General features: G+C 42.9%; 1 protein-coding gene across 4 annotated transcripts; it reads left to right on the forward strand.

Moving 5' to 3' along the window:
• Positions 1-21412: 21412 nt before the first annotated feature.
• On the forward strand, positions 21413-59874 carry nrip1b (nuclear receptor interacting protein 1b). Of its 4 annotated transcripts, none has more exons than XM_035953475.2 (3): positions 21413-21740; positions 26571-26652; positions 53577-59874. In XM_035953475.2, exon 3 carries the CDS (start codon positions 54035-54037, stop codon positions 57668-57670), a length of 3636 nt encoding a protein of 1211 aa, XP_035809368.2. In that variant the 5' UTR covers positions 21413-21740; positions 26571-26652; positions 53577-54034; the 3' UTR covers positions 57671-59874. The 4 variants fall into 4 exon arrangements, with proteins under 4 accessions (XP_035809368.2, XP_054873250.1, XP_023137294.2 ...); XM_055017275.1 differs by lacking the exon at positions 26571-26652 and adding an exon at positions 37233-37299; XM_023281526.3 differs by lacking the exon at positions 26571-26652.
• The last annotated feature ends 1074 nt before the right edge of the window (positions 59875-60948 follow it).

The raw sequence follows: 60948 nt of genomic DNA on the forward strand, positions 1-60948 counted from the left end.
TCCATTATGATGCAACTACAGAGAAAAGAGGGAGTCTTACCTGTAGTGGAAAGTTACATTTATATAATGTCAGAGTGGAAAAAGTGCCACATTCTTGCATTAGGACTACCTGCAGCGATTAAGGTCTTTAATGTTAATTCTTTCTGCCACAAGACAGTCTCAAATAATAGAGCACATTGTATCCATTAATCCTCCTCATATGTTCTATAGATACAGAGGTGGGATGAGTTATTCGGGATTTAGCAAACATGAATTCTAGCATTGAGCCTAATTGTCACGATAGAGCAAGGATGGGGAGACGAACAATGATTTATAAGATAGGAATCAGCCGAGTTATGGATGGTCCTGGGCAGTTCAGATAATAAAGAAAAAGGTCTAGAATAGAAGGTCATTAATAGACTCAACAAATCTGTTCATTCACAGAAAATGTACTGTGTCCTTCCACCAGTCGAATCATAGATCATGCTAATGCGCTGGCAGATTTTACCTCCCATCTTGATGTGCTCTCCACTGTTTAATTTGGGAGGATATCAGCTTCATCAGTTCCCACTGACAGACTCCCACATGTGCTGATTTCAAAGGGGCATTGTTTTTTGTAATTTGATACTCAGGAAAATAAGATACTAACAGCAATATCACAAAAGCAGTGTCCGTCCGTCCTCAGGTTTTATCTTTGTGTGGTACCACAAGTTGAACTGAAATGAAAACACATCAGCATCTGTAAGGTGTCTGGTTTGACGTGGGTCCTTATTTAATCAAAATAGTATTTATAAAAAACTATAAAGTCATATAAAAGTCATGAAGTGCACATACTCATTAACTTTAAAAAGCGTAGTAATACAACATAGTTTTTATTACTCCGCCAAGAAGGCAGAGCCTCGACGGAGTTATGTGACGATTGCTGTTGGTTTGTCTGTCTGTTAAGCAACATTGCTCAAAAACGGACCAACAGATTTGGATGAAATTTCCAGGAAAGGTCAGAAATGACACAAGGACCAGCTCATTAGATTTTGACAGCTTATAGTCTGGTTCCATGTACTTGTTAAAGATTTCACTTTCATTGTGAGATAGCGGCACGGCGTCACTGTAACTATGACTAAAAGTGAATGCAATGTCAGCTGCCTGCTGACGATCACATGATTGTGATCCTACTATAAATCGAAAGACTTATCGGGACTTGTCCATCCGAAATGATACAAGGAGCAACTGATTAAATTGTGGGCGTGTTTCCGAGTCCAATCAATTCCCGCCACCTGCTACATATTTAGGTCATGTGAGTCGGTATCCATACATAATGTACATATACGTAACACACAGCTGTGCTCAGCGCAATGTCATTTTGTTTGTAGGTACAGCTATTTTAAATGGCTACATTCTATAGTGCCGTAATTTCTGCCATGGATTATTTCAAGATTTCAGCCGTCGGAAATGATACGACTGAGCAGCTTTGGCGGAGTGCTGCGCTCTCTGAGTGCTTGTCTTGTTTATAATGTATTTGTGACTGACCACTTTATGTTTATTTTTAAGGTTGTAGCTTTTGCATAATTTTACACAGTGATTGATATTTTATCCTTCAAGTGTCTGTAGCATGCGGTGTCTGTAATACCTGACTGATGACACTGTCAGCAGCAGTCTTCAGTATCTCACAAGTGTTGGCCCTACATGGCCGCCAGACTCACCTTGCTTTGACCCCCTGATGCAAGCCATTTCAGGAGAAGGACAAACAGGAGATGGACTGCAGCTCACCCTTGACTGCGGCACCTTTTTTACCACCGTCATCTGCCTGTCATTGCCAAGCCGCCTGCATTCTCCATTATCACCAGCACTCATACAATCAGATCAATAATGTTGCACTTAAGGCTTGTTCAGCCCTTAAAGATTTAAACCCCCTGCTTTCTATCCTCCCAGACTCCACCAACTTCATTACAGCGCCGTGCCAGAATATATTTGCCACCCCTGCTGTAATGCTTTCCTTCCTCTCATCATAATTCACCTGGGTTTCACCTATGGGGCGCCATTTTGTCTCAGCCAAACGGCAGCACTAATAAGACTCCATAGCTCTCTGTGATTATTATCGGTGACAGGCACGGTCAGGGACCAGCGGCTCTCTACTGCCCCCCCTGTACATCAGATGCTGTAAGCCACTTGCCCCTGTGGCTCTGGCCGACTCACCCTCTTGGCCCTCTGACACACCAGTGCACTGCCCAGACTCGTGGAGGGACAGAGAGGGAGTGCAGAGGTTGGCTGCTACTGGTATCCACTGCACTGGTGCTGCAGCCGGGCGGCCAGGCCCTCCACGGCCCTCAGGCTGTTCTGTCTGTTCAGCATCTCCCTTTAACCTTCATCTAGGAAACAATAAAACAAGAACAGAGAGGAGGAGGCGGAGGGAAAGGAGAGGGTGTGAATTTGTGTGTGTGTGTGTGTGTGTGTGTGTGTGTGTGTGTGTGTGTGTGTGTGTGTGTGTGTGTGTGTGTGTGTGTGTGTGTGTGTGTGTGTGTGTGTGTGTGTGTGTGTGTGTGTGTGTGTGTGTGTGTGTGTGTGTGTGTGTGTGTGTGTGTGTGTGTGTGTTCGAGTTCAGAGTATGTGTGGGGGGAGATAGGGAGAGATGCTGTGGACATTTGACACATCTCCTTAAGCCAATGTCTACTTTATTATCTTTGGCAGTCCTTATTGGTTGCACTAATCAAGTGGAAGGCAGTAGCGCTGTGTCGGGGCTAACACACTGCGTGTGACAAATATATTATTAACTGGAGGGAGACGGGCGACCTTGGCCGTGTCACCTGAGGACCCCGCCGGCACTCGCTCTGCCAGCAGGAAACGACCTTCATATTAAATCCCCGCAGAGGTCAATAAACTAAATAATTCACAAAGGTTATATGCTTTGCACTGAAATCTGCTAAAAGAGAGAGAGATAGAGAGAAAGAGAGTGAAAGAGGGAGGGGAGATGGCAAATCTTTTAACTTGTGAGCAGCTAAACGAGGACTGGTGTCCTTGTCAGAGTGTAGTCTCTTTATCATTGGGGGGCGTTTATATGAGCGTGTCAGAGGACGATGTAAATCCTGAATCTCTCTCTATTTCCTCACTGCTGTCACTCTTCAATCGATCCGTCATTCTGTGGCAGTGGTAGAGGTGGTGGGGGTTGGCCAGGAGTGAGCGGAGGCGTGGGGGGTGGAGGTGGTGGTGGGGTGGGGGGGGTCAGAGCGCTTTAATAACACAATAGCCATTTTTAATATAACAGCACACACAGCTCTATTTATAACCACGCCGACAATCTGTAGTTGATCAACCCTTCACTTTAACTATGTTTGAAGAAATCTACAGGGAGAACTTGCTTTGTTTGTCTACTGAGCACTGTTTCCTGCTAAACAAGGGCCTCATGCAGTAGCTCTTGCCTGCTATATACTATGTCATTGTTTTTTTTTAAGTTTGGTTTCATGTATTTCAAGTGATGGATGTCTTCTGCTTGTGATAGTCCATGCAGGGCTATTCTTGTGGGTAGGAGGCAACCCCGACACATCTAAAGGTCACGGTTAGAAAAAGAAACGTCTGCCTCTGCATCACTGCCAGGCTGAGACAACAGGGAGTGTGTCTCTAATTTAATCTGTGATACAGCCAGTGGTGTCAGTTCCCAATTACTGAAAACCTGTTTTAAAAGGCTACCCAGGCTCTGTAAATATCAGGTAGTTTTCCTGCAAAGAACAAATCAGTTTGTCTTGTATTTAAAAGGAAATTGGTTTGTTGTACCCTCTGACATTGCCTTGGTGCTGGTAGAGGGCAAGTGCACCCGAAACAAATGACAAAATGAAATCTGAATTTGGAGCTGGACTAGTTCTAGTGAGCGTGAGCACTTGAAACAGGACTAGTGTACAGCTACTAGCAGGTCAGTAAGACTTAGTGCAAGTCAAAAATCACATGTTAAAATAACTTAAAGTATTAAAGACAGAGACATATATTTTTAAACTGTGGATCAAGGACTGGCAGTCTTCAGTTGGCTGTGTGGCTGTACCTTGGTGTAATGATGCTAAATGATTATGGTGATAAAATGGTGATGAAAGATTTTAAGTAGTACAATACACAGCAGAAGTGCAGAATGTATTTCCTCGTATGAACGATAAAAAAACAAACTTTGGAAACTATACATTGAAAACACAGGCTCAAAAGTAGGACTTTCATGCTAGAAAAGTGAATAGACCTGTGATCACTGAAATTAAATTGAGCACATAACCATGATCATAAAATGACCTGTGAACACCAGACTTTCTCAATGTCTCTGGACTTTGTCTTCATGTCTCCATCATGTCTCCAGGCGGAAAAGAACAGGCGCAGGAACTGAAAAATCTTCACAAAGGTGGAAAAGGGTAGGAAGAGCAGTGGCCAACTAAAGATAAAGATAGGACCAAACAAAGTTGCAGCAGTAAGCAGGAAGCATACAGATGTAATACCACTAATCAGAGCTGCAGTGGCTGTCGACATTAAACAGCACAGCAGACGGAGTGGGTAGTTGCATAATCTAGCTCTGAAGAACAGACCGGCAGTCTTCAGACTTGGTACAGGGGTTATCAATGGAAATCAAAGTTTTCTGATAGCTCAGTGTGAAGAATGTTACACAACGGTGAATCGGCAAGAAAAAAATGGAATTGACAGAGGAAATGCCCTACTTTCAATTGTAAGGTGATACAATGCTGAACCATGACCAAGGGTGCACTCTTTTCTATTATACACTGTTTGCTGTTGTTTTTATTGTAAACTGTGTTTACCGTGTTAACAATCTTTCTTCAGAATGTTAGCATGCTAACTTTTTCTTACAAGAAAAGCACTCAGACAGTGCTGTACTCCGCCAAGGCTGCTCAGTCTTTGTATCGTGTCCGACTGATGAAATCGTGAACAAAAAAATTACCGTGTGGTGAGCACAGGCATGTGTACATTATGTACGGATACTGGATTGCGTGACCTAAATGTGTAGCGGATGACAGGAATTGATGGGACTCAGAAACACCCCCACAATTTAATCAATTTTTCCTATGTATAATTTCCTACAGATAAGTCTGGATAAGTCTGCAGCGGTTGATTTGAATCATGTGATTGTCAGCAGGCAGCTGACGTAGTGTTCACTTGTCGTAGTTACAGTGACACTGTGCAGCTATCTCACAATGATACAGAAATCATTACCAATCCATGGATCCAGACCACAAGCCACATCACTGACAAAATTTAATCACGGTCCTTGTGTCATTTCTGTCCTTCCCTGAAAATTTCATCCAAATCCGTCACTCTGTTTTTGAGTAGTGTTGTGCACAGACAAACAGACAAACGTACACTGATTGTCACATAACTCCACCGCATTCCTTGGCGGAGTAATTAGCACTAAGCCTACAATACGACTAGATGACATTACATTTGTTTGGTCTCAAACCAAAATGTTGGACAAATTTAATTTTGACCTGATGATGGCACTAAGTGGAAAGTCTGATTAATTTTTTGAAAAATATATACAAATATGCTCTCTTAAAGGTTTTATAAATTACTTTTAATTAAGTTTAAACTTAGCTTTGAATTCAAACTGTGCCTGTGTAAAGTTCATTCACCGATAACAAAAAGTGGCCAATTCTTTTAAATGCTTTGTGTATTATTTAAATCTAATTTGTTTATCAAACACTGTGAATAGGCTTTATCTAACTAGAAGATCCCCTGAGCCTCAGCACTCCATAGCCTGCAGCTACTATGTTTAAAAAAAACAGAAATCTTTTATTTTGGGGTCAAAACAATCCCAGAAATTTAAACCTACAAATAATGACTGTAATTAAGTTTAACCCAAATTTGCACTTCAGAACATCAGCAAGCAAGACATAGTTCAGAATCACCGTTTATAGGGTTAAAACTGTCCTCTGGCTGTTGTGACTTCTGCTCTGTCCTGGTTTGGTTCTTGGGCCTCCAGCATTTTCATCTGAAAAACAGTTTGCAAATGATCAGTCCCTTGTAACCTAGTAGCACACAGAGAACCTATGTTAATAGCTGGTTTCCTGGACAGTGTTTCAGCCAACAGCCCCTACTCTACAGATTTTGGTAACGTCAGGCTAATGTCACCTCAGCTCTACACTGCAGCAAACCCTTGTTATCCATTCATGGCATATGTGATGTTGATCAAACATTTTTTACTCAACAGTATGGTATCCATTTTAAACTCCTTCAGGATTAAATTTAGGTTACACAAATATTTTTAAAAAGCATACATAGGGTCCTACCTGTTGGTTGCTGCTGTTGTTGCTTCCTGTAGCGACTGTAACACAATGATAATGGAAGGAGAATAGAAATGGCAATGGCATCCTTATACCTGTAATTTACAATCGGTGAGTTACTCTACCACTACAACACGCATGCAGAGTGCAAAATGTTGACACAAAAAAACAACACGAAGAAGACTAACTTCTACTAATAAGTTAATGTAAGTTCCTGTCAACCATGAGTACATCCCTTTCTGAGCTCCTCCATCTTGACAGCACCAAGGCCAATCTCAAATCTGAACCTGCTGGAGTCAGTAGATGAAAGGGAAAATAAAGGAACTGATCACCAAAGTAATGAGAATTACTTCAGTGATCAGTTCAGTTATCACCTATTTTGGCACCACAAATGTGTACACAACGCCCTGGCAACCTTTAAGACCCAGTTTGTGGGAGTTCAGATAAGAAGCAGTCATCTTATGAATGGAGGACATGCAACTCGATGTGATGCTAGCTGCAGTTTCTGCAGCTGATTTTTAAACTTAATACTGTTCTGCATGGATTTAGATGGGCCTGTATGTGTGCTCCGACTTCTTCCCACAGTCCAAGCACATCTATGGTGGGTTAACTGCTGATTCTAAATTGGCCATAGGAAGATGAGTGTGAGCATACATGGTTGTGTGTGTCATGTTTGGTGTTCCATCTTCATGATGTATTGATAACACTATTGAATCAAAACCAAAGCAACTTGAAATATTTCTCAGTCATTGTTTGGACTTACTATCCTCTTATAATTTCTATTTCTCCTGACCTACAAAAAAAAATAAATGTGCAGTCACGATAAAATAAGACAAGATAAACTTTATTATTTCCTCACCAGTGAAGTTGACATGTAGCTGTTCTCTCACATACAGTTGGTTGTCATCAGCATAGCACTTAAAAAGAGCAGCATAAATTGAGATTATTTTATTCTGAGAAAAGTACACAATCCTGGGTGGCACTGATATCTGTCTGTCTGTCTCCCAGGTTTTATCACAGGATACGGCTAAGCTCAAGTAAGGTATGCTAATGTTCCTTCATGATCTGGGGCTTAACCTCTCAATGATTTAATCACCCTGGTTAACCACAGATGCTGTGATGAATCTTCTTGCTCTGTATATCCTGTTGATTTGGCTTCGATCTAGTTATTCAGCAGCTCAGTGAAAAAGCCCCAGTCAGTCTTTCAGTTTTACAACACCCACAATAGCAGATTAAAAGTGTACAGACATCAGTGCAAGCTAAATGATATGGATGCCTTGTTGGTTTTTGCAGCTACAAGATATAATCTGTAAAATCTAAACTCTTCTTTGAAGTGAATGCTGTGAACAGCAACTTTAAAACACAACAGTGATCAAGCAGTGGGCCTTGTACTGAACATGAATACAATCCTGCCCTTTTTAAATATAAACTCCACTTACATTAAACTTACACATGCATATGTGTACAAACACAAACTCTTTCTAACACAACAAACCATGCTTCTTGCTGTAATTAGACATTGCATAACTGACATCTGGAACTTGCTGACACACTCGCAATTTTCAGTGAATGCAGCACTCTGCATGAAGGGATGGGCAGAGGGGGGTTGGTGGATTGGGTTGATGGGGTTTGCCAGCTCTCACCTGGCAACCTGCTTTGGCTACGCTCTTAAAGCGTCAAACATTTCACAGCTCAAAGAGTTTGCGGGGGAAGTCTTTAATATGGCTGGTAGTATCTGCTGCCGCCTTTGCGTCTTGTTCGTCTGCCTTTGAGGCGTAGCAGCAGATCAGACACATCAGTGCCATCACGGCTTGTCATGAGGAACAATAACGTCTTGAAATAACACAAACAGCCGTGTTCAAAGACCAGACATGAAAAGATGACATGCATATCAAGAGTTCTGAATGCGTTTTTGTGTGTCAGGGTGTGTGTATGTGTGTGTGTGCCACATTAAGACAGACAGCTGTGCGGGGATAGGGGATGTGTGAGAATAAGTTTTACATAAGGTGCAGAAAATAAGGGATTTAATGTGAGTACAACTAATGTAGAAGAAAGGCAAAGAGAGAGAGAGGGATAGAGGAGGAAACAGTGAGACAGGCAGGGGGGAGGGAGGGGATGAGAAGGATAGACTTTAACTGTCTGAAGGACAAAGCTACTGACCCGCGGATCATTCAGAGGATTGCCTTTCAGTTTCAGAGCAAGGTCAGGCTGCTTATTTTACCTCAGTGTTTTCACTAATCTGTTTTTTGTGTGACACAAACAAACACCGAGGCCGTGCACACGTACACACAGATGGCACACATGCAGACACTGAAACTAAGCCTTCCCATACTGCCTTGAAATAATAACAGCCTATGTAGGCTTTGCTATCAATAAACATCACATGTGCAGGCTTTGTGCCTACATGAGTATCACACTACCTCGAACCTGTCATGAATTTCAATTGCTGGAAGGGGGCCGTCACAGACTGCCCATGTCCACGCTGCATTCTAATGTCTTTAAGATGGTTTCCTGGCTAATGATGTGGCCTTCAAATGAACAAAATACTGTGAGCTCTGTGCTTTAATCTATTGTTAGACATCCTCGTGTAATGAGCTAAAATCAGCCACCGTTTTATATTGACGGGTCTTAAGGAGCTGACAGTGGGTATTGGTTGGCAGCTCATTAGTAGCCACGCTACATTTATGTCAACACATTTACTGACAATCTGCAGGGGGGATGCTGAGAAGCTGTGGCCGTCCCACGGGGCCCGCCAGCATCTGTGGAGGATACTTTACCGGTGGGCGTTGAGCTCCTGGTGGAGCACTCTGTCGAAAAGCAACAACACTGAGGAGTGATCACTGGAACTAGCTTAGTGCCCTACTGTGGGTTTGAGGGTAGGGCTGCTATGAAGCAGCAGGCCAAAACACTGTTCTGGGAGCAGTGTAATCTGTAGCCGGTGTGTGTGCGGAGTGTGTGTGTGTGTGTGTGTGTGTGTACAGGGTGGGTTAAAGTGCCCCAGTGTGTTCCATGCTGATCTGATAATGAGTGAGCAGGGTCAATAGGATGTTAACGGCCCCGTGGGAACGGCTGGCTGGTGGTGGATGGGTGGAGCAAGGACGAGGACCCAGGGACACAGAGCTGTGTTTTCACTGTCCTCGCTCACCACCGTCTGTGTGTCTATGTGTGTGTGTGTTTGTGCAGCAGGGACAGTAAGGTGCCTCTGTCCCTGATATCTGACTCTTCAGCTCAGCCCCTACTGTGTCCTCCCAGTAAAGCCTCAGTCAAACAAAGCAGCTCGTCCAGTGCAAAACCAACATCAACACAGCAGCTTTGACTACGGATTAGTCGTTGCTTCACTGCTACATTTGTCGCACGCATGTTAAACAAATATGCACATCACATGTCCACTGTCAAATCAAAAAACAATGACAGAAACTTGGTGCTGGATTCAAAGTGAGGCTTGTTTTTACACTTTCACTCCCAACCGGATGTCATTCTGAAGGTGTGTGCATTTACAGCATATCTGTGACTCATTACGCTTGCAAATGGGCAATAGTGAGTGAATGAGTGGGTTAGAAGAACCATAAACCACAAGGTGAAAGAGTAATTGGATCACCCAAACATATGCAATAAAACCTCATACAAGAAGACAGCATGTCAGCTGAGTTTCAGTGGGAAAACTCCTGTTACACATGTAAGCTGAGAGACCAGCACTGATAGCTGCATAGTGTAGATGGCTACATGATCAGGACTACAACTGGGCTTTAGAAAACACACTCACACTCTTGGACACACACACACACACACACACACAGTGAAGGTATCAGTGTCGCTTTGAACCAGTGGGTCAATATGAGCAAAAAATATGGGTGCCTTTTATGTCAGACAAGAGGATGAAAGCAGAAGACCCATGATAGCACACGAGGGGGGGGGGGAAGAGGAGGTGCAGGGAGCACTAAAAAAACATTGCGTGTCGTGTTGGCAGGCGCTCCAGTCAAATCCCTTGGCAGTTCAGAGATTTTTTTTTTCCGCGAGGCCCCGCCTTTGCCATCTGATATTCAAATGCAGAGGAAACTGGAGGAGAGCTCCTCCCAGACCACCCGCAGTATCGTCAGGGATTAGTCAAAGAGCACCAACTAGGTCAACAAGATGCGGGGCCGGTGCATGTTCAGGGGGACGCGAGGCAACTCACCCACACAGGAGTTGGCCTAGTCTTGCCTGCTCTCTCTCAGACACACACACACACACACACACACACAAACACAGTGCGCTCACACAGAGGCAGCCACGCTTACGCAGTGACCTCTTTTCCCATACTTTGACAGTTATCCAAAAACAACTCCAAAATTCCTCTTGATTTTTCTGTTTCAGAGCAAGTGGGTATGGGTTAAGCATTAGATATGAGGCCAGGCGTGGGGAGATGTAAACATTCCCACTGCTGTCAGCAGCCTTACAATTGATTCCCTGGCAGAACATTTGCTTTGCCGGGTAAAAGCAAAATGATAATATGATGAAACTGGTTTAAACAGTCTTTTTTTTGGAGCAAGCGAGTTGTTTCACCTTTAAACTTTACATGTTCTGAGAGTTTAGACGATGCAGCCTATTGAATAACATCTCACAGTCACGCCTTAACAAAACAGCTCCGGGCAGGATGGCCACTTGGATTTTTTTCCAACCATAGGTGTTTATGAAGCCTATTCTTTTCTGTGCCAGTAACGGACTGAAGACACTGTTGAATGGGAAAGCAGACACCATCGCTATTGTGAGGCCAACATCATGATATCCCTCTGCAGAGCACTGCGCTGAGTGTGGATCCTTTCAGTCAGATCACTGGCTCTCCAGAGAAACTCAACACGGAGCTGCTGCACTAAATAACACTGACATACCTGGACGGTGACCGTGGTATCAACTGTCTGAGCGTCAATAGCCCCGAAGACATTTCTCAACATCCTATGGTGACCTCAGTCAAATATAATGTTGCTTTCCTGGCGTGGCTTTTCTTGGCAGCTCAAATTTAAAAAACTCACACAATGTACTTATTATGAGTCTGATGAGGAAAATAATGTGAAGTGGGAGAGATAGAGGTCATCGTATTGAATCAGTGGCTTGGCGTACCTTTTCTGATAGTGGCAGCTGTGACTTTCATGCATCTCCTCTCTTAGCGCAGTGCTACGTTGTTGTGGAATTATCTATCTTGTCTATCAGACACAGTTTCATCTCCCTGACACACTTCAAGGACAAAAGTGGAATATTTACTGAGACGACTGAGATGGCTGTTTAGCATGTCTGCCATAATCCACTCATAATCACTCTTGTCTGTTTATTTTGAACAGAGGTCATGCATTTTCTTCTCCATCCATAGTTTGTTGCACCAATAAAGACAGTTTCACTCGTTAATGAATAATCCACTCATCACAAGGCCAGGGTTGTGTGTAAAAAGGGATGTCAGTTTCACAGTATTGTTCAGGCACCGGCCTTGACAGCATTACTTTAACAAGAGAATGTAGATTTCACAACAGTTTATAATACAGCAGCCAGCTTACTATATGGTTTTGCTTCGTGAATCAAGTGCTAATAAAATTCTGATCAACAACAATAAAACAAAAGTTTGGACAAAATCATGTTAACAGGCATCTCTTATTGTCTAATTAAAGCCGTGATAGGCAGAAACCTGATAAAGGCTAAATAAAACTTGTCCTGAGACTCTCCCACCAAAAAGAACACGTTTTAAATTTACAAAAATAAAAGTCCACATTCATTTCTGAGAATGTTAGAAAATAAAATACAATAAAGCCTACCTCAGTTTTGAAGATTGAAAAGGTTAGAACAGTTACAGCCCACATGCCTTATTACAGCTGTGTAATTGAAATGATGACATAATAATTCTTACACTCCTCATTATGTTTTAAATGAACGATGTTTGATCCATGTGCATGTATGAATTATAAGTTTACATTTATTTATTCATTAATTAACCTTTAATAAACCAGGAGAAATCCCATAGAGATCAAGAACCTCTTTTGCAAGGCAGTCCATGCCAAGATAGGGAGCAGGAAATACAAAACACAGTTACAAAAATACACAGTTAAAACATAATGAAAACACAAGCAGAAAAACTCATTACAATTAAATTTCCAGGCAAGTTATGAAAAACAAGTGCATGTTGTGGAGTCGGCCTCAAGAACTCGCAGTTCGGATTTAAAAGCGTTCAGTGAGATTAACTTGGTTAATTTCCCCTTTTATCTGCAACATTTTCCATGCAAGAGGTGCAGAGTAAACAAAAGCCTTTTTGCCAAATTCAGTACGAGCGTATGGAACTGACAGCAACAAATGATCTTGTGAATGGAGAGAATAAAGATCAGTACTTTTCTGTGCAGTTAGAGAACAAATGTAGGTGGGCAGTAGTGCAAGTATTGCCTTATATGAAAATATACCAATGACAGATGACATGTCTTTGTTATGTTACAGTTTTTCGCCTTGGATGACAATTGAAACCTTCCACAATTGTTCATTTTACAAAGGACTGTTTGTTGTAAACTCCAACATACCTATTGTGAGACGTGATAATGCTGGTTGAATGCTTGCTATATGCACATTTTCAATGAAATAATCCCATTTCTCGCACTCTACTCCCTTATTCAAACTACGTGTCAATGCACAAGTGCAAAAACAGCAGTTCCTCGAATAGCCACTTGAGGCCAGCCTCAAAACCGAGTCATGCCCTATGTACCTTCATGATAAAATGTCTAACTTCACAGCTGAAATAAACATGTTTACTGGTACAAATACAGGTTTTGCTCCCTCTAATTAATTCCCCTATTCATCATAACTGAACAGGGGATGGACTTATATTTAAACCACCCATTTAGATTGTATAAGGGCTTAGGGTTATGTGGAATAAAGGATGTAGCCACTTTGAGTGCCGCTGCCTTGGGTTCTATCACTTTTGGATTGGTCAAAATTTAGGCCGAGTCAGGCATTGCCAAGATGACAACAGCAGGTCAGCCAATCTAAGCAAGAAATCTATGAGTGACAAGTAAACAAAGGTTCTAACGCCTTTATTTACTGTCAGTAATTCCAATCAGACAACTGAATAAAGGACCTGATAATAAACCCTTGTGGCTGTAGCTGACCTCCCCTCTTTTTTGTGTAATTTCTCTCACAATTATGCTTGTTAATGAGTGAAACTTCCAGGAAGATTAGACATTACACAGAAATGACAGTGTGTGGGCTGTAAAATTATATATGGCTGCTACACTTCTCTACTCTTTATTTACACTATAAGGAAAATGCTGTTCACGTGTGTTTTGTTCCACTGTACCTACATTTAAGCACTGATTGGCATTTGATGGTATTCTCTTAGTACCTTATTTATACAATGAAATTACTGTCTAAATAGCAGGCTGCAGTGTAAAGTTTAATAATTTGCTTCATTTGCATTGTGTTTGTTCACTCGTTCGAGCAAAACAGTCAAAGAATTCCAACCTGCCTCATCCGTCTCTGCGTCGGCAGGTTTTTGCTGTGTCATATGGTTTTAGTAGAACCTTGCCTGCAGCTGTATACGTGGGGAATGTCACAACCATCTCATACGAATTCCAGTTCAAAGGTTACAGTATGGTGTGACTTCCAGCAGGCCCTCCCACTGCAGCTCGCACCTGCCTCCTTCCCAGGAGGGCCTTACTTCACTGCAAACCTTGGGAGATACTGCGGCTGAAATTGGGGAGTAAAGGTCAGAGGTGGAGGGTTAATGTCTGCTGACACTCCGCCTCCCTCCTTCTGAGACAATCAGGCGTCTGAATCTAAACTCTCGTCTGTTTGCACTGCTGGGCCAAGAGAACGCCACTGCAGAGCTGACCTTTGCCCACGCATTCATATGTTTTCCATCTATTTTTTTTTCTTTACCTTGAAATATTCAGCGGGATGCAGTGTAAGTGTATAAAAAATCCAATTCTAGAGAGGCCTGGGGTCAGATTACTTTATTCCAGAATGGAAGAACAAATCAAATCTGCATATCCCATCCAAAGATTTGAATGATAATCTGCCCCAGTAACCACTCAGTGAACTCTTGCTGACCCAAAAGGTAATGAACTGGCTATGTTACAGCATTATACAGATGGAAAAATGTGGTGCAAAGCTTGGAAATATACGTGTTTGCCAATGAGGTATTTCTGCTTTTCCATACAACACTTCAACAGCTTTCAGATCCTCAATTGTTTATTTAAAGAAATTAAATTCAGGAAAGGATTTGACTTTTTATGCCTTGTCATTTCCCCTCTTTGCGTGTTTACAAAAGAAAAAAGTGAAAATCTTGCTTTTATTTCCCTCTTAGCTGTGGATTATTTTTACAAAATGCTATTTTAATCCCTGTCCAGCATTGTTGCATACACCATGTTAACAAGATTGTAAAAAGTCAGTCTAGTAAAACAACAAAGTCCATTTCCTGACATCTTTTAAACACTTGTTAACCTTTGCCTTTGTAAAGCATCACACTTTTTCCATTTCGTCCACATCTATTACCACTGGCCACAGCTCCAGCCAGCCAGTAACCATCTGTAACCAGCCTTCCTCACACAATGCGTTAAATCCCATACATAAATAACATCATGACCAAATGTTTTTAAAAAGGCCTCAGACTCCTTTTTGTCAGCCACAGTCTGTCCCCATATTCCAGGTCAAAGGACAGACTTTCCTGAACTGCATTTCTGTGAAAAGCTTCAGGGGCAAAGTTCAGCATGTTCTGCTTGGGGAGGGAGGAATGAAAGGGAGGATATTGTATCTCCATTTATGTGGCATTCAGAGTCAGAGTTCAAAGATGAAAGGTCACTTCAGTTCAGAGGTTACAAGGTGAGATACCATCTAAATTACCGAACCAAGTCTGCTCGTCTAACTTGAGGCTGCTGCTAGCGGCTCGACACAAAAATAATGTCCTGAGCAGAACTCGTGGCGCAATCGGACGACAACAATAAATGCAGCGACATCGACTTTTTATGAATAGCACTTTGGCGAGGACTTTGATCAGACTTTTAACTGCTGTTGTACTCAAAATGCAAATTGCAGGTAACACCTATTGTGAACAACAGCCTTGTAAAAGAAAACTATCCAATTTAGCTGACTGACATTTTGAGTGCCGCCTCTGTTTATACTACTGGCAATGAACTGAATTACTGTTTAAACACCACAGTGGGGTTACAGCAGGTTAGAAAGCACAGTATCCAACTGGCTGAATACAAGTGGCCAATAACACAGCATGATGTGATAACACACAAGTGGGAGGAGGAGGAGGAGACACACACACACACACACACACACACACACACAAACTCTCTCTCTCTCTCTCACACACACACACACACACACACACACACACACACAAACTCTCTCTCTCTCTCTCACACACACACACACACACACAAACTCTCTCTCTCTCTCTCTCTCTCACACACACACACACACACACCACCCCCCATCCTGGATATGAAAAGGGAAATAGAGACAGGGATGGGTGGAAGTAGGTTATGTTGTTGTGTTCTTATTCACGAGTACACTGATATTCCCCAGGTCCTTAGAGACATTTTGTTCAAGGCCATGTTGAGATGACAGACTGCAGGCCAGTGGACCTGATAGCACAGATTAGCACAAGAAAGACAAAAAAAAAAGTTATTTAGAAGCATCTGCTGCACACGCAGAGGTTCAGATTCACATTACCGGCATTAGTGAAGACTGGAAAACGTGATATTTCTAGCCGTCACTGAAAAATGTTCTTTGAGCACATCTGCTGTTTGTGAATGACACCCTGGTTCACACTGTAGTGACACACGTTCACACCTGGGAGCTGCTTCGGTGCCTCGTTCAAGGGCACCTCGATGCCATTTATGTTGTTCATTTTCTCCACTTGGTCAGTGTGTACTGATGCGGCTTGTAAATCTCCAGGACTGACGCAGATATATTCTTTTAACTCTTATATTCTGGACCTCATCCAAGTAGCGGTCTAATGATTTGTTTAGAAAATGCTGACATAAAGGTTGGGGCACTTCTTACTTATTTCTTCATTTAACTGAAAGGCCGTTTTGTGTGTATGAAAGGAGATAGATGAAGGAATTATTGTGTCGTCTCCATGAGGGTTTTTAAATTGAATTTGTTACTGACTCTTCATTGGAAAACAAAACAGGTGAAGACCGTGTGCACAGGTGCTAACAGTGGTGTGATAAATTATACAAATTCTATTTTCACCACTGGGTTTGATGTTAAATTAAGAAGGCGAACAATCTTTCTTCCATATCAATAAAAGAGAAATGAATTTAGAATTAATCTCTATTAATCCTAAAATAAGTAACTTTAGTAATTTAGTACTGCACATTCACAAAGTTAGGAGACTTGTGAGAACCAGATTCAAGAAACAATTCCTTATTAGAATCAAATGTTTTGTCTTTGGTACTAAGACATAATCGATCAGATCCAATATTCAGCAATTCTCCGTTTACTGGCATTGCTATTATTTTCACAGATTCTCTATAAAATAAATTAATAAAACATGCGCTTCGTCTTTGTTGCAGCTGATTCTCTCTACCTGTAGTCACGACTCTGTGGTCTTGAGAAAATGTCCCAAACTGCACTGATTGTTTACACGAGTACATGTCACAGAAGAATGCATAATGAGGAGTTCTTTTTAATTAAATATATGAAAAACATGAGGCATTTCAACAAAGTTTGTATTATTCCATACTCTGACACCAGAATTTTAATTTAACTACAAATATACGCTACCATTCAAAAGTTTGGGGTCACTCAGACAATTTCACGTTTTCCATGAAAACTCACACTTTTATTCATGTGTTAACATAATTGCACAAGGGTTTTCTAATCATCAATTAGCCTTTCAACATCATTAACTAACACAATGTAGCATTAGAACACAGGAGTGATGGTTGCTGGAAATGTTCCTCTGTACCTCTATGTAGATATTCCATTAAAAATCAGCTAGAATAGTCATTTAGCACATTAATAATGTCTAGACTGTATTTCTGATTCATTTAATGCTATTTTCATTGAAAAAAATGCTTTTCTTTCAAAAATGAGGACACTTCTAAGTGATTCCAAACTTTTGAACGATATTGAATATCAGTTTGAAATATCAGTTTTTGGTCCCCTTGATTAATAATAATTGGTAATGATACTGACCCTGAAAAAAACATTTTGATCGATGGGTGAAAATTGAAAAACACTGGATCGCACATGTGTCAAGATGCAACTTTCTCTCTTCAGGCTCAAAGTCCTTGGCTTTCTGGAAAAAGAAGTCTAACTTATGCTACCCCGATGATGTCATTAGTATTATTGATATATTACTTTAGTTTCAAGTGGCTTGACAACTAGTCGGTGAAATGCATCTTAACATTATCTAATTTGCCCAAGAAGTGAAACTCACTGTGAAGCACTCTTTGATGACTGCCATGTTTCGTAAAAATGCTAATTTCAGTATAATGGCGATACTGTTATAACTACTGTTAATGTTACTGAAACGCTTGTCAGTACAGGCATGACTTTTAGTCACTTCTGCTACTTGTGGAACATCTCCTACTTGTACCAGCAACAGAATATAATTAAGCTACAACTTAAACATACATAAATACTTAGTTATGTAAGTTAAAGTCCTGTCTAATGAAAATTAAAGTTTTACCTTGTAAACATGTCCATGTGGTGTTTTTGTATGCTGGAAGACACATCATGAGTGAAATAAGCAGTCAGCACAATGGCTGAGCATTTCTGCCTTGAAACTGCAGTGTACTGATGACCGTCTAAAAGGCATGGATTCACATTCCAGGGCCTCATTTATAACAAACTTCTCAACTGTCACCTTGCAGGATGTGGTTTTCTGTGTCATTCTGCTTCTTCAGAACTTTAATTTAAAACCAGTAAGCAAGGACTGGTTGGGTTAATGTGGTTTTATGTTACTTCTTGTGCTTCAGCAAAGTCAGCTGCTATTTACTAGTCTTCTTCCTGAAGGGGGCGGGGACAGCAGCAGCTCAGCTGCATTTAAAGCTATACACACTGAGACAGCCTAGATTAAACCAGTAGTTAAACAGTTATGGTGAAATTAGCCATATTTGTGATATTTTAAGCTAAAGAACTGAAAATCACCCTGTGTGTACAGGTGAGACTTTTATTAAATTGATGAAAATTGGCACAACATGGGGCCTTTAAAATAAGCACTTTAAACAAATAACATGGGCAGGTGTTATTGCAAATAGTGGCCTGTGAGACAAATCAGGCCCTCCAACAAAATCCAAGGTTTTCCCTTTTATAGTTTGCATTGAAGCTTTTTATAGTCATTTTGTTTTGTTTTGTTATGTTTTGTTGTTTTTTGGGGGGTTTTTTGTTTTGTTTTGTTTTTTGTTTTTGTTTTTGTTTTTTGTTTTTACCACAAATCTGCTGCAATCACCATTGGCAACACTAGACTCATGTAAATCTAAATTAACATGACCTTAAAATTTGTGATTATAATTAATGGCATGCATCTCAAACATAAACATGAATTTCAACATAAGTTATTATAACTACACTACCGTTCAAAAGTTTGGGGTCACCCAGACAATTTCACGTTTTCCATGAAAACTCACACTTTTATTCATGTGCTAACATAATTGCACAAGGGTTTTCTAATCATCAATTAGCCTTTCAACATCATTAACTAACACAATGTAGCATTAGAACACAGGAGTGATGGTTGCTGGAAATGTTCCTCTGTACTCCTATGTAGATATTCCATTAAAAATCAGCTGTTTCCAGCTAGAATAGTCATTTATCACATTAACAATATCTAAACTGGATTTCTGATTGATTTAATGTTATCTTCATTGAAAAAATTGCTTTTCTTTCACAAATAACGTCATTTTTAAGGGATCCCAAACTTTAGAACAGTAGTGTACCTACCACCTAAACATTGTTTCAAAACAAGCACATCCCCTCATTGCAACAACCCTCACCACCTCCAGCAGCACCTCTCCCACTAAACCACACAAACTGTTCAGGAAAGGCTCCAAGAGCACAACCAAGAGCCAGAGATGTTCACCCAGCAGCCAAACTCTGCACAATATCATCCCAATATCATCGAGCATACATGGGAGGTGTGGATGAAGTTTGATCCAGGAAGGCCAAAGGATCCACTTCTAACATCCTACCCTCTGACTCTGTCTCACAAAATTTACATTCCCATACAACTAAATTGGATTCTCAGTCATCTTTTGAAAGAAACATATTTTCTCTCTCAGTGGTAACAATAAGATGTAGCCAGTGTTTGAACTTTTCAGCATTTCCAGCTAGAATAGTCCTTTACCACATTAACATTGTCTAGATCAGGGGTGTCAAACATGTGGCCTGTGGGCCAAAACTGGCCCACCATAGGGTCCAATCCAGCCCAGGATGACTTTGTAAAATGTAAAAATTACAGAGAAGACATTAACTGCAAATTGTAAATTTGTAAAACTATAAATTTCTAGACCTTGACAAGTTGCTTATATCATAAAGTAAAATACTAGATTGCTCATTGTTCTTTTGTCATTTTGTTTCTTGTTTTTGTAGTATTTTGTCCTGTTTTTGTTTTTTTTTTAAATGTTGGTTTATTCATTGTTTTGTGCATTCTTTTGTTTCATGCTTTTGTCCTTTTTTGTCTCGTTTGTGTCGTTTGACCATTTTTTTGTCACTTTGTCATGTTTTGTCAATTTTTTTGTCTCTTTTGTTTCGTGTTTGTCTCCTTTTTTTTGTCATTTTGTTCCTAGTGTTTGTCATTTTGTGTCTCAGTTTTGTAATATTTTGTATTGTTTTTGTTGGTTTTTTTGTCTTTTCTAAAATAATATATATATATCATTCAGTTCCAGATACCTGTGACTAATATTTTGTGCCTTTGTAGATACTCTGTGATCTGTTGTGATACACAAATGAAAAACTGAGGCATAATGTTGTTGAAACTTCAGGTTGTTCATGAGGTTTTGTATAAAGGTAATTTCTTAAATGTGAACATTTTCAGAATGTACTTTTTTGCACTAAAACAAAGGGGAAACATTTGGATTTGTGGTCATTTATAGGCGGGTCAATATATAATTGAGGGACTTTTGAAGTCCATGGAATATATCTTGCATACATTTTTATTAAAAGTTTAAAAAAAAAATAATGTGTTTTATGGTCAATATGATCATGTCTTTACAAATTCCATTATTATTTGTTATGGAAACAATCCCTTATTCATAAAAAAAAATTACTGGATATCACTAAAATGTCAACTAAATAACCATCCAAATTTAATAATAACACCTTCTAATTAGCTAAACAATAATAAATTGATTTTATTCAAAAATCGGTTTGATTGTTTTCTTTTTAATAAGTTGAGATAATCATGACAGATATTTATTGTTTGGCAATATATCAAATTTTATATGGAAAATAACAAATTGTATCTGTGTCCAAGAAATCACTTTCAACTCAGTTAGCCATTACAAAAACACCTCTCAAGGAAGTGTGTTAATTCCAAATTACATGACCTGAAACCACATGATGTCATTTCCTCCTGAAGAAAAGACTGGCAAGACTCCAAGGCTTTCTGTGTCATTTAATATAAAGTAGTGTGTGAGTCAAGTGTGGATTTACCACGTCAACAGGTTTACTACAATATCTTTATAAATAACTTTCAATTTCAAATATACTCAATTGAATATACAATAATTTAGAAAAATCTTTCTCTTAAAATGCCATGTGGTGTTTAGTTGTAGGTGGCCATGTTGATTTTAGGCCTGAAAACAGCAACAACAACAACAAAAAAAGTCAACTATGTTACAAAAAGTCCTGCAATTATATATTGACCCAGGTTATGATGCTGTGATTTTACTGATCCGGCCCACTTGAGATTAAATTGGGCTGAATGTGGCGTCTAAACTAATATGAGTTTGACACCCCTGGTCTAGACTGTATTTCTGGTTAATTTAATGTTGTCTTCATTGAAAAAAAAATGCTTTTCTTTCAAAAATAAGGACATTTCTAAGTGACCCCAATCTTTTGAACAGTCATGCATGTGCTTATATTATTATTATTATTATTATTATTATTATTATTATTATGATTATTATTATTATTATTATTATTGCTGGCAGAGGGCTGTGGGGGCAGCAGCAGAGTGCAGGCTTGTTCCTTTAAGGGTGGTGTCAGCAGCAGGCAGAGGAGGAGGAGTGTGACTGTCTCCGCTCACTTCTCCACAGCGAGGGGACTCCGAGAATAAACAATTCCCACAGACTACACGCTCCACACCTCAGCTCGCTCACAGTCGCAGCAGTCATTTCTAAAAAAAATCGAGGCTTTTCTTTTGGACTAAAATTCTATTCCTTTTTTTTTTTTTTTTTTTTTTTTTTTTTTTTTAAGGCTGCCTCGCCATTTCAGTTTCCTGCCAAAAGTGTCGCGACCGTTTTCATTGGATTTGCCTCCTCCTTGTCGAATAATAACGATGCGCCTCTCCGGCTGACTGTGGGGTGGACAACGCAGGTAGGGGATCTGAACATGAACGCACTGTCATATGTGGAGAATGATTGTTGGATCTGAAAAATATACGGGGGGCGCATATGTCGGGCGTTATAGTAGATGATACGGTGTTAGGTGGAGGATGGGAAGGCTGTTGGTGTGCCGTACGGCGGGCACAGGCGCATATGGATATCGCGCTGAAAACGCTGCATAAAGAAGAAGTGGGAATGAACCTGGCTGTGTGCGGTGCCATAGCCTCCCTCTCCTTTCACCCACGGCCGTTCATTAGCAGCAGCCACTGCCTGGATCCTCTGTGATCTGTACATTAGGCCTCCGATACTATTTACGCAGAAACACCGCTATTGGTCCAACAGAGGTGTTTCTGCGTAAATGTTGATTTCGCCTCAAACGCGCACCGACGGCAGCTCAATCTCCTGAAATCCGGAGTGTATTTTAATTTTAGGCGACTGTCACACTACAACGCTGCATGTCACCCATTCAGATGGATGGTTGGAATAACAGTGTAGGCTGGCCAGTGCCATAAGAGTTGTACTGTAGCGTTAGTACTGTTAATGTAGTTCATCACATTGGGTCAAAACAGTTCCACAGCCTGCTATCTTGGAGTAGTTTTAGCACCACCAATGGGAATCGCTTCACAGTTGCACTAGTCTGGAAATGGCTATTGGCAAGTCCTGCGCCTTAGAAAGATCTTGAAGAGGTTTTACATGAACCCCGAGGCCTGCCAAAGGATCTAAGCATTGTTTAACTTAAATCACAAATAAGGTCTCCAAGGCGTTCTCCTGAATGCTGCAGAATATTACATGACACCTATTTCACCATGAGGATTTTACTTGCATGTTCGGGGGTTGAGCATATTGAAAATTTGCATTCATGTAGTGTAGTGTGGTTGTCATTGGGAGGCAGGGATGTGGCTCTAACGCTGGACCATGTACAGTAAACAGAGTGTCAGCGAGGGTTGCTTAAAAAACCCAAATCTATAACACAATCAAGGCAGTATTTGGGCCTTTAATGCTGTATAAACTGCCATGAACTAAATTCATAGCTTAAATAAAGATCCCTGTTAATAGTCATTTTGTTTTGCCTTGGTACCTACACCAGCTCTGAAAATACCTGAACCCCCGAATAGTCCCTTCAGGGTTATTAGATGGATAGTAGTTCAGTCTGCAGACTGACACACAGTTGGTTGAAGTTGTTCTGTTGCAGCCTGTCACATCACTGTGTCATCATGTCAGATATGTTTTGATAGATTTCAAAGTCTTAGATGTGTTTGCAGTAACTGCCAGGGAGGTTTTTTTGAATGGCCTTTGCGTAGGTGTTCCTTTTTCTGAAATGTCCTATTGCTTCATTGGACTTTGGATCAGTGTGGAGGCAAAAGGTCGGGGCCAGGAGTTTTCTGAGTTACAGGAAGAAGGGCAGAGTACATCTTTAGTTCAGGTCCTGAAAGGGCAGTGTACAAAGCTTTCCAGACGCAACCTGTTTGGATGTTGTAATATGAGGCTTTAAAAAAGGTTCTGTTAATGTGCTGCCTCTCACAAAACCACTTAGACTAACAATCTAAAGTAGTGTGGAGAAAAGTCAAACTTTTTTTTAAAGCCTTCTAAATACTGTCTGTGTCTGGGGGTCTGCCTTTTAGCCTTTCTTTTGTTGAACATTTAAGCTGCTTAATTATTTGACCTGAACTTACACAAGATGTTCAAGGTAGTTCAGCTTGTCCTCTGTTGCCATAGATAACTAAAACCTCCACATTTATAGCCCAACTTTTAAAGTTGCACTTTAAAAGTACTTTTGTTTGAGTGGTCTGGACTGTGTGCTGTAACTCAAAGGATTCTCTGTATTGGATGCAGCTTGATTCTACTGAGCCATCTGCTATTGTCCAGGGAGCTGCTGTTGAGTGATGTGCAGTAGCCTGCAACAGAACCAGAGGACATTCAAATGGCCAAATGCAAATGATGTTGAGACTGCTGAACAGTCACAAGACAGGACTCTGCACTCTTCTCTCTTGTCCACTGGCCGCCTTTCATTACAGCAAATCTTTTCTGGCATCAAAACAAAAACGCTGCTGCTGCTGTATGAATGTGGCATGTTGTGACGTGTGTGTGTGTGTGTGTGTGTGTGCGATTGTGGTCATGCAGGTACGTTCTGCACATCTCTGGCAGAAGTAATTTCAGAATCACCGCTTGTTGCTACTTTGTGACTTTCTTTTGTCCCGCTCAATAATTTGGTGTAACGTAGTGTATTTTTATACTGGATGATGCCACAGATAAGAGGAGGACCTGTCCAGGCACTTACCTCGGCTAACAGCCTCTCTAACCACCACCGCTGTGCCAGCTCAAACCCCTCTGTTTGTAAATGTGTCACTCACAATAGCATGAGACACAGGGCAGACAAAATTGAGGGTGGCATCCCGCTTTTTGATTGCTGAGATACTCAGCGAGAAAAAAAACAAAAAACTAATGTGCAATCTACCAGAACAAGTGTCATGCATTTACTGCAGAGTTTTTGATTTATTATAGACCTGGGAGATGCCCAGCACTTGTGTTGTTGGCCACCGAACATTGTTCAAGGGCACTTTGACAGTAGATGTTGAGGAATAGAAGTGCATTTCTCATCTACTTACAGGCCAGTACTTTGTCAGCCCACAGAGGATTCAAACCAGAGACCTTTGGGCCACAAGCTCATTTCTCTAATTGTTTGGGCTCTATAACAGTGGTGGAGCATGCATTAAGCCAAATCATTTTATTGTTCCCTTTATTGTTTGTTTATTCAGTAGACACTCGACTAATAACAAAAGTCAGTAGCACTGCTGTTATAGGACAGAGATTTACACCACAACAATTATGCTGTAAATTTCATTGAGGGATTGAATTAACAAGACAGAAGTCAGTGTTGTACTTGATCAAAGGTTTAAAGTGATCAGTTTTCTCGTGTGTTAGTTCTTGTCTGTGTCTCTTCCTCCATAACTCTTATCACTCAATGGGCGATACACACACATCACAGCCACTACACCACAACTGGGCCAGATTGCATCAGACTGAAAATGGTTATGATGAACACTAGTCTAAAATGTCAGGGCTTGAGTGATTAAAGTGTAAACACACATAGACTGATGTCACAGCTGAAGCCAACAAAACTGAATTGTTAAATAAATACAGACATTAAATCTACCTCAATACTCTGAGTCAGACTCAAGTTAATCAGGCAGAAACGTAAAGAGACATGTAGAAGCATGCTGCTTACTGAGCAGACTGTCTTTATTGTGTATTTTCTCAAAATATTGTGTTACTAGAATAGCAACAGAAGCCACACCAGAAAACACAGAGCAAAACTACAGAAGTTAGTGCTGCTTTCTGAAATGAGATCACTGTGTGGGCAGTTGGAGTGTATTTCTCCTGTGTGCTGCTTACAAGATAGGGTTTTTTTAGTGAGGGCTCTCAGTAATAGCAGCACTATCTCATTCAGAGACAGTCACTCCGGCTCCTGTTGGTGCTTCTGTCATGAACAGAAGGCGACCAAAGTCAATGGGACTCATTTTGATGACAAGGCAGGAACTGCTAAATGCTGCTTTAAAGCCGCTGCTCCTGGATGCAGGGTGGAATGACGAAATGCGTGGAAGAAAGATGGACTCCTCCTCTGCAACCCCTGAGAGCTATTCTAGCCAGAGCTCATCTGTTGAATGACTCCCCTCCCACCTCCTCCTCCTTCACCCTCACCTCCAACTCTCCGCCCCTCTGTCTTCACGCTTCACCTTGGCCTTGGCACAATGACAGGCCCTTCAATTATCTCCACCGATTGATCGCTGCTGATTGCAATTGCCGTGAATTATTTAGACTTTGCTGAAATTGCTCACTAAATGGGAGGGAGGCTGAAAGAGCAAGATATACCAGGTCAAATAAATTACCCACGTGAAGCATCGGCCTCTTTCAAAAGCAACAGCTGTGGAAGCCTAACTGTGCCGATCAATGAAGCAGAGCAGGGAAACAGCATCAAGCTGTAGCTTGTACTGTGGTAACAGAGCTACCAGCTCAACACCAAATCTCCACTGTCCCTCTCCTGTGATACGTTAAGTAAGTAAAGACCGAGGAGATGTAGCGTGGAGCAGCAGACCTCCTGGGTGATGTGAGAGGAGCTGACTCTTCCTGGCCAGGCTGGTGTGGTCACAGCAGAGGAGTGGAGTGGAACTGACTCCCTCCCTCCCTCCCTTCCTCTTTGCTTCTCTTGCTCCTACAGCAGAGCTGCTGCCCCCAGGCTGTAGAGGTGCAGTAGGAAGGTTTCTCTACCATTGTGGGGAGCGTGCAGCCAGGATGCTGCAGTCAGACGAGGGGAAAGTCTCTGCTTTGCCACAAGCAGGCCAATGTCACAGGCGTGACCAAGTGGGCGGGCTGCAAGGGGAATGAGGACAGACGCTCACAGATAGGAGGCATGCCCAGCCTGTGTGTGCATGTGAGAGTGTGTCTGCCTTGTTTTCTTTCTGAAGAAATCTGAAGATAAAGACAGCAGATGAATGTCTGCATGTTTGTAGCTTTTGCTGGAATTTAGAGGATGTTCGTTATTAGGTCTGTGATATTATAGCCGTTGATCCCAGACATCAAAGCAAACATGGATTCACATGAGCTGGAGTCATGCCTCATTCAAACAAAACGTCTTCTGACAGGCATCAGACAAGGCTGCTGCACCTTGTGTACTAAATGCCTTGAATGCTGCCTCCAAACATATTATAGCAAAGGTCCCTGGTGTGGACTAAGAAGTCTAAGGGTCGTTGAAGGCTAGAACAATAGGTCACAAAGTCCAGAGACTGAGGTCGACTGTTACTCAACTGTGTCTTATTTTAACCAGGTTATGTGGCAGCAGTGCAGGGGAGAAGCTGGGGCTAAGTGAAAATGCCACTCATTCCTGAAGAGTCCCTGGCCTCGTCAAGGTTAGTGGCTTGTCTTTGTAAGTTGAGGGATTGATGCATGAGCCTGTCTGGCGCTGAATTCAAAGTCCAAGGCTGTCACAGGCAGCAGCTCTCCCCACCCTCCCTCCCTGCCTCCCGCCCACCCTCTCTTTTTGCAGGCTATCACAGGGCCCTGTCCTTCCCAACTTCTTAGCAGTCTGTCCTTTTGGGAACCTTGAGCAGCCCAGGCAAGGACACAGCGTCTGGTGCAGTAAGCCTGTGCAGTGAGGGAGGCTTTACGTAACGTTCTGCTTTAAACATGGGTGTATGACTTCCCTGACACGGAGCAGTGCAGTGCAGAGCTGCACAGCTCACAGCACATGTCCCCTCAGCCCCCCTGGACAAGGAGGGGGCACAGAGATCCCTGCAACTTAATTATATCTTTCTCTTTTAAAAGCTTTCGTTTGAAATTAAATTTTCCCAGGCAATTAACTAAAGAGGAGTTTTCAGAATTTATGAATGAATGATGGATATATTGCACAGGACGACAGGGGAGGGAGGAAGAAGAGAGGGAGGGCAGTGTATATACATACACACACACACACACACACACACACACACACACACACACACACACACACGCGCTTCGATGATGTGTCTCTAAGATTTTTATCCATTGAGAAAACTGAAGTTTGGGACGTTCAGGCATCATTAAACTTTGTACCTGAGAGCTGTTCTGGTATGCCCCCACCTCAGCCACCTCTACAGCACTTCTTACAGCAGTATTTGTTGATTTTTGGTGTAACCCACTGGATAAAGACACTTTTCACATCGCTTAGCTTTCCAGGATGGGTGGAAAATGCATAGCTGGGGTTTACCCACCTCCTCATTCATTCAGACCCACATCTTATAGAACATGGATGTAACTTAGTGAATAATGTTACTCACTGTATACCCCAAATCCTCTTTTGGCTTGAACTGCAATTGTGTAACTTTTTGGCTTCTAGTGATGAGCTGAATTGTTGCTGGGCAACAAGGGACCTGTGCGGGTGGCCGTGGAGAGTCGAAGCATTGTGAGTTTGGATAGATCTGCAGCACATTATCCGGGTTTCTAACCAAGGAATGTCCTAGAATTTTCCTTGAAATACCGTGTTTTTGTGTGTTATTCCAAGGAAAATATTCGTCATTCGTCCAAAATAATATCTCGTTAGAGATGCATGAGGACCGGCCTTCTAATGGCTCCGACGTTCCAGATTCTTCCATTTTAAATTTGTCAATGAGTACAAAAATGACTCATTGCACTTTCAATAAATATCTTTTAACAGAATGCATTTAAATAAGTGGCACATCTCTAAATGAAAAATGAATGCACTCCTACGCTACAAAGGAAGGACCGAGGACATTTGGCATAACCCCAGTCTTCCTCTTTCACTCAAAGTGGTCTCTTGAATTTCTGAAACATGCTGTCCTTTTGTGAACCTCCAGCCCACTTGTAAATCCATTAGTGAGGTGGCGTTATTCACTACAGTCCTCACTGCAGCCGGGTAAACAGACCGAAAGACTGTGGTTCAGAAGTACAGCTTTCTCATAACTGTGTTAGAAGGCTCCCAGTAGTAGAGAGGCCATTTGAGAGGAGATGGAGAGCACTGGGCTGATGACTGGAGGCAGCCATATGACCTATTACTTAGGGAAAATGGACTGGTGACCAGAAGATTGCTGGCTCATACTCTGCTCACCCTCTGCCCTTGAGCAAAGGCAATTAACCTGGATTCCTCCAGTAAATATCCAGCTGTAGAAATGGAAAGAGATGTGCAAGAGTGATAATCGTGTAAGTGACTTTGAATAAAAGTGTCCACTAAGCAGGAAGATTAATACAGCTAATAGAATCATAACTTGTGTTTTCAAGTTATCAAGGACCCAGGACTGCTGAACATGTAGAGGAGGACGTAATCACCCCTCCCCCTCCTACTCTCTATTTGTGCACTCTTCCATACGCACACACACATTTAAAGACTTCTCTCTTTTCCTTTGGCATTAAGGCGAGAGCATGACCTTGACCTGATTGCTGAGGAGGCTTTTTAAGTAACTCTCCAGAAGGAGATCCAATCATGTGACACCCTTCACCCAGCCTCATGAGGGGGAGGAGACACTCGCCACAGGCCTGCGTGCAGCTACAGGGGCTGTCGTTCAATTGGGTAATCACTCCAAGGTCAAACGGGGTCGAGGTCGTGTCAGACCCAGCAGTGCGGCTCCAGCCATCCCTGCCCTGATCTGAATTTGAGAGTGGCCGGCCACAAGTTTCCACCCGGTTTGACTGCGGTGACAAACTGAGCAGGTTTAGTCATCTTCTCAATTCACAATCACTGATACCAGCATATGTCAGGGAAAGGTCGTTTCATGTCCGGAGTGATTCATGTCCAGAATGAGCTGGCTGCTGGGATTTGTGTTATTGCAGTTGCCTTCACTCACTCCCTACAGCTGCCCCACTCCTGAAACCACGCTGGCTCACTGTCTCACTTCAGGGTGAGCTACTGTCTCTGCTCCTGAGCATTTTAATGCTAGTGTGTTAACATTTTTTGCCCCCTGGATATGTTAACCATATGGCTGGGTAAATCAGGATCCCAGCCTCCTTTGTTAAAATTGCATTAATAAACCTTAGCTAACTGTCTGCATTGTAAATTTTCACTTTTTCTGAATATTTTGTGCATATAATATAGCTTATCTTTACACTACAGTTGGAGAAGTGAACAATCAGGGAGGGGCTGTGCTTCCTTAGTTACATACCAGACTGACATTGTGTCACTGGTGGCTTGGTTTTTAATTTGACCCCCCTTTTGGTATTGAGGAGGATATTTTCTTTTTTTTTTCCATAACCTTTTGTGGTGGCATCTAGGGCTGAACATCCATCCTTCCATCCATTATCTATACAACACTTCATCCTCATTAGGGTCAGGGGGGCTGGAGTCTATCCCAGCTGACTTAGGGTGAAGGCAGGGGACACCCTGGACAGATCACCAGTCTATCACAGGGCTACACACAAAGACAAACAATCACACTCGCATTCACACCTACAGACAATTTAGAATTACCAATTAACCTCAGCATGTTTTTGGGCTGTTGGAGGAACCGGAGTACCTGGAGAAAACCCACATATGCAGAGGAAGAACATGTAAACTCCATGCAGAAAGATCCTAGGAAGGCTGAGACACGAACCGGGGATCTCCCAGCTGCAAAGGTGAAGGTGCTAACAACCACACCACTGTGCAAACCTAGGGCTGAACAATTAATAGAAAAATTGTCAAAATTGCAAATATAAGTTCAATACTCAAATTGCAGGAGCTGCAATTTTTGGATAAAAGTATAATGTGTCATGGCTTAGCATTATAGTGAAGCATTGTGGTGCTAGAGCAGCCTGCAGCCATATTCTCCGTACCTTGTTAAGTTCACACTGCAGCTAAAATGTCATCATTTGTATGTTTATTCCAGTGGGAAAAAATGTGAAAATTGCGACTTATATCACAATATCTATCAAAAAAATCTTCAAATGATTAAAAAAATAACCATTGTCATGCACTAGTGGCATCTAGGGCGCCACAATAATTGAATATTATTCACAATCAAGATTTTGGTTTACCACTATTAGGTGAACATGACATACTGCAAAACTGATGTTTAAAATACTCTGCACATTGAAAACAGCCCATGTCAATAAAATCACTGGTTTTCGCTGTGTTTAATCTGACATTGGAAGCCAAAAATTTTCAGACTAATTCTTGGTCTCTGCACTGCAGTAACTGAATGGAGAATAGAGGCTTCTCTGTACGCAACTGCCCAGTAGCATCTACTCTAAATTTTATGTGATATGTTTAGGAAAATTTGATCATTTATACTGTTTATTAATAAGCATAATAGAAGGGGAGTTTGGGGTATAATTTTATTTCTATTTTACCTCTACTAGATGCACTGAATTCAGTTTGTTTTTTTGATGGAAAGATTTGTACATTAATAGGAGTGACACAACATGGAAGTGAAAGCAGTGCTCTGTATACAAATATTTCATAAAAATTAATAAATAATAGTGATCTTCAATATTGATTAAAATAATTGTGATTATCACTTTGGCCATCAGCAGCCCTATTAAGCGCTTACGAGAAGATGTTGTCACCTGATCATTTCATGAATTTGCAGAGCAGAATAGCAAAGGCACAATGTGATGAATCTTTAAATGTTTATCTAAATCTTAAATACAAAACTGAAATAATGAGAAATGACTCGGTGCAACTTCTATAAATTTTAGGCAATCTAATCGGATGATTTGTTACTATCCGCTGATAATAAACATGATATTGTGTGCTACGTGAAAGACATCCAGGCTGCGCATGGGACAGCTGGGACAGTGATATGAAGAACCAAAGACTAATTTTGCATCTTGTTTTCACAGAATTGGACTCTTTCTTTACCCTCTATGGAACCAAGTGCCATTAATTCTCATATATTGTGCTATACACTGTAGCATTATTAGAAAACAGACTGAGATGCACCATAGTTTAACTGATCTTCTGCTGGAAGGAGTAAGATGTTCTACAAGACAATACAAGAGCTACTAGAAGCTCTGGTACAGGAAATGCGTGATGCAGATGAGCAAATGTCTTGTATTTATTGTATTTATAACATAGTAGGTTTAGGCACAAATAGTAAAGTGTTGATTATGGAGCCTCTGATATGGTTTTATCAGGGCCAATACCAGTGCCAAATATTGATCATCAAGGGGTCTGATAATCAATATTTGGAACCGCGATGCACTTGCAGTACAACTGAAAATCTTGTTTTCAAAATTTAGAATAATAGAAACTGCAGCACAAAACTTCATTGTTTTACATGTTTAATTAAAGGACAATTTTTCATCAATCCTTCATTGTTAATTTTTCTGTTAATCATGAGGTAACCAATCAGTTACAGAGTGGTGACTACAGGCAGAGAGAGGAGGCTGCATCTGGAGCCTGTTGTTAGATTGATCAGTTTTATTGGGAATTACAAATAATGACACAGATAATTGGAGAAATGCAAGGTATTGGATTTGATAATCTGCCACGTTGATGAACGCTCAACTTGTAGGGCAAATACTTTTCCAAATAATGCTAGTTTTTATTATTCATTTAACTTCATCGTTCAGTCAAGAGGAAAACCCTAAATTAAATCACTATTCATGTGGGCATCATTTGTCTTGGAAGCAGCACCACCACTCAGAGGTGTATTAAAGGTTCTTCCAATCACACAGGACCATAACATCTGCCGAGGTTGTCCTGCTGCTGCATGAATTTTGGACCAGTCAGACGCCTCCTTGATGGTATTGCACAATGCAGAATTATCTAAACACAGTTGCCTAAAACCTTTGCACTGTTATGTACAAAGCACTGCCTGAGTTCCTGAAAATGGTCACACTTTATAGTTTGACACTTTAGTTTATTTTTGTGTTGCCAAGACTTCTTGAATAATTATTCAAATTCTAATTCAGTACGTGTTTATTTAGAACTTTTCTAATTTTTTTTAAATCCCGGATGGTCCCCCAGTGGGTGTCCTACCTCAAATCCTGGTAGTGCACTGCTCTCCCCTGTGGTCCCAATAAGCTTTCTTGATTAAGTGCAGACAGTTGTCTTGTTAGACAAAACTTAAATGAAGGTGATCACCTGCCAGGATGTGACATTTAAAATCAGACATCAATTGCTGCCCGCCTGGATACACCTTTAGCATGCACATACACACACAAGCGGAACCTGTAGCTTCTATAATCTGGTTGATTTTTCAGCTTCATCCAATCAGATGTGCTCCTCTTGTATAACTGTGTTATGTTCAAAGACAGCATTGACACTAACTCATGTCATTTGAAGTTAAGCCTTGTTTGGGTTATAAAAGGGAATGGAAGCTACGGTAAGCTTGTGTAATGTGTGTGATCTTTTTTTTTCGCACACACCCTTACACACACACACACACACACACCTAGGGTTATCACAGTGGAGCTGCATGCTTCTTGTGTAACTGTGTTTACACGTTTAGGGCTAGCGCTGGCACAAGAGCCAGACGAATGTGGTTTATCCAGGGCCTCTCTCTCTCTAAGCCACCTTCCCTTCCATTCAGCGTTGACCTTGGTGCTCACGAAGAGGCAGGGCTTGACCTACATCCACCCCCTTAACTGGAACTAGAACCTCCACCAACCTCCGCCGAATAAAGAGACCTGACACCCTATTCTAGTTTTCTCCAACGGCCATTTTCCCTCTGTCTCTGGTCGTATTCTGTGCACTTTACAAGATGCACTGTAGCTTCTGCTGTTTTTGCAGCGTGTCTGGCAGCTCGGGAAAGTGGAGCAGTGGACTTCATAGCTCGTCTCCGAGGCACCAACATGTCTGTGTGCACTAGGTCACCATTAGCACGCAGAGGCTTAGCACCGAGCTGCTGAGAGTTTAGTGGCAGGTCAACCCTCCTCTGGTTTTTAAAGTGTCAAACTGTGGCTGATGCAAATGAGCACAAACGCAAACACATGCGGTCTCTAGTCGCATCTGGTGGGACTAATATTCTCGTATGGGCAAACTATGTGACATCGGGGTGCTAGCATACGGCACGTTAGTGTTTGGACTTCTTACCCAAGACATGCTGTGGTTTTAAAAGAGCTACAACGTGTAAAAATCAGTGTAAATCACACAGTAACAAGTGGCTCAGAGCAGCTGTAAAAAACGGTAGTGCACTGTAGCTGAAGCACAATGGTTCAGTTCAGGAAGGTAAAAGGTTTTTAAAAGCTAATAATTAAATGTCAGTCTTACTCCTACAAATATAGCTCATGAACAGAAGCTAAACAAAGGTTGCTAAGCGACACCAAGGCACCAGTGAGTGATGAGTGATGATTTTTGGCAGGCGCATTAATATTTAAATTAGCAGTCAAAGGTGTGCGTTGATTAGGTATTTCACAATGGCTTCAAACAGGAATCCAACACTGATACAAAGGGCGCTGCAGAACTGTCTGCTTTCTAAATGAATGAAACTCTCAGCTGTCGTCAGAGGAACATGCCCATCGAGCAGAGCCATGGTTAATGTATGGAGGGATTACAAAAGCAATGCATGAGTGAGTGTAGCTTAATGAGGAAAGGGGTTGCATGAGAGCACCGTGCGTGATCTCAGATACATCATGAGCTGTCCTAACCAACACAGAGGCATTCACAGGGACCAGTGTCATGCTACCAGGCATTAGGGCAGCTCCAGGCTCAGTTAGCCCACTAATGCCTCTCCTAGCCAAGAAAGGCTCATAATTTTTCAGGCTGGATGACATGTCATACCTTCATGGGTGTTAAATGACTGCAAAAAGCAGTGTGTATGTCTGTGTTTAAATAAGGCAGAGGATCCCATTTAGCATTCTGAGTAAGACATGAGATAATGGCCACCAAGAAGAGGAGATGAAGAAATTGAGAAGTGGACCTGTAGGTGGTGTTTAACCTCAGGAGCAGTTGTTGTATCGAGACGTGGGAGGGTTTTTGCCAAACATACAGCAGGCCAGCTGATGAGGGTCGTCTGTATTCCAAAGGCCACAGCCACGCATCAGCAGAATGCAAGGACTGATCACAGAGAAGTCTGAGTCTCTTTTTAACTTCTTTTCTTCCTTTGTTTCCCTCTCTCTCTTTCTCTCTCTCCCTTTTACTGTCTCCCTCGATCATGCTCTGCAGAACTCCTTGCACGATCTTAGGGAGGGGAAAAAAAAAAGAAGAAAAGTGGGTCAGGGCGACCTATTTTTTTTCCCACAGTTCACGGAGGCAGAGGGTGGCGGTGTTATCGTCAGTTAGACGAGGAGCAGGGCCTGATGGGGAGGCAGGGCCTTGTCGCGAGACGCAGCCACTCAGAACTGGGTCAGCAGCAGAGGCTACGTCTTGTAAACGGCTTGTCATACCGGGGAGAAAAGCTGCAAATGAACCATAGATTATACGCCCCAAGCTGAGCACTGAGGTCTCTCCTCACTCCCCAACCCCACACTTCAAAAAACACACGCACATAGTATTAGCCTTACAGTAGCGCAGGAGTATCTGAGGCACTGCCACCTTCTATAAGTTCCTCTCTTCCCCTCTCAGTCTCCAGTAATAGCGTTTGATTACTGCAGTCAGACCTGACAAGCTCAAAGCCCAAGCCACACACATTTTTAAGTAAGGATCTTTTCACATTTCTCTTTCTCTGACATACGGGTTGCTGTTTTCTAAATATAGCCCCCTTTCTCCCAGATTTGCTTGACTTTATTCAGGTCAGGTTATTTACTGTACCAAGTTCAACTGTGGTTTAGAAATGAGCAATACACATGCTTATTCAGCTGCATTGACCCTTTTGCTTATTATCTGTGTCAAACACAGGCATGTGAATTGATAATTTGCTTACATGTTTTCTCTGTGATATTTTTTCTTCTAACTAGAAAAGTGGAAAAAAAGCTATTATTCAACTCATTGTGGTGCTGCCAAAACCAGGCTGTTCGCTGATGTTTTTTCAAATAAGACTTGGTGGTGGGTAAATTTTGCTCATGTTGATTTTTGGAAAATCGCCCTCAAGCCGTGGGGAAGGAATTATCCACAGTTAACATATATTTTTGATATTGATTTTATGTGCGTCGTGTTGTCGCTCGTTGTTTCATAGCCTTTGTGTCTTCCCACTGTGTCTCAGACAGACAAAGCAGGATAAACACTGGGCTTGATCTCCTCCTCACAAATAATTGCTGTGGCTGTTGTAGTGAGCTAAGACCTTTAGAACTGAAAATCGGGGCTTATTCTGGCATTGGGGTCCGCTTATGGAGCAATGCGATTTTCAGGCAGTAGAGCTCACTCATATTTCACTATGTGGAACAAATCTGCCTGTAATGAATCTCTCAGGACACTGTGGTGCCTCCACAACGAGTCTGCTTTTTGGCTCTTCTACAGGGAGGGATCTGTAGCGGGTCTTTTAATATTTCAACACACCCATCTCCCTGATATGAAAACTCGATATTTGGCTTTTGATGGGCGCAAATAAACACAAGGTCTCTTAGTGTTTGTGTCGTTTCTACTTCCCTGTATCAGTCCCAGCTAATGCTAATCATGTTGGTTTCGCTCTGTGTAAAAACAGCCTTATTAGCCAAGGTGTCACACTAACAAACATAACATAATATCCCGAGGTGGGGCTAAACATGGCGGGGGATCGGATTAGCGGCAAGACTCCGTGTTAGTCCGCACATCCAGCTCTCCACGGTGCCGCGGCTCCCGAGCCCTGCACTGCCGGGCAGCAGACCTGTCTCATGTTATTCTTAGCCCCAGAACTTCATGTCTCAGTGCGAAAGCCCCTTAACACTAATTGAGGAGACTGCTCATGGCTCATGTCGCTCAACGACAGTCTCTGAGGGGGCATATGTCTATCACCGTCTGTCTTTCTATGTGTGTATTTGTGTGTGTGAAGGTGAGACATGCTGAGCAGTAAACCAGTCTGAACCTGTACTCAGCCACTCCGGCCAGTGTTGTGTTGGGGCTTTTTTTTTTTTTTTTTTTTTTTGGTGATAGGGAACCACCACAGTGCCTTTAGCAGATGGTTTCCAGCAGGCCTGCGTATGACATGTGATAACATTACAGTTTTGAAAGGTCAGGCATGAAGGGAACCAGTAGGAGGCTGGGAGGAAGGCCAGTCTCCCAGTGTCCAAACCTCCTATACAGTCCTCTGCACGCACTATGTGTGTTATGTTCAAAAGGATAGGCCTTTTATGAATTTTCAAACACCCAGTATTGAACCCATTGCTTCTAACAGGGCAATGCAAATATTTACTGTATTACTTGAAGCTTGGTGGCCTGAGTTTCAGTCACAGGGAGGGTGCTGCAATATTTGCCTGCCGATAAAACCATTCTTTGTGCTTTTACAGTTGACTATGCTCAGCTCTCAGGCAAAGGCAGAGTTTGACAGTGCACAGCCAGACTTTGGACCATGGACCATGGTGTTTACTTTAGAAAATCAGAGGTCTTCACTGGGACCCAGCAGGTCATCATCAACCTGTCAAAACACTAGGCTCTGAAACACCACCCCTCTCTAAGCCAGAGAACCTTGATTGGCCAGTAAGCTGACGCTCATCCTTGGAACAGAGGCTGGGATATTTGTTTTGAAGCTACAGGTCACTGTGTGCCACTGGTTCAGAGCAGGGCGAGGAGGAAAACAGTGTGGAATTTCCTTGTACGTAAACAACACCTCTGGTGTAGTGGATGGCCGTCTCATCACACAGGTGTATTCCATAAAGCACCCCCTTACTCTCACCCCACCACCCCAATCCCTTTTCCTGAAATGGCACAGGGCTTGTGCATGAAGGAGGAGGAGGAGGAGGTTTAAAAATAAATCTGCACAGGCCGGTCAGACATTTTGAAATTCTGTTTCTATCTCAGTCTGATAGAGAGGTTAAAGATACAGCATCCTGATAAATCTCTTCCCACCAGGGGGAACAGATAAGGAGTGGCGTAGATTGAATAAAAGAGCTGAGGAGAAAGGGGGAGGATAGGTGCGGGGTTGGAGGGGTAGGAGGAGGGCTGAGATGTCTATCAGGCCGCGTGAAGGTTTTTTTTCTTTTTTTTTTTTTTTTTTTTGTCTTGCAGATCCAGTTCAAGGGCGCCCGCAGGCGAGGCAGCTCTCGCTCTTGCCGTGCCAACGCTGCCGCTCAAGGTCATATGAGCCAGCCCTGTGACATTAAAGAGGAACAGGAAAGGGGGACGGGGAGGGAGGGAGGGAGGGGGCACAGAAACCATCAACCACAGACATGAACACACACACACTCGCATGTGAATTGAGTTGTGAGGGGGGAAAAGTAGCCTTTAACTTCTCAAGTCTTTCCCGTGACTTTCTGCACCGGTGTCTGGGTCTACAGTGGATTTTGCGAGGGCAAGAGCTTTTTAAGGGCAGTAATGAGAGTGTCTTATTCTCTCTGCACAGAGCCAAGAGATGCTTGGCTAACAGCTTTGTAGTTGCCAGCCACACATACAGCCAGTGTTTGTGAGTGTGTGTGAAGAGAGAGAGGGGAAAAGATGGAAGAGAGAAGAGTCACTGTGATAAACCTCAGGGGAGGGAGGTAGAGAAGAGAAAAAAGGTCTTAAAGTTATTTAAAGGGACAGTGATCCAATGGCAAGTGTTCTTCAATTCTGGGTTAGAGCTAAAGTGAGTTTAAGCTTTAGTGAATTTTACCTCTTTTGACCAATCAATCTTCACTGCAGAGAGCACACGCGGTTGTACAGTATAGCACATCAGCAGGTGGTTTCAGATAGGAAGTAGAATTGTGGTCAAACATTCCAGCATGTGGTGCTTTTTAACTGTTGCTCTTACTGTAAATCACACTGATTTCCAAGTATAGCTAAGCACCTGCAATGTGAATATACACACATACACATTATGTCAGAACTGCAAAAGTATTCTACAGACCTATATTGCTCATTGGAACATCAGTGGGGCGGTGAGCTCAGGGGGGATGTAGGCTAGTGACAATAAGCCTTTTCCACACAATACATTTCACATCATCGCATGAAAAGCACAGGCATAGCAAATAATCGGAATGGTGCCTGGACATATGACTTCTGCTGTCTGAGTGGCTTAGTTGCATTGGACACTTGGTTTTCACACAATGGTCTTAAATGACTAGAAAGAGATGATGACTCTCATTTAGTACGTGGGCACCTGCCAGAAGCAATTAAGTGACGCAGAAATCTTTGTCATGGTGCCCTGTTGCTAACAAAACCCCAAAAATGCTCTATGCTTTCCAACTGGGCACTGCCCGAAGTCCCAGTGCCACCTTCTCGGGTGACTGCAGGGAACTGATGGGACTCAGAAACACCCCCACAATTTAATCAATTGTTCCTTCTATCATTTTGGGCGGATAGGTCCTGATAAGTCCAAAACGGTCGATTTTTAGTAGGATCACAATCGTGATCGTCAGCAGGCAGCTGACGTAGTGTTCACTTGTTGTCATAGTTACAGTGACGCCCTGCTGCTGTCTCGCAGTGATACAGAAATCTTTAACAAATCTGTGGATCCAGACTATAAGCTGCATCAATGCAAAAATCTAATCAGTTGGTCCTTGTGTCATGTCTGACCTTCCCCGAAATTTTCATCCAAATCTTTTAGTCTGTTTTTCAGTAATGTTCTAATAGACAGACAAACCTGCACCGATCATCACATAGAAGAGCATCCTGGTGTTACAACCAGCTAATGTAAAATATATTTTCTCATATGCATTAATCGCTATGTCGTAAGTTATGACACAAAGGCCTTTCTGACAGGTGAATTGTGATAACTCCTGTCAGATGTTGTTTATTTGTCAAGGACAATACACATTGATGAGTTTTGCTGCTACTCAGACAGAGGGGTTTTTTTTTTGTTTGTACTCATTGCATGGATGTTACAAAGTGCCGCATTGTTTTTAATTGACTATTTTTATATTTACATTATTAAAAGAAGTCTCTCTTTTGTTGTGTGTTTTGATATCATCATAACAAACATGAGCCCATTAGGGCATATCATCAATAGGGTGTAGAATATACTGTAGTGTATTCTGCGTGGGCTGACTAGCTCATCCACTTTTTGTTTACACTGCCGTCGTGTGTTCACTCGTCAGTCAGGTATCGGCTTGCGGTGCCCATTACACTGTGTGAGAACAATGACTTGTGCTACAACAGAGCACAGCTGTACATATCAGGGTAGCAGGGTGCTTTTGTGGGTTTAGAAGCGCCCTTCAGCCTGAGGACCTGGGTTCAAGTCTTTGTTTTTGGCGGCATGCTGTACACTACAGTGAGGCCTCACTGAGCTGTGCTATGTAGCTGACCTCTGACCTCAGTGTGACTGGAAAAATGTAGCAGATTCTTGTATCATATTAATAATAGAATTCAATAATTATTTTATACAGCTCAGTTTACCCTTTAGAGAGTATTACTCCCCCGGACTAGTCCAGTTTTTATCACACTTAGCGAGAAATTAGTAGGAGCTTTTCATCTATTACTTTAAATCAATATACAACTATCGGAAAAGAAGTACAAGGTGAATGTAATGAGGGGTGATTTTTGGACAGAGATAAGGCTATGTTTTCTGGAACAGAACTAATAGCCCTACTATCATCTAAATTTCCTTGTAGATGTAAAAGTACAGGCAGACATTGTATGAGTCCACAAAGTCAGTCTCCTAGGCTGCTAATGGAGCTGCTTCAGGCTATGCATCAATATGACATCACAGATTACAATCTTTAGACTTTGGGAGCACTTTAGGTACTTTCAGTGCTGGAAGAACGGAGCAAGAACTGGCCGACAAAACACTGAGTCATTATAATAACAGTCACAGAGCTGGGTGGAGCCGCACAGTGATACAGCCTGACAGAAATTACAGAAGTGTACCCATGGGGACTGGTGAGTCTGTGGGACTTGAGGGAGATTTTGCAGTGACGTTACTAACAGACCTCATAGCATCTTTTACCTAACGTACCATCACAGTATTGCTTTTCACATTACAATGAGCTAAAGACTAAATCATGTATTATTTACATTGTTGCAAAATGCAGTTAATACAGAAATTCTCTCAGTGTATCAAAGTAAACAAAGTTAATGTTGTAAGTTGTAAAATGACTAGTGGAGTCAAATAAATTCTCTATAATGTAGTGTATTTACTTTGTATGTCTTTTTAATCGAAAAATCTGCTTTTTCTTTCAGTTAAAATGAATAGAAGCACCAAATGTACTTTTTAAGCTATAATGTCAATACTAGTTCACAGTGTTTACAATTTACCTAAAAATTGGGATTAGCTGATTATCACACATTAGTCACTAAAAATAATTACACTTCTGAGTCATCGTCAGCAAATATAACGTACAGTTGTCCCTCGCCATATTGCGGTTCACTTTTAGCAGTCTCACTGGAGCGTGGATTTTTCGCTAAATTAAATTTTTTTGTAATTATTGTTTTAATTATTTTTGCAGTAAAATAAGCATTTACTGGCCTACAAAATTGAAAACAACATTAACAAAATCTAAAAAATAATTAAAACATATTAAAAGAATATTAAATCAAACTAAAATGCGTAGCGTACAGCATTGGATGCTGATTGGCTCAGCAACCGTAGCATCAGTCTCCTCTGTTTCCCGTGTATAGCAGTGTTCAGCATCTCGCCTCGTCCATTTCACATCGACATCTGATCGCTGCGCATAGTGTTGCTCTGCGGTGTTGTGTTTTTGTGAAAGGAAGTGGTTATAAGAGTGTGGGAAAGGTTAACTCTGGGAAAGGTTTTTAGGAGTGTGGGGAGGGTTTATAAAGCCTTGAAATATATATAAACAATAAAATAAATATAAGGTCATTACTTCGCGGATTTTCGCTTATCGCAACGAGGAACCACTGTATTACTTTTTATCATTTAGTCCAGCGCTGTCAGCCGTACCTTTAAACCACTCCAAACCCTCCACACCTACATGAGTACAAGTAGAAAACGCCCGCTAGCTGCCTCGGTGACTGCACACAACCATTCAGAAGTCCTGCAGTTTCCCGTAATTTTGAATAAGCTGAAAGAATCCATTTGGAACCTTTCTTGTAAAGGCATCCAAAATAGTTTTTTGCTTTTAATCACATTCAGATCTGGTTGTGCACTAGAGAGCTTTGTGGTGATGATGTCAGTGCTCAAAAAAATGTGTTGTGCTGCTTGTGTAGTGGCAGCAATTGTAAGAGACTACCGGTTTTTGGTCAAGGTCATCCTTTCTGTAGCCAAAATATTTCCAAACAACTGGTGTTGTATTTCTTTTTAAGACCAAATCTTCCTTTTCAGTTTTTCACTGCTTTTCCTTGCTCATTTTGCTGTTCCCATGTGGAGCCTGCATGTCAACAAACACTTAAAACTTTAAAATGTAGTTTTAAAAAAGTCTGTGCGTAGAAGAACGCTGAATTTATTGTAAATGTTCTGTCAGACGGACTTAGTTCAGAAAATGACAACCGTGTGAGTTTTGTTTTTGTACTGCGATATGTTTGAAAAGAATACAGTTGTGTTTGAAAGGCAGAGACACTAAACTGATGTTCAACAACCATCTAACAGGGCATTAGAGGGATTAATAGCTGTATTGTAACTACTGAATTTTAAGCCCAACTCTGCTTGTGAACAGCACTGGGCTTTATACTGTGCCACAAAATTCAGATAGAAAGCGAGTGTTGATATGTTGGAAAAAGTCGCTCCAAGTGCTGAATAATAAATTGACATTCAAATTGCAGCAGAGAAAGTCCTTTCTGTGGAGAGTTGCTCAGGGGATTTCACTGTTTATCCCTTTTGCATGCTTTAACTATTTTGATAGAACACAATATTGGTCTTCTGCCTGCATAGGCCTGCTTTCCATTTTGTATGTGTGTAGGCTGATGATCTAGCGGGGACGATGGATTTACCCCAGACACCTGTAGCTCAGTGGCAGTCTTCCTCTGGGGTAGAGGAGCATATATATCCCGCCTGTATGACATCTAGTCTAAGTCCCTATGAACTGTACTTTCTACTCAGACGGGATTTACCGGATAAGTGTCGCTCGCACTTGTGACGCAATCCTTTTGAACACTAACCACTCAAAGCTGGATTTAAAGCTCCACTGAACCCTGATGAACTTTGACATTTAAGGTGGAACTAAGGAAGAAAAAGAGTGTGGAAAGAGTGTCCTCACCAGCTAAACACTCCACCGGGAACCAGCCACCGGGGCGTTCAGTCACACCTGTTCATCACCCAGCTGGCATAGTACCATTTTGACTCTTTCTTTTGATTAAACGAAAAAGCATTTAGACTAAACAATCAATAGGTACAGGCTTGAGTCCTGAATCGCTCTGGCATAAATCTTCCTGGTGCCTGGCGTGGAGTCGTCTCTGTATCATTTTTGCTGATTAGTTTTCCCATTACTCAAAACAGATGTGTTCGCTGGTGATGAATGATCCAATTATGGGATATTTGTCACCCATTTGATATCTGCTGCTAGTCTGTGACTGTAAAGAATTTCAGTGTGGCGCTGCCTCCCCAGTCCACAGTCCACTCTGGCTCGGTGCTTGCTGACCCGGCCTTTGGATTTGTTTAAATGGCCAACTGGCCATTAGGCAGAGTTTTCCCTGTGATGTCTTTCTGTCTCCAGTAGCACCGGACACTTCCCCATGATCATCTCATCAATCTGGAGGTTGCAGATAAGAGAGGCACTAAACAGGATGCTCAGGACTCATTTCATTTTGAGAAAAGTTGCCCGATCATAAAGTTTTATTTAACTGTTGTATCGTCATAATTCTGCTGCCCCCCCTGTTGACATGCCTCAGATAGCAGTCATACATGTCTAAACTGTAGTTGACCCCCTCCAACTGCTCCACACACACACCAAAACAATACACAGACACACAGCTGAAAGGATTCATGTACTCCCCCTCAGCCTTTCCACCCCACCCCTCTGTCTGTGGACAGTAGGCTGATTCTGCAGCCTCCCTCTCTCTCTTTCCCTCTGCTGTGCTGAGCTGTGTGTGTGCGTGTGCATGTGTGTGTGTGTGTGTGTGTGTGTGTGTGTGTGTGTGTGTGTGTGTTTGTGTGTGTGTGTGTGTGTGTGTGTGACAGCTGCCTAATTGGGCATTCTCCCCTCGTCGGAGCGCCTGCCTCTCCTCTCTCTCCTCCAGCCTGGGCCAGGGCTGCTGACGAATGGCAGCGGATTACAGATGAGGACACGGTGACCCGCCTGACCTTGCTGCACAGCCGCGGGGGAGGGAGGGGGCGGGGGGGGTGGGTGGGTGGGGGGTGGGGGTGCTAGGACTGCAGAGAGAGGCAGGCGTGGGATGGGGGTGTTGGCGGGGGGCATAGGTGTGGGAGTGGTGACGGGTGGGAGGGGTGGGGGGACGGCGTCAGGTCAGCAGAGGATGAGGTCGTGCGAAGGTGGGTGAGATAGGGGGATGAAGGGGGGCGTTTGCCAGGTGGCCGGGCAGGCAGGCAGGCGGGCAAGCGGGCAGGCGGGTGATCAGGCGAATGACAAAAGTGTCACATGACGGTGCCACCCCCACCCACCCACCCACCCCTCCTCCACCCATGTCAGTATGTCAAGGGCACGAGCCCCCGCTGGCAACCGTCACTGCGGCATTTCCCCCCCGCGCACACACACACTTTTATTTATATATTTATTTATTTCCTCTCTTCCCCTCCTCCTCCTCCTCTTCTTCTTCTTTTCGCTCTTCTGTTCTTCTTTACTTTTTTTAATGTGTCTATCAGACGAGCAGCTTCTATATGACTGCTGGCTTGCCTCCACACAGCCCCGGGCCGCGATGTGGTCGGTCAAAAGGAGGCGGCGGGTCCTTGAGTGTGGTGAATTTTAATTTCTGTGCGCACTATAGATATTTCCATGCCCCCGCCCCCAACCCCCCCCCCCCACCTTCCTGCTGTGCGTGTGAGACTGCCAAGGTGAGGTTGTGTCCTCTTGTTAAGAGCGATTAATGGCACTCGTTATGTACATAATGAAATATCCCTGCTGATGCATAGGGTGGCGTTGTCTCTCTCTCTCTCTCTCTCTCTCACTCGCTGACACACACACACACACTCAGATTGCCTGCATTTATATATATGTGTGTGTGTATAGTGTAACATTGTGGATGCTTTGTTACAGCCTCCAGGCAACTCCAGTATGTGTTTGATACGGTGTAGAGACCCCCCTTGTAAGCCATCTCTCCAAATGAAAAAGGAACGGGAATTAAGGCCCTGTCAATTCACAGTCGAGTTTGTTCCTCTTTTTTCGCTTTAGATGCGCACAACACTGCAGCTCCCTGCGTGACATGTGTTCTGAGAGATAGAGATGGGTGGCTCACCACTGAGTCCCGTTTTGACTGGCGGAGTAAATTTAGATCTAATCTTCTTGTGTGTGTTCTTTTATAGCCCGAGAATGTTCACCTAACATCAGCTTTTAAGTTGACCTTGTTGTGTTGTTTGCTCGTCTGAGGCTTGTGTGTATGTGCGCGTTTCTAGGACAAGACGCTGCTGGCTTCCCTATAGGTTTTTATTTTGATCTTGTGTGTGTGTGTGTGTGTGTGTGTGTGTGTGTGTGTGTGTTTGCTCGTGCGAGGGTGTGTGCGTGCACTAACACCATTCAGTGCCTGAGTCAAGCTGTGCAAGCTCTTTTAATCCCACGCCCCGGTGCACGTAGGCTTGATTAGTGGCAGCAGTTATCTGTGCAGAAGACAGCCCGCCCTCCTTTAGCATTTGGTCAGGTCTGGGGCACTGGGGGGGGGTGTCAAGTCATGAGAAAGGTGAACGAGGAAGGAGAAAGGCAGAGGGGGCAGCAGCGGAGGGATGGCTTGGAACGGGGGAAGAGGGGAGGGCTGAAGCCTGATTAGTATTCTAAAGGAGCACTCCTGCCAGTAGAGCAAATTGATTACTGCACTTTACCTGTATCAGCCTCCACAGCTAAGGATGACAAGGTACGGGAGCATGATGTGTGTCTGCATTCACCTCCCAACCACAGCAGAATAGGTGTGTTAGCATTTGACTCAGTGTGCCGCTTTTTTGTTACTTTGCTGAGCACTTTTTACTACGTTTACCGCTGGATAGTGTTCCCTCTTCTCGGTCTCCTTCATTACAGTGAAATAATATGCCTGTTGCAGTTGGGTGCTGGTCTTGTCTATCTCTCTCTGTCTGATTTAATAGTCAATGGCTGACTGAGGGAGGACAGACTCATTTCCTGTGAGCCTTGGCCCCTTGCTTGTCTGCATTTAAGCTGACAATTAGCGGGTTTCTGTTGGTTACAGTGAAGGCAACCTGATCAATTCCAAAGCAACAAAAAAGCCTGTGAAATGTGATGATTTTTTTTCTGGGTTTTAATTTCTATCAACATGTTGTAAATGAAGGGTTGAGTTTTGGTCTTGATGCCTCAGGTTCGTGCCGGTTTTCATTCTTGCTACTCAATCAGGGACTGATTTTACCTGAGCTGCCAGGTAAAGGCAATTAATTGCAATTAACCTCTGCTTAGAGAGAGAAGCAGCAGTAGTCTGAGTAATGACAACAACAACTGAGATCCACTGCCTTGAATGCCTATGCTCATCTGCCCCTCTACTTTTTTTTTGGGTGACTAAACCCAATATGTAAAAGATAATAGTTCCATCTTCAAATACTTATTTTTTCCTTTTTGCAGACCAGAACATGTCTTACACTGTGAAATTTAAATTCAATGCCAATTACACTGATCAGTTCAGCCCGTCAGTTCCATGCACTGTGTTGTCAATAGTCAGTGGCCACTGCAAGGATTTTTATATTCACTGCATGTCGCTGGCCTGACCCAAATCATGAACCCTCCGTTCAGTGGCAGAATGCAACTGATGAAAGTTGATTAAGCACAGTTTTATCCAATGCACCTCTTTTAAAAGGATCCAGCCTAAAAGTGAAAGTGTGTTTGTTATTTCGACATGATTAACAGGTTATCAGCAGTGATCTAAAGGCAGAGAGACAAACACTCCTCACACTGCACCATACACCTGATCACTGTCGCGCTTGCATTAGGTTGCCAACATCCATTTGTCGTATCCATTAAGTTGTTTATTACACTAATAGGTGAATTGTGTCTTTTCCAAATGCTCAATTAAAAATGGCTGGTGTAGACTCTCTAGCGGGAAAGTAACACAAAGAGCCATCATAAGCCTGACGTATTCCTCAAGTCATATTTTATAACCTGAATTTTGAAATAATAACTTCCTAACCAGGGCAGCTCATCTGTAAAATCGTGGACAGACAAAGAGCAGCTCAGACTGGGCCTCACTTCTTTTTTGTTCCTGCACTCAGGTGACCCTGCTGTAGTTAGTAAGAAGTGCAGCCCACTGTGTGTTAGCTGTTAAGACTCATCGCTGAGGGGAAGGCTTAAATATAAGGAGGAGGTCAAGCTAAATAAAGTGTGTTTTGCCCTGGTGTCTATAGGATATGGATTTATCTGCGGTTCAGTGGAGATCATGGTGATCTTGGCACACACCAAGAAAAGGACTTTTAGCACTTAAATAGAGAGTTTGTTGGACTTTTTAACACCTTAACTTGCTGCTGTATTTATGCCTTGTAGAAAAATTTATTATGTTTTATTTTGTGTATCTGTTTTCATTTATTCCTTTTGTTACATATTTTATTTTAAATCAGGCAGGGCTGCAACCTAATGAGTTTTTCCTTTTTGATATTGTTTTACTTGACAAAAATCTGTAAAATGAAGAAATGAACAACTTCTTAGAGACCAAGTTGAGTCTGCAGATGTCTTGTTACATTTGAGAGTCTAAAATCATTAATTATTGATATTTTACATGATTTGTGCTTTAAAAACGCTTGAAAGTATTATTTGATTAATTGTTAATTATTTGTCGGCAATACGATTAATTACAAAGTGATCTCAGTCTCAAAGCCTAAAGTCAGGCAAAGCTTTGACAAAAAGAAGACAGTAGCTCGTATTTGCAGAGTTTCTGAGCATCTTTAGCACTTAATTATTTTTTAGTAATTTATCTCCATATCTTTTAGACATGGAAATGGACTGTTTTAAAAGACAGGCAGCGTGTCTTGTGATTTTTGTGTTTGATCTAAAGCTTTATTTTTATGAAAAGTCACAGCAGATAGACATGTCTGCTTTTGCGCTTCTCTCTATTTCTTAACACTAGCCCTTTGTCAGGTGTTAATTTTTTAAACTCGGATCCAAAGTGGTGTGTCACATCCTTAGTGTAGCACGGGCCGCCACTTTATTGAGATCATCCTTCAGCTCTGTTACTGCCATCGCGGTGAACAGACATGCAGAAAGGGTAGTGAATGCGCCATTTAGGCCCCAGGTTTTGAATGTTGTTTTGCCTGATAAAAACGGTGAAATATACACACTGCCAGTCAAAAGTTTGAACACACCTTCTCATTCAATGTTTTTTTATTTTTACTACATACTATGTTGTAGATTCTCACTGAAGACACCAAAGCTGTGATGCAAGATATATGGAATTATGTAGCAAACAAACAATTGTGAAATAACTCTAAATATGTTTGATATTTTAGGTTCCTCAAAGAAGCCACCCTTTGTAGTCACCTGAAATAGTTTTCAGTTCACAGGTGCGTCTTTTCAAAGTTAATTTGTGGAATTTCTTGCTCTGTTAATGGGGTTGGGATCATCAGTTGTGTTGTTCAGAAGTCAATTTGGTACACAGTTGACAGCCCTGTTTGACAACTGTTAGAATCCATATTATGGCAAGAACCAATCAGCAACAGGCTTCCAAGTATTCCATTACAATCTCCAGTGTAACTGATAAGGGTCATCTGAGCTTAATAAATAGTTAAAATTAGTTTTGCCGAGTGTTTTGTTTGAATAGGAATCGCATTGCAACATAAGCTTAAATATCTGAGGAGGGTGTCTACAGCTTACATTTGGGTCTTCTCCAGGTTGTGTAACAAAAGGGTGCAGGGTGGCACAAGGTCCTTTAGGGTGTCAGGATGGCAGGTATACTGCCGCTTGTTTTATCAGTGTTATCTAAGGCCCTCGCCTCGTAGAGTTAAACTATAGTTAGCAGCTGTTACTCCGTTTTCTCCTACCAGAGTTAGCTTTTTAAGTTATTAAGTGTCACTGTGCTTTATTTGTCTTGATGTCTGTGCCATCTGCACCTCGCCTCTGCTTCATGTCCTTTAAATACTTGGTTAAATAATAAGCTAGATTCAACTTACAGATGCATAGACATGTTGTGCCACCCTCAGACTTTCATTTAGGGGTGGTTTTAGTTCCTGATTTAGATTGTTGTGAACATTCAGAGTGGAGTTGTTTTTATGGTTGCAGCAGCTATATCTGTGTGAGCGCTGGGTCAGGCATCAGGGCCAGGTGAAGGACTAATCTTAGTGAAGTCTCCTGTTCACTGGCATGTACTCAGCCCTGCTCTGCCAACTGGACTGGTGCAGCTTGAGAGATTTTCTCGGAAAAGGTTGCACATAATTGTTTTATGCTTTATTGGGTTAAATGAGTCTAATTGATTTAAAAGATTCATTTAATTGTGTAACTCTGAATGGGACTGTATTCTTGTCGCGGTAAAAGGAGAGAAAAAATAGAAATGATGTTTTTGATGATTCTAATGGAATGTCCCTTCACAACTCATTGTACCCTGTAATATCATTCTCCAACCTCACTCAGAGCAAGCATTAGGATGATTTAAAAACTAGAAAGTAGGTCAATGGGAGCCTTATGAAAGGCAAAATGATAGCAGATATGTCCTCTTCTTTTTCTTTCACTTGGACCTTTGTCACACACTGTAATACTCCAAACCATCCCAAATTACTCACAGTAAAAAGAAAAAGCAGCACTCTTTTTAACCCAATAACGGCAGACATCTTGCTGACTCACAGCAATAGCTGTCTTAGGGCTGATGCCAAGGATATTATGGAAATGATTCATTAAAGGCCAAGGTTTTTTAGCTGGTTTTATCCAGCTTTCAGGGCAGCCTTACAGTGGGACATTTGATCTCAATTGCAAAGTGGCCCATTTCCCTCAGACATCACCACTGCAGTCTGTTTCAAGGGCCGAGCTCTGCCTTTTGGCGTGCTGGCCACGGGGCAATCAGCTGTTCCTATTTCTAGCACCAGTGTTTACAAATGGAAAATGTGTGTTGTTTCGGGAGGGAAATGAGCACCATTTTGGACAGACGATGTAAGCAGAAGATTACCTCGGAGCCCAATAGAAATGAATCAGGTATAGATTGATGACAGCCACGGCTCATTAAGAAAGAATGTGTGTGTGTGTTTAATTGATGCACTAATTCTCAGCCACTCAGGAAATGGCCCTTGGGTGGGTCTTTCAAATGGCACACAAATATTTACTATGGACACAAACATTTTGGTAAGCACATCCATGCGAGCCTGGGCATGTAAGGTAAAGGGAGAGAGTGTCCAGGTCTGTGATATCATCGTTGCATTGGCTAGTTATGCTGGGTCCTCTGACACTCAGCTGGGCTCTGAAACACTTAGATGACTCATCAGTGTGCATGAATTCCTTTATGCTTTCTCTCTCTCAACCCCAGGAACTCTTTGTACTGATGAGTACAGATGAAGTTAAAATCCGCCCCCACCATCCTCATTCAAGGCCAGATGCAGGCCAAGAACTTTAGCACTCTGCCCCCATTTTGTCTGAAGTCTGAACTGTTCGCAGTCATTTCACACTGTCCCTCACAGTCAAGTGCTCTGAGTAGGATGCTTTTTTTCCCACAGGATAGCCTGTGCTACTTAACACAAGAGGTCTGACTTTTCTGTATTCATGTATTACATTTCCTTTATGTGGGGTACATCCATGGGTTCAGTGTGTGCACACGGAGGCGTGTATGCTATGCATGACTTGTTTGGTCAGTGCATCCCAAGAAGTGGGTCAGAGTGCCCTAGTTCTCATTGTGTGGGCGTGCATGTTTCTGTGTATTGCATTTCAGTGTTATTTTGTCCTGATTGACTTATCTGCAAAACATTTTCTTGCTCTAGCTCTCCTGCTGTTCAGAAGCATGTTATTCTCTTGTTTACCTTTCTCAAGGTGAACAAGAGCTTTTAATTCAACTTTCCTCTGGTGCACTCATTCACTTGTGGACGGCTTGGAACAACTGCATTTGGTCAGGTCGCTTATGTTTTGTCTTATTTAATCATGTCAGGCCATATTGAATTTACAAATAGCGGTCACGCCGCATGTGTAAGTGAGCTACCCTGTTGAGTATGTGCAGCAGGGCTGGGCTGCAGATTACATGATATAATAGTGTTTAGGCATCGCCTCTCCTTTTAAATTCCGTTAACCTTGACTCCCCTTAAATGCAGGGAGAACACATCTGCCAGGCTGGTGTCAGACATTAGTAATACACACCGCTCAGGCAGCATTGTCACTTTTTATTAACGCCCAGAGCTTTGCATGGACACCAGCTGTTGCATCAAGTGGAAAAGCCTTGGCGGCATGAATGACCTTGACTTTAACTGCCACTCCTTTGGCTCTTCCCCTTTTAATTCTTTTGTTTGGTCTCATACATTTTAAATGGCTTAAATGGATTACCATTCCTGACGATGAAGGTCATTTAGAAACTCACTTTTTTTTGTCAGATAGAAAAAAGCCCGTATTACCAGCACGTGTTCATGCCTGTGTCAGTTGGGGGAGGTGGAGGAGGTGTAATCTGGAGGTCAGTGAGGGGAATGAAGCACATATTTTGAGGTCTAATCCGGGACATCTGCATTGGCACATTTTGTCAGCCTTCTATTACTTCCATGTATCTTAGGTAGCGTCTGAGAGTGCAGTGACCTTTGCTGTTCCCAGTGTCTTTTAAGTACCAGAGGACTAAAACAGAGAGAGAAATAGATGAAGAGTCAACCAGCCAGGGGATGATGAAGCCTCACCCCTCCCCATCACTTGCCCTCCCTCTTGCATGTGCGTGGCTGACTGTAGGGGTAAAAATCACTTTAGAATGGTGCCTGCTCTGTCATTGGCTGACATTGTCAAGGATAATGGATAATCACCACAGAAACCGTAGAGCAGCTCATTGGTGCTGTGGTGTCCCACAGTGGGGGAGGAGGGTGGAGGTCAGGCTTTTTGGGTGCCACCACCAATGAGATGACATGTTAACAGATGTGTAAGGTCATTTTCAATGTATACACCAGGGGAGATAATGTAATAGTAATGCACACATCACACATTCTGAGAGAGGAAAGGAGGAGGGCTGTATGCTTTAGGGGCTCAGTATAGAGGACAGCTTTCCCTATATTAAGGTCATTTATTTGTTAACAGTGCTTTGTCACTGAGGAGAACATATTTTTTCTTGCCCTTGCTGTAGCAGGGCTTTTTGACACCGGCTCTGTCATTACATGTCTCTCAAGAGCCTGAAGGTCCTCACTTTGTTTAAAGAGTAATTCATACTTTATATGAGATAGTGAATGCAGTAGTTCTTTTGTATATAAACTAATATATTGCAGTGTCATAGTGTCCCTGTGCTGCCTTGTCTGCTCTGTATAGAAGTGTCTTTGGGCAAAAACATAGACAAGGTCAACTGTAATTCCAAAGGTTCACTGCCAGCCGCAGAGAGATTAACAGAATTCCCCGTGTTGAAACTGTGTCAGTGTTTCTTTCACATTTACATTTTTTCTTTCACTAACTGGGGGGATGTATCGCAGCATATTAGTTGTTATGCCAGGATATGTTGAAGGTATATATGTGCTCATGTTTCCTGTGCTGATCAAACGTGGTGTTACAGGCCTTTCTATTATAATTGCGCTAAGCTCACTGGCGGGAAAATAGTCCTAATCCTGAGCATCTAAGATTAGCATGACAACAGACGTCAGATGGCCCAATGTGACCAGGTTGGCTTTTGTTGTTGTCAGATTTGGGTCAACAGCTTAAAGATGGCCTTGAACTGTAATTGACGCTGATGGGCCAATCTCAGTTAAGATATTCTGTTCTGCATAGTGCCCCACGGTCTGAAGAGTGTCTTCGACCCATGGACCTTTGCTTTGAAAAGGTCTTAAAATTGCCAACCTGATTGTTTTCCTACTGCTACTCAGACTTAATTGCGCACTGATCAGCTTAAATCCAGCTTCTAATCCCAGCTCATTTCCAAGGTGGCATTAAAAGTGCCACCTTGTTGCCCTTACTGTCATGACAACCTGTGGACCTTGGCCACGGGGATGGATTTCAGCCTGATTAGAAGCCTGCTGCCTTGTTGTTTTTGGCCCTTGCTACTGCTCTCTGTGAAGTATTTAGGCTGGTGGCTGTGTGGGTTGCCATGGCCTTTCGTCATAATCAGAGGCTGCTGTCCTGTCGTGTGACCTGCTATGTCGGTCCACTCAGCGGACACCAAAGGTGAGGACGGCATCGCGAAAGGACACGGACAGCAGCTGAGGCGAGGTGGAAACTCTGTATTAATTAACCTTTATGGGATGCAGCCAGGACTGTCGGAGGTGTCCTGTATCCACGGAAACCACGCTGACAGGGTTCAGAGCAGAGGTCTCCCAGGGCAGCACTGCTGACACTGTCATGGCAACTGGCACAATGCTCACCCCAGTGTCACCGACTCTGCCCTCCTGACAGTGGTGTGGTGTGACAGGTGCACCTGATCCTTAAGCCACCCCACCCCATAATACACGCACACAAACACGCACACACACACACACACACACACACACACACACACACACACACACACACACACACACTTGACAGCTGCGTGCAGCTTGTCTGTTATATCCTTGCTCTGATTCTCAACAGCCTTTGTACTGTACCTTTAAATACCACTCACATCATATCAAGTCAGTTCAGATTTTGCTCCTCTCTTTTGATTTAAAAACAGTTCAGGGTCAAAAGAGCTAAGCTTGGTGATGGATTTACAGCTGGCCAGGTGTTAATGAAGATAATGCAGTAGTGAGGCTGTCCGTATACATGTATCTATGTATGTCTTCATGTACTTATTCTCTCTTGTGTTTAGGCATGAATGCTTAAATGCTTACTTGTGTGCATGTGGGTGAGTGGGTGGGTGGCTCTTGCTTTATGTAGACCGAGGGTTGCGTCGTGTGAGATGCTGCTCAAGTGCATAAGGAGCAGGAGGTGGTGCGGTGGGATAATCCACTGAAATGACAAGCTGCATAAGGAATTATTCACAGCTCTCACAAGGCCCTTCACTTTTGAAAGACATCGCTGTGAGGGGCTTACTGCTCAGACCTGAATGTTTTCAAGGTAGTGGGCTTGAATTTTCAATTTGGATCCAATCAGGCCTAATCTACATTTGTCGTCTGTTCGGTGGCTGTGAGGGGAGAGTGCAGAGAGGAGAAGGAGCCGTGTGCAGTCAATCTGAAATGTTGCTAAGTAACAGAGATGGCAGACAAGGTGGTGAAATGAATGTGATATAGTGCTGTGCAAATCCCTGCTTCTCACATGGTTTTTCTTTTTTCTCTTTTTTCTTTACCCAACCATCTCCCCTTCCCTCTTTTCTCTTTCGCACTCACTCCCATAGGTCCCCCATGTGAGATCTGCAAAGCTGAGAGGCGCCACTGACAGAACCACAGTCAGGCCTTAGGACAGACATCCCAAACATCCACAGCCACGGAATGTGTCAACATCTTTGTGGTGAAATCCCGCTGACTCCTCGCTTGCTACTCACATAAGCTTGGAGCTGGGCCTTCTGGGATCCTACGGTGTTTAAAGGCATACAACAATGCCTGGGAGGCCCACCTGCCCCAGATTGCCTCCAACCATGGTTGCTGTTTCACCACAGTGCTGACTGTGCCCACTATAGAGAGGGTTTGCATCAAGCTACTGTATCCTTCAGCCCCTCTGAAAATTCACTCAGTGCAACTGCCTGCCCTCTTTTTGGTATTTAGGAAGTACATGCCACTGTCAGCCAGATGACCTAGTGGACATTTATTTCCCAGTAGCAGTGCTGAGCCATACGAGGGGATCCTACTATTGAACATGACTCATGGGGAGGAGCCTGGCCCTGAGACACACAAGGATTCAGCTGTTCTAACTTATCTGGAAGGTTTACTGATGCATCCAGTAGTGGCCGGGCCTGGGGCCACGGCGAGCGGGAGGTCAGAGGGTGCCCACAGCAATCAAGAGCAGGGTGACAAGGTGGGCGGGTCCTTCCAACTGCCCAACCATGGTCCCACAGCTCCCAAGGCTGGAACCAATGGGCCCACACTAGGTTCTTCGCAGCACCTGAAGAAGGCCCGCTTACTTCGCTCTGGAGCCTGGAATGATCCAGGGAACCAGCGGATGAGTTCACCCCCAGTGGAGCTGAATGGCCAAGGGGGAGGCCTGCAAAATGGAGCATTAGAGGGATCTCCTCATGCTGGAGAGAGCACCCTGTTGGCTTCCCTGCTTCAATCATTCAGCTCACGGCTTCAGAGCGTGGCAATGTCTCAGCACTCTAATAAGCCCCCCAGTGAGTGTTCCTCTCCATCCAAGGCACCCCCTGCAGACAAAGAGCCACTTCCTGTGTATGGGACAGCCTCAAGTCGCTTAAAGGGCCTAATGAGGAAGAGCAAACTTCAGAATCACAGCAACACACCTTACAGTCGCCGCGGACACAGTCAGGACAGACCCCCCGAATCACCTCGGTCAGCACACAGCGCGACTCCTCCTGCCGCTCCTACAGCTGCTGAATCGGTGTCCTGTGCGGAGCGTCTGAAGGCGGTGGCCAACATGGTGAAAATTCGTTCTAGTCCAGCACCTTCACCCAAGCCCAGTGTGGCCTGTAGTCAACTGGCCCTGCTGCTGTCCAGTGAAGCCCATCTCCAGCAATACTCCAGAGAGCATGCACTCAAAGCCCAGCTCTCAGGAAGATCTGCCAGTGAGAGACTAGCTGCCATGGCAAACCAGCAGCATGGCCAGGACAAAAGGCCACCTAGTGTGGGAGGGACTCTACCCGGAGCTACAGACACACTTAGCTCCTTAACAACTCAAAATGGAATGACAACAACGACCACAATAACAACAGCACTCCCTCGAACGGCCCTGTCCAGTCCACAGAGCCCCTCTTTACTGCGTGGCCACAGCCAAAGCTCCCCTCCCACTCCCCCACGTGTTCCAAGCCACAGTCACAGCCAGCCACCTAGAGAGAAGCGAGCCTTTGACTCACGTCCAACCCGGCCCCCCCAAACATGCAGCAGCTTACTTCTGCTGCTACTGAACAACCACAACAACCAGAAGCAGCTGACCAAGAATGGACACCTAGAGGACAGCTGTGGCATCTTGCCACCAAGCGGCTCCTCTTCAGTCACATCAGACAGTGAATGCTCCACACAGGAGAGGAGCCTGACCAAGGACAGCAGTGATGCAGAGAGTTCCTATTCAAGTTGCTCTCCTATTGACCTCTCCATGAGAAGCCGTGTCAATATACAAGACACAGGGCCCAAAACTACAACCCATCCTTCCACCTCTACCTGCTCTTCTTCCACCACAGTGTTTTCCTCTACCCCAGTTGCGTTCTCTCCTCAAGCTTCTGCTCAGCCCTCCACCACAACTTTTTCTCCATCCTCTACTGTTGTCTCCTCTATTTCCACTGCTCTTTCTTCATCTTCCTCCTCTTCTATCTCTACCTCTTCCTTGGACAAACTCACAGAATCTTTAATAAACAAGTGGAAGCCAGAGCCATCAGGATCAAAGGTGTCCAAGAGCAAGGAGCCTGAAATGAGCCCAGACCTAAAATCCCACCCCAAGCTCACACTCATGCAGCTTCTTCTTGAGCGCAGAAATAATGAGATGGCTAATAAAAGCGTAGGTAACCAAGATTTGCCACTTGATATAACTATGGCCACCATGTCTCGAACCCAGCAAAAAGGACTGGTGCCTTGGGAAGAGACCAGGACAAAAAGCCCCATAGATAGGCCTGTAGCCCCGGCTCAGCCCCACTACCCCCTTAGTCGTGACCCGAGTGGCGCATTATCCCCATATTCCTATCCCTCCCCCAATGTCCAGTCCAGCCCATTGGATTTGTGTAAGTCTAAAGCCTTCCCTGCTGAGAAAGCTTCAGAGCCTGCTTTCAGTGCCAGTAAACTGTTACAGAATCTGGCTCAATGTGGCACAGCTTCTTCCTCCCCACCCATCCCCTCTGGCAAAGGACTGGGCCAGGAGGCTGATGCCAACAGGCCCCTCGCCCTTTTGGAAAGGCTCAATGCTCCAATCCACAGGACCACCACCACTCCACTCTCGGAAGGAGCGTCAGGCAGTGGCACACCTTTCAGTCGGAAGGGAGCTTCTCCTCCTTCATCACAAATTGAGAACCTCTTAGAGAGGCGCACTGTGCTGCAGCTCCTTCTAGGAACGGGCTCAACTACTGCTACAGTTAGCCGCAAAGATAGGCCCAGTGGGAGTGGCAGGAGAAGTGTAGAGGTGGCAGGGGGATGCTATGAGAAAAGCCCTGGGGCCTCCATCATCTGTGACAGCTCAAATGGTCCCCCTTTGGATATAAAGGTCAAATCAGAGCTCACAGAAGAGGTAGGGCCATCGTCTGCCATGTCTGAGGATTTGAGTGGCAGAAAGAGACTGAGTGGCTACGAGAAGAATAGCCCCCTCTCAGATTCTCAGCAGGACTTAAAAACAGAACCACGGCCTGCAGAAGTCATAGCAAAATACGGCCTCCTAAGCCAGCTGCTTAAGCAACAGACTACTACCTACTATACCAGTGCTGCTATGCAGACTGAGTCACAGCCCAGACAGGTTAAAGAGGAACAGAGGGAGTATCCAAGCCCCAGTCCTAAGAAAAGACGCCTCTGCTCTGAGCACACAGATAGTTTTAATAATATCAGCTCTCCAAGAGTAGTGGATCGTGGTGACACAAACATTTTTGCCTATTCTGCTGTTCAGGTAGAGTCTGACCAGCAGAGGAGTCTGAAGGAAGAGGAGGCTCCACCAAGGAGCCCACCAAGTGAAACCCTCACCAGAGAGAGCCGGGGCTTCAATGTGCTCAAACAGCTGCTGCTTTCTGACAACTGCCTGAAGGAGCTGTCCCAGCAGCCCCGGGGGGCACCCAGTCCTTCCGTCCTGCAGGCCAATGGCAAGGCCAATGGCAGCATTCTCAGTCAGCCTGCCCATAATCATAGCTTCCTCCACCTGCCCAGCTGGCATCCCCATGGTTCCCTCAACTCAGGGCTTCCGAGTAATCTCAGACCACTGCCCACCCCTCCTGCAGGTGACAGCCCTATCCGCAGCCCCTGGAGTCGCCACCCAGCTCCGTGGCCTGTCACTCAAAAACGGGACCCCCCTACTCTAGTCAAACAGGAGCCTGAGAGCCCTGTGCGGTGGAGTAGCCAAGAGAATGAAGAGGAGGAGGAGGAGGAGGAGGAGGGTTGTGACTCAAACCCAGATTCTCCGCGACTCTCACGTTCTAACCCCATCCTGTATTACATGTTGCAGAAGGGCAGCATTCAGCTGAGGAAGGAGGTGAGGGAACAGGCAGAGGGAGCCCAGTCTGTGGTCAGAGTTAAAGAAGAGCCAATCAGTGACATGCACGCCTATGAACGCAGTCTGAGCTCCACCCCTCAGCCACCGACCCACAATGACAAGCACAGCCATGAGAGCCAGAGGCTGAGCCAATCGTCTGAGTAGAAGTTGTATCAACTACAGAAAAATACAAAGCTGAAGCAAATTCATTGACTCTTTTTTTTTTCATTTTTAATGACTTGCCAAATTGGTTTGATGAGACAATTAACTAAGAATGCAAAATGATTTTTTTGTGGAACAGAGCAAGTTCAAGTTCAAGTGCATATTTGCATTGCTTTCTCAATTTTGAATAGTGAGGTCATGGAAGGGTACAAAACAGGTCTACCTTAGCAAAATGATTAATTGATACAACCAAATCTGTTCAACTGTCACAAATGTAACCTTTCCCATCAGTGATTATCATGCCCTACACATTTCATTTTGTTAACTATGGAGTCCTCCTTTACAATTTGTTCTTGTTTTACACTTACTATTTGTATCTGAATTGCACACGTATCACTATTCCATGTCCTCTTTGTTTCCTGCCATAAAACATTTAGAAAGAACATTTCAAGCAACATTTATTATTGATGACTCCAAAAATGTTAGTGCTCAGTTCAGTGGACATTTATTTATTTTCTCCATAGACAGAGTCCCATCAATTTTAGATAAGATTCCAAATAAAGTCATTCTAGGGCAGTCACAGCGGTCTATTACAACAATGTACATGATAAATTCATTCAAAGGAGGACCTTGAAAACAACATTCACACTGCAATAGCTTCAGTGAGGATCCCACCATGATGAATGCTTTGTCTTGCTTTTCCTCAAGATTCATGGTGTGGCATAATTACCAATGGAGAAAGAATATATCACTGGAGGTTTGAATGGTCACAACTCATTGTGTTTTGCTTTTGTTTGGATTGAACGTTTAAGGCCAATATTCGACAGTGCAAATCCAGGGCAATGTGTTTGCAGATTGTGCAGTTTTGAGCAGATGGGTCAACAGAGCATGTGTGGTGCTTACAGTTGAGCAACTGTGTATAAACAGGTTTCTAGAGCAACAGTTAAAAGGCTGCAGCGTCTGAGAAACTTATCTCACCATCCTGGGTAAACCCACTCCACTTTTCTTCATGCAAACAAAAACTTTGAGTGTAAAAAAGGATAAAAGGAGGACCCAGAGTTTGCACTATCGAAACTAAATCCTTGGCGTCCTTTTCAGAATAATTTAATGGCATGTAAGAAAAAATGTCAGTATTGTTATCTGTTGAGAATTTGACAGTTTGTGATTTTTTTTCTTCATTTCTTAACTGTTGTGGTTTATGGACATCTTTTATTTTTGTGGCAGTCTCTTAACTCATAAAAAGTCAAAAGAATTGCATGATAATAAAGAGAAGACCACAGGTACATCTTTGTTTTCAAAGCAGCTGGATATGTGTACCTGCCCCCCAATAATCACCAAGACATTTTGGTGTCTTGAGGGTTATCTGGTATCTAGCTTCTTATTTTTGATTGTACTGTATTATTTTCAGTTGATTTCACACACTGCTTTATCCATTTAGTCTTGTGATCTTTTGAATACATATACCTATGAAGTACGTCTCTTCGATTATTAATACATTTTCACAATGGTTAAATATATTTGTGTAAATAGTACTTTCAGTATGAAAGATGACTATTTTGTAATGTTTAAGAAAAGATATTACCCTAGTTTTTAATGCCCTGATATGTAAATACGAATTATATGCGTACAAGTGTACATACAAAGGCAGAGGATGCAATGCCCATCTTTTTTTGGTTGGTTTGTTCTTTGCATGTGTCTCTATGTGGTAAATGATAATCTATCCTGCGCTGTGTTGTGTAATAATGTCTGACTCTCCTCACTGCTGCCTGTTGCATGCAGACGCATGGGAACTACCTGTGTATCCCTACTGGTGAAGGGGGAAAATGTCAAGTCTTAAAATAGGTCTTTTTTTATCACAGAGAGAGGTTGGTTTAGAATATGAACAGTCTCTAAATAACCACAGACTGTGGAGCAAGTTGATAAAAATGTGTGAAAAATAAACGTGCATTGAATATTTTTGTGATTTTTCTTTTCTGTTACTGGTTAACAAAGCTCTGTGAAAGAACTTGGGGCTCTAGTGGGGGATTGACGTACAATCATAGATCTGCATTGTGCATCTAAGAAATACATTTGTAGCAGCAAATATTAAAAAAAAAAAGATGTTTCATTTTTTCATGTGAAGACCTGAAACATTATTTCATTTTTTTATGTTTTCATTTTTGGTGTTCATTTGCACTGATATCTCGAAAATAAAGTACTAAAATGCATGACCTAGTATGAATGTGTTCCTCTTTTTGCAGTTTGCCATTCAGAAGTTTGTTTTTGTTTTGCCCAAACTAGAAATTAGACATTACATCTCAACATTAATTCAAACATTACATATGTTTAAACTGATCCGTTTGTTCAAGGGTTATGAGCAGCCTAATTCATGTGAGTGGTCACTTTACAGAACATTTTATAAAACCAAAGCAACCATTAGGGAAATTGAGGTACAATTGCTCCCCAGTATTAGACTTGGGCCTCACATTAAAGAATACTATTATTAAAAAAGGACATCAAAACCAAGCAGCACTCTCTCTAATCAAAGACTGTGGTCTTTTAAAAGAGAGTGAGAGGATGTCCTGTATTTGCCCCAAAACTAGTGCTTCTGAGTTGGCTGCCTTTCACTCCAGTGCTGATTTTTAACAAAGACAGGAAAGACACAGAAAGGAGGGAGGACACATGAAGGTCACCAGATGTCACTGAATGCCCAAGGACGTATTTTACACAAATAGAACGTATATCAGGTGTATATAGAGCACATAATAGATGGCATTGTTCAGTAAATACAAAACCTTTATTGTTGTTTTCACTCTGGATGTTAGTCAATTTAGTAATAATTTTCTTAACTTGAGAAGAAGCAGCCTGTAGCATGAGACTTGCTAAAGGTGAAGACGAGTTCAAGCTAAACTTCCCTTGCACTGGGTTGAAGATGAAGTCCAGCAAGTGAACAGACGGCTTTTTGTCTGCAGTGCACTTTTGAAATTGCAGCACAGTTCCTCAGCCCTGACTTCCCTTTTATTTAATCCTCCCCATGACTGACTGCACTCTCTTTAAACTCCCAGTAACCTTTCCCCTTCGTGAACTTCTCCATTTCAAGATTCTTATCAAGGCTGAACCGCCAGTAACCTCTTGATTTCCTCCGATTGCTGAAGCAGCGGCAAACATAAAGGAGTGAGGCACAAGTTTAAGCTGAGGTCAAGGTGTAAAACTTGACAATCGGCTGTTTGTCTGTGGCTTCTTGCTTTGATTTCCTGACCTCAGCGTGAGGCCAAAAGGATGTGAGCGCTGCACACCAGGCC

This window comes from Amphiprion ocellaris, chromosome 14, assembly GCF_022539595.1.
Source record: "Amphiprion ocellaris isolate individual 3 ecotype Okinawa chromosome 14, ASM2253959v1, whole genome shotgun sequence".
In the NCBI taxonomy this organism is placed as follows: Eukaryota; Metazoa; Chordata; class Actinopteri; family Pomacentridae; genus Amphiprion; species Amphiprion ocellaris.

Bases quoted from the DNA above. Each gene is read 5' to 3' on its own strand.
- nrip1b (XM_035953475.2), top strand. From the start codon at position 54,035: ATGACTCATGGGGAGGAGCCTGGCCCTGAGACACACAAGGATTCAGCT.